This window comes from Dreissena polymorpha, chromosome 5, assembly GCF_020536995.1.
Source record: "Dreissena polymorpha isolate Duluth1 chromosome 5, UMN_Dpol_1.0, whole genome shotgun sequence".
Classification (NCBI taxonomy): domain Eukaryota; kingdom Metazoa; phylum Mollusca; class Bivalvia; order Myida; family Dreissenidae; genus Dreissena; species Dreissena polymorpha.
In genome coordinates this window covers 91,887,654-91,959,742 of record NC_068359.1, presented here as the reverse complement: position 1 = coordinate 91,959,742, position 72,089 = coordinate 91,887,654, and the positions used below count along the sequence as shown (strand labels likewise).

General features: G+C 34.0%; 2 protein-coding genes, 1 long non-coding RNA gene and 1 pseudogene across 3 annotated transcripts in view; 1 reads left to right on the top strand and 3 right to left on the bottom strand.

Annotated features, from left to right (window-relative positions):
• The window catches only part of LOC127881963 (uncharacterized), a 92,283-nt gene extending 64,294 nt beyond the window's left edge, over positions 1-27,989 (bottom strand). Inside the window, exons 1-2 of the mRNA XM_052430246.1 lie at positions 27,776-27,989; positions 26,627-26,948 (exon numbers count right to left, since the gene is read on the bottom strand). Of these exons, the coding sequence (XP_052286206.1) occupies positions 26,627-26,948; positions 27,776-27,965 (512 nt within the window). The 5' untranslated portion in view covers positions 27,966-27,989. The remainder of the gene's footprint in view (positions 1-26,626; positions 26,949-27,775) is intronic.
• The window catches only part of LOC127881970 (uncharacterized), a 90,700-nt gene extending 60,072 nt beyond the window's left edge, over positions 1-30,628 (top strand). The window contains exon 3 of the long non-coding RNA XR_008050353.1: positions 30,541-30,628. This is a non-coding gene — a long non-coding RNA (uncharacterized LOC127881970). The remainder of the gene's footprint in view (positions 1-30,540) is intronic.
• A 6,362-nt stretch (positions 30,629-36,990) lies between these two features.
• LOC127881962 (uncharacterized) lies at positions 36,991-52,693 on the bottom strand (annotated as a pseudogene).
• Positions 52,694-65,264: 12,571 nt separating this feature from the next.
• On the bottom strand, positions 65,265-65,627 carry LOC127831465 (uncharacterized). The gene has a single exon (XM_052356451.1). It carries the CDS (start codon positions 65,625-65,627, stop codon positions 65,265-65,267), a length of 363 nt encoding a protein of 120 aa, XP_052212411.1.
• Between the last annotated feature and the right edge of the window lie 6,462 nt (positions 65,628-72,089).

Below are 72,089 nucleotides of genomic sequence, written 5' to 3'. Positions count from 1 at the left end.
CTGGCAGATTTATTATATTTTCTTGAGAAACCTTTTTGTCGGTCATTTTGGGATTTTCCTATAAGCAGAAGTCCCATACATAATAAGGCAGTGTAGCGCAGAAGTTCCAAACGTTACGTTCAATGTATATATCAAACATAAAGATCATGAAATGTCCTTTATCTGTCTATAAAATATGATTCCATCGTCAAACCGAATCAAGCAACCGACCAACTGCGTCCCAGCCCCGATCAAAACACACACCATATACGTCCAGACGATTTTCGCCAGTCATACTTATTTGAAATAGCTTTCGAAATATCTGAGAGTTACTTTCCTCTGTCGTTGTTCTACGAAAACCATTTTTAGAAATGAAAACAGTTTTGATTACTTATTACTAAGTATACAGTAAAGATGGATAACGTAAAAAAGGTCATAAACCTTAATATCAAGCATCTATGATTGAGTTAAATCTGTCAAAATATGTACCGTTTACTATCTCCTTTCTTCGTTTTACAAATACCGATTTTACATATGAAAGCACTTCCGCTTTATTATTCTGAAAATATGTCCGTGTCTGAAAAATCCTATTTGGACTGTTATTGAATTTTAATAATGTGAGCTAGAGTAAGGTCGTAGATAACCATTATGCTAAAATAGTGAAAATTTGTAAAAAGCATAAATGTTTTAACTAAGGTTCGAAAACCTGATTTCCGTTTGACACCTGGACAAGATCGTCAAAATGAAAACGTTTACCCATACAGCCCGAATATAAGTCAGTAAACCTCGATTATTTATAACCCTTTCAAATTACCGATCAGATGTCAAATATGGGCAACGTTGGTTTGTTAGGACTATATTGCAATCATCTAGTAGGTAATGTTGATTTACATATCACTGATATGCATATGGAAATGGCGCTTCGTGCTCAACGCGTGTGTCTTGAGAAAATAAGTCAATGCCCCACTCTCATGCCGAAGTTAGATCTGAACAGATTTCATATATATATGACCATTACTTTGTAATTAGTCAATAAAAATATAACCGGTCGAATCTTATTGCATTTAGTCTTTTGTACGACATATTGACATTTTAATCGTATTTGCCATTACTATGTCCAATAGGATTAAACGATTTCCTAATGAGAATAAACGATGACAGGTCTTTTGAATTGGTTTGTCATCTGTCCGTCTGTTTGTCTGCAAGTCCGTCCGCCTAACAGCATCTAGCAATTTATCACAAAGTACTGAATATAAATCTTGGTATAGTAATTAAAGTCAAAATGACGATAATAGGTCTGGTCTAAGCAAAAACAAAATGCAAAACGTATTATATAAATGATTTTTAAGAACATTATAGAATTGTCAATGACATTTAACTCCGGCAGAGGTTAAATGTGAGGCAAGTGTACAGGCACTTTAATTACACTTCATTATTTAAACTTAAAAACGTACACAAATATAATCTTTTAATTCGGTATGCATATGCGCCGATATTTGAGGATTTTGAGGGAATAATTTTTATTAAGACGGTTGGTGAATGCTTTAAAACAGAATCTTCTCAACCATGAGCTAATTGGCAATTGGATTTTAGTATGATATTTGTAACAAAATCTACAACGGAATTGCGTAATCGCATAAAAGGTTTTAAATAATTGGTCCTCCAAGAATTCGTTTAACGTCACGAAGGCTCGAGACATAGCGGATTTCAACGTTATGAAAATCACGTTTATGTATTAAAAAACGTTTAATTGACTTGTTTCAAGGCAATTTATGTTGAGATTAAAACGTTAAAGAAGTCACGAGGATTCCATGAACTGAATTGGTAACCTACATAAGGTGACATTTTAAACTGGTACATACACCCACATGCGAATATTCGTACTCCACTGGGGCTTTAAGCAGTCGCGCCAAATATACTACATTTTACCAGAATTTCTCTATCCAAACGAAAGCTTTTAAAGGAGACATTCAACGTAGTTTGCTTCCTAAATATATATATATATTAAAAAAATAAATAATTTATCATCGCTTAACATAATGTTATTGAAATTATAGGGATCAGGCTCGATCAATTGGACAAATTAAACATGTCTCTGAACTGTACGATTGAATACGTAATAAAATGCCTAACAGTCAGACTAAACTTGCTATCCATTAAGTGTTTTGTAACCGTATACCGATTCTAACTATTCAGATAATGTGGATAGTTGTTGCAGTTTTCAATATTTGTTCAGATAATCTGGGGAAAAATGAAACTTAAGTTCATATTTAATACAAGCCCGTTTGCACGAAGGTAAATTCTGAAATGTGACACACAATCTTAATTTTCCATCAATGTTCATATAACCCCTGATTATTAGGATCACAGCTGAAATCACCCCCAAACGTTTGGCAGTCGAGTGGAAATATAATGTTTTCATCAAGTGTTTGTAAAGCTCAGTAAAACAATCACACTAGTCACAATATGCGTATGTTCCTATGTGCTTCTTAGATTTTCCAACGTGTAACTTTAAAGTTCCCCACCAAATATTACTCATCTCACCTTACTACAAATGCCAAGATAAGACGGCATGTTGCTTTTAACACACGCTTACCTTCCTCAAAGGTCAAAGTCATACTTAGGGGCATACAAATCATTGCAAACACAGATTGGCATGACTATACCTTTATCATTAACAATGCACTTAAATCATAACTTGAAACAAACGTCCATTATGAGGACATTTCAAGATTAGGGGTTAATTTTGCTATAAACATAATTTAAGGTTATCGTGTTAATAATTAAGTTATCATGTTATTTTAAATAACTTACTACAATGGTTACCATGATGAGATATCGCTGCTTGTACAACACTCCTCTCCATACCTAAAATAGCTTGTCCGGATCGTAACGTCATTTATCATGCACTTTTAAAGTACTATATAACGAATATTCACCATGCGGAGAAAACATGTTAAGTGTATCAACTGACTCCCTAACTCTAAGGTCTATGTAAACAAAAGGGCTCAGATATCAGGACCAAAATGTATTATGGTGACTGGTCATACAAACATATCATTTAAGTTGCTTTCCATTTTAAGACATTGTGTTGCATGCGGGTCATATTACAACGTGCCTATGGATAGTCGCCTGTTTAACATAACTTCTAGCTCGAGTAAGGGTCAACTTCAATGGTTAAATGTGCAATAAGGGAATTGTACAGTTTGTCTGGAATGTAACTTCATTGATCAGCGCTTGAACAGGTTCCTAATAAAGCAGTTTCCCAATTATATTATTGCGTCTCATTTAAACACGCTGGGTTTTCACAAAATACTATGGAATTACTAGAATGTGTCGAATGACATTCGATTATTTAAGTGTACATCAAAACCTAACTACTTAAACATTTTGTATTCCTAAAGTCATTAAACGATTAATGTTTATATTGCAATTCAAAACCAGAGTACAATTAAGAATAAGCCACTTAGATTAAAGCTCGAGTTAATCATACAAATAAAGGGGAATATGCATACACTGCTTACCACGCGCTAGGTGAGAGTGTAAATAATTCGAATTACAATTGTTTGTTCAAATTGTAATCGAACACACGTAGACATCAGCTATTATTTGGACATTAAAAGGTTCTACCACCATATCATTTACCTATTTTTTGGAAAATTAAAACACACAAAAAAACAGATACAAAAAATTATTCATATTCAGTACAGTACATTGATTAATTAATTAGTTAGTTATTTTGAAAAAAAAAACAACAACAACAAACACCTAACAAAAAAGAAAGACCTCTGGTATGACGCTCGTGTTTTAATCAACCCACAATACTCACAAAGAATATGTGTATTTTGATGATGAGCTTTCAAATCGTTTAATAGCTAAAAAAAACATTACCGCAGATGATGTTCAACTCCTTAAACATTTGAAATAACACGAAAACTTAATTGCATACGCAGGATACTTGTAGTATATCTGTATTTGAATTTATAATTTTGAACGAGCTAGTCAATATAATAAAATATTACTTAGCTATATACAAGCGTTACTATTTAACACAAAGACTAAGAAACAATAAGACCCAATGCCTATATTAAATAAAAAGATGATTACACGATTGATTACTGAAAGTATATTGCAAACGAACTAATATAATATTAGATAAGAAATTGTTGCTTTTGCTGTTATCCTTGTTTAACTGTTCTTACGATATTTTGATAGATATTATATTATACGCACGTAATTAAATCTGCATATGTACTATTTAGATGTAAACCACACCATTATTTTAATAGGTAAATTAAACAAATATACATATATTCAAATCAATTAGTAAATATAGATACATAGATATATGATTGATTGCATTGCATTTAGCATAATAACATTTATGTTGTGTTTGAACAAACGACGCAAGCAAGTTCTGCACAATCGATATACGGAGGTCATTTTAATGAACCGCACCTACCTTCGACGTTGAAGAAAAGAGCTCCATTCAGGTCGGCAAAGCTTGAATGCAGCGCCTCAGCGTTTCTATCCATGCAGCCATATCCTTTGCCGTGATGTTGATAATCCTCCGCCATCAGGTATCCCTGGTACTCTTTGGTCCATCTATTGTAGCACGATGTACGGCCAGGTATCATCAAAGTTGTCTTCCCTCGAGCAAGACAAACAGAGCAAGGAACGTCGTAATTGTAGAAATCGCCGAAAGCTGGAGGATTAGTTGCTGCCTGGTACTCAGCCCCATATATCAGGGATCTTGAAGCATCACTAACTTGATTGTAATTGTCATTCTCTGGGTCGTTTGGCAAGCAAATGTATTCACCTGAGCCGGAATGGGTATAATGTCCACCGGCTGCCTGTCAGCTATATACCATCGTCGTTGATGTCACGTTCGAACAAGTTTTCATGCCCCAGTGAATGTACGTTGACGAACTACGTTGTGTCAGCGGAGACGGTGTTGATCCACCTGAATAAATACGTATACTGCATGATAAATTGCAATGCAATTCAATGTGCCATAAACTAAAATAATAGAACGAGTGTATAGTTATCAACTCCATTCATTATTACTAATTTAAAACAAACTGACATTGTAAAGGACAATAGGACCTATACAAGGATTCAGAATGTTATAGATGAATATATATGAAATAGAAATCTATTGTTGTAAGAGACATTTGTGTTTTAATCATGCTTTAAACAGTCACATATTTGTTTTATTTTCGCGCATTTACTTTTCGCATGCATACATTGAATGTGATTATTGTAATAAACAGGGCATCGGTTACGAAAATATGTTATGCCGTTAAATAAGAATTGATAATTTAAAAGGACATTCATCCAATGTATACTGGCTTAAAAGTAAGACTTTGCAAATGTTTGCTCATTGTTTATTTTTTATATCAAGTTAAAAAATAGCTCATAAAATATTGTTTACTCAAAATGCGTTATTGTATAGCATTAACGTCGATTTCATAATGATAAAATAATATGCTTCGATAGTTATTTTTAGGTGCTTTGGATGTCCTTTAGGGCTCTTTGGTTGTTAATTAGTACGAGTAATGACATTTCGAATATCCCATAAGATAGTCAATATATATAATGATTCGTCCGTCAACGACATTTAATTGCATTTAAACTAACGCATCCAAACTTGAGCTACGTAGAACTAATGACACAGTACAACAAGTATGAGTTTCTTCAATGAAGCTTAAATATTACCTTGGATTTGTCTTTCCAAAGCAGCAATCCTTGCAGTAGCGTCGGCTTTAAGATTTTCCAGATAAATCAGTTTATCGAGAACACCTTTCTCGTATTCAAACCGGTTTGGTGTATAATTTATACACGCGGGTTCTTCAAATAACACTTCGACGCCCAGCAGGTACCCCACAACAAGAAGTCCTCGAATCATATTAAGGCTCATGTCGACCGATAACTCGTTAAGTTTTCGTTAGGTGTTCGAGTTTTATATACGGGAGCACGTCAATGAAACGGGGCTTCGCACCGATTGGTAGAAAATTTACACGAGTAGAAAGCCTATTGGTTGTATTTGCGTAATGCATGCGTTGTTTCGTATTGCGTATCGTGGACAATTTTTGCAATGTCTAAATTTGATTCTTTGATTTGTTCTTATTGTGTACATTACTGGTGATCTATGAAAGTTTACATTATACTGCCTTTGGTGTGTATTTTTAAATAGTGCGATATTTGAACAAGATAAGTGCACAATAATTAACTGAGATGTTAAGTACATTGTCCGTGTTTCACTTTTGGTACGAAATCTATAGTGTTTGTAATATTTGCAATATAAAAGCAGAATCCTAACCCGCATCGGTGAAATACGGACAGCCTTCTATCAGATGAAAAACGTCTGGGAACCCAGCGCAACATCACGATTAGGCTCTTCAATATTCTCGCGAAGCCTGTTCTACTCTACGGAGCAGAGACCTCATGAACCACCACCAGCTATATGGAGAAAGTTCAGGTCTTTATCAACATCAGCCACAGGAGGACCCTTAAGATCCGCTGGAAAAAACAAAATTTATGGAAAAGAACACAGCAGCAGCCAGTTTAACGGGACAACAGGCGACGATAATATCAGACGATTTATTTTTTATCCGAATTTGTAATTTATCAATAACATGTTTTTGAAACCAATATTCAATAGTAATATCAATCAAACACCAATAGCTCACATTAGTAATAAACTCATATATGAATAATAGTGTGTTAATTCTCAATCCTAAATGCTCTTATATGTATTAAAAAACCCTTACCAGAACAATTTTAAGTTAATGTGTGTATATTTTGTGTTGTTTTGTGAACAATTCTATGATTCTTTACCTCAATTTAATAGTAATGTTATTATTTGTACTTGAACTTGTAATTTTGGATGAGTTATAGGTTTTTTTATAATTACATAATAGTAAATGAATATTGGTAGATGAAACACTATTTTCTTATATGATTTACAATAATGTTACATCACACAAATATAAGATAGTGGCATTGTGCATGAAATGTTGGACTACCACACGGAGCGGGAAAAAGTTATAAAACTCCTGTCACAAACGTTTAAACACAAACAACGAAATAAAGTCCGATGTTTGTATTATTTCACCCTGAAACTTACACTCAAATACCACACATTGTGTATATTTAAATCATGTTGTTGGAAATGTGATTATAATATGAATGAATTATACGTCTTTGATAAAACTTAATATGAAGTATCCTTACAGGATTACCGCATCCATATACGAAGTTAAATTTGCTCCGATGATTTGTTCGTGGTTGTGTTTCTCTTTGAATAATGCTTGAGACATCGGATATTAATGATCCGAATTTAAGGAAAATTAATATGAAGCATCCTTCAGAGGTAAAATATTAAACGCATGTTGTCACATCGTTCTGGGTCAATCGCTTGGAGGTACTACTTTCAATTTTAGTTTTGATAAAGTTTACATGAGGGTATTATCATGTGGTTCTTGTCTATTTATTCTTTCACGAACTTATTATCCGTTATAAATGATTTGATTCCAGGAACGATCTCGAATATATATCACCTAAATTAACTGTATTCAGCATCCCAAAATTGCGGGCAAGCACATGTTGTCAAGTTGTTTTGCTCCAATCAGTTTTCAGATAGTAACTGTCCTTCGATAAATTGCATGTTTTGTATTAATTGCTTGTTTCTGCTCTTTACCTCTTGAATATATTATCCGAATGTGTTTAAACGTGTTAAGTAGATAAGTTGTATGTCAATAGATTGAACATTTGCAGAACTTTTTTCTGTTAAAAATCAGTGTATTTATACCTCCAATTTAATGAAACTTTATACAGTTATACAGTTTTCTTTAATGATGGACAAGCATATATTTTCAGGCCGTTCCATTGCAATAGCCTTTCAGGGAGTTATTAACTTCATTTAAATGTGACTTATGTAGTTGACACTTGTTTGTAGTTTCGTTTTATCGTTCGTCAAAAAGTTGTAACTCTGTTGCTCTGGTATCTTCAATACCGTTAAGTAATTAAATTGTAATTAAATTGAATGCGTTTTAATTCCCTTTTATTATTGTTTAATTTGAGTTACAATGCTATGACGTTAAATTTTAATTACACTTAAATGTATTATGAATATTGCTTGGTCAAGTGCGAGGTTGAGCGCTCTATAACCGGTTTAAACCCCCAATGCTTTGCATTGACCGTTCCAAGGCGACGACCCCCGCTTTATTCATATTTTGTGTTTATGTTGGTTTGTATTGTGCTGTATTGTGCTGTTTTGGGCAATCGGTCACTTGCCTTAAATAAAGGACCAACTAATTGTTTTTAATGAGAATTCAATACTGCTCCAGCAACTGGAGTTTCACTTCTTTATATTGTATATAGCTGTACAGGATCTTTGAAACTCAAAAGCAACTTGAAATTACATTTTATGAAGCTTTCATTCGAATGGATCATGTGCATATTTTAAGGTTGTTCTGATCTATTGATCTTGTATGGAGTATGTTGTGTCCATGCTTACAACTAATGCTTTGAAAATGCGCATAATCGAAGACCATCCATCACGTGCACGGATATTCTTGTTTTGCCTATATGGACGTGTCGATAACATTGGAGCTAAACCTTCTAGCATTAAAGATTGGTCTCCATTTGTGACTGAGGTATTAGGTATATGCCGTTCACCGATTCGTCGTTTTCCTGCTTTAATTATAAAAACGTCCATAACAGTAAAGCACCATCAAACAAAGATACCACAGATCGCATTATATGAATAAAATTCTCACTTCGCTACGTAGGCACCTAACATACACCAGCATAGCGCATTCAAAAACAAATGGTACTTAAATCTCTCATATACTAGTAACCAACAAAATAATGTTAACCGTCTACAATTAAAACAAGGATCAGGTTTTCGGTGACCAGTTGCCTTAGGTGTATGTCGTACGCCGACTTCCTGCCCAAATTATAACACGATCACAAAAATATAGGGCCATCAAACAAATATACCAAAAATCGCGATTATTTATATAAACTAAATCAAACTCCCAAAGTTCAATTCAAGCACAGAGGAGGATTTCGATGATAGTCGGTTCAATTTATGAAAAAATGCATGATCACTGTCAACTGGGTCATGCGAGTTGTGTATCGTGTTATTTCTTAAAAGTTGACCCAGCATTTGTAAAAATATTGCAAGACATATACATTTCCAGAAAAGAAATTCATTTCTGCGTTGAATAAGACCGAGATCGTGAAAATCGCTGCACAATTGATGAAGATATGGCTGTTCAAAGCGATGTACCCCGTTTTGTGCTGATTTTGAGTTGCATACCTTGTTATATATATATTTGATAGTAATTTTTTTTTTCAGAAAAGTTATGTATGAATTTATGTTAACAAATGCATTAATGATATGAGTTTATTTCAATTATTTCATTCATTGTATAAAAAAAATTCTGTCATGAGTGTACATGTATTCTCGCAACTGCTTCCAATATGCTTACTTTAAAAATGCAATCAACACGGCTTAAACCATCAGTGATAGTAATTGATACGAAAAATATCGTGTGTCACTTCGTGTTTTTTCCTTTGAACGCGAGACACGATATTTTGCGCGATACTCAAAGCGACACAAAATATTTTGCGCAATAAACGAAGCGACACACGATATTTTGCGCGATACACGAAGCGACACGCGATATTAACCACGATATAGCCTTTTGGGCTACCTACACAAGGGCGATATTTTGTGGTACATTCTCGCGCGTCGCTTCGTGTATCGCGCAAAATATCGTGTGTCGCGCAAAATATCGTGTATCGCTTTGTGTGTCTTGTGTCGCCCTTAATGAAAGAAGAGCGATATTATAGATGGCAAAAAAAATGTTAACGATTTCAGATATATTTAAGGATTTATTCTTATACCTTAAGATATCGGCATTAACTGCAAGAAAAACTGTCTTTTATGCGCTATAGATTTTTGCAAAGGTATTTCAATAACTTGAGATATTGCAAAATGAAGTTTTTAGCGGTGTTATTATATTCTGTCCAGCCCGTGTGTAAACCTCTGAAAACCCCGTTGATTCTGCAGCCTGTGTACGGAGCACGAAAGGCTTCTTTTTAATAGGGAAATAAGTTAGATTAAACCACAATGACTAACCAACAAGTGACAACTATCGGTTCGTAGTTCTCTCGTACTACTGCTTGTTTCAGGTAAGCGACCCGGCCCCGACCCTTCCATCACACTGATGGCGTACCTGCACAGAAAGCGTATCCTTTCACCATAATGGCGAGTTATGTTTCCCATATTGATCTCATATAGGCGAGTATGGGCAAGACACGTGGTGACAACTGGGATATTGCAAACTGTAGTATGTGGGTGCCGATTTTGTATATGGTAGTTAACTAAAAGTACATATACACTTCTATAACGCTATTGAACTTGATTTGACACACATGTTAATATTGGTTTCTTTATATAACACGATATAAACGATGTCAAAACATCATCATATTTTACTTATGTGATGACATAATTATATATTGTAGAATATTCACTATAATTTGTCACACGAATTTAAAGTGAATTATTTCCTAATCTAAATGTTAATAATTGCAGGATTTCAATTTGAATCATTGTTTACATAAGCCGACATTAAGCGTTCTAGATAATGTTCTTATTAAGATCCTATGTAAAACGAGCGTCCTAGATAGTGTTCTTATTAAGATCTTAGGTCAACGATGTAGAACGATAAACACGTTTGATTCTCGCGGCTGTCCGATAAGCGGAGTGGTAGGTTCACGCGCTTCTCACTTCGGCGACCCGGAGGCATGTGAGTTTGGTTGGTGGTCACCATTCCGGACGGGTGGACTTCCCTCAGGAAACACCAGACCCCCCTCGCCCGATAACACATCTAAATTGAAAATCATTCGCTCACAACTAAATAGCTGGAAATTGCAGATATCATTTAAAATTCGTCAAAACTTTCGTGAATATAGTAAGTACATAAGTTGGGAGTCCCGGGACTCACTTCGTGTCCACACATAACCCAGCCGCGGGCAAGGACGGACCTCATAAACTTCGAAATACACACGAAAACTTTGGCGGAACGGTGAATTAATTTTTGTCCTTGAAAATAAACTGCTTACACCATGTAAACAATATAAAGGAAATTAAACCCTGTTCACATTACACATTTACTTGGCATAATTACTTGCTTGAAATGGTAAATATGTTCAGCACATTTTTTCAAAGAAACATTCAATGAGAGAACCAAATATTTGAAAAGAACGACTGCCTAGCGGAAAGACTACCGCTCAACATATTATGGCCTGCGATCGGGTGGGGTAAGACTGCGGCTATGGTTCCGACGCCTATGAAAAAGCAAATGAAATATTAGCCTAAGTATACATTGATGACTTTAGTCTGACAAATAATGTGTAAATCAAAGGTTGCGTACGTCTATTAATTAAATTACTATTTAAATATTTGTTTTACTCCATTTCTTAATTACTTGAGTGCATTACACACATTGGATGGATTGCGCTGTTTAATGTCTGTTCTACGCCGACGGCCTTGTAAAGTTGCACCACTATCAGTCGGAACATAAGTTCTGTCCAGCTTGTGCATCCGCTAATGTGACAAAGAAACCACACGTGACTTTATTGTAGACAGCGTAGTTCCAGAACAGACTTGTCGAAGGCGCAGGCTGGTCTGGAGCTAAGCTGGCCGCATATGCCATACGACCTTTTTCGCGTGACGCGGGTCACATTGTCTTCGACATATAGCTTACAGAACCCTCACTGATTATTAATTCCCGAAAATACTCTTTATTATGTGCCTTAAACTCATCTGCTCAGTAGGCCTACCTGGTGCAAAAGAAGGATGCGGCTCAGGCGGATGTATCGCGTGCACGGTGATGGTGTCATCGTATGCCGTCACAAACAAGCAGATCAAGTATGCTTGCATGAGAAAGAGAGTATTTATTTATTTTTATTTTTATTGTGTGTGTGTGTGTGTGTGTGTGTGTGTGTGTGTGTGTGTGTGTGTGTGTGTGTGTGTGTGTGTGTGTGTGTGCGTGCGTGCGTGCGTGCGTGCGTGCGTGCGTGCGTGTGTGTGTGTGTGTGTGTGTGCGCGCGCGCGTGTGTGTGTATGTGTGTGTGTGTGTGTTTCTTGGGGAGGGGGGATTTTTGTATACACTTATCAAAAAGGAACATCAAGAAACACACGTATAATATAGGCATACCTGACCCAGAACTTACACAAATGCACGTCCTTGTTTCTGGTTCGAGTGCTTATTGAAATATTGTAGGCTAAATCTAGCCGTTTTAAATTGAAAAACAACGGTTTATCTTTTTGATTACAAATAGCTTTTAAATAAATTAAACAAATCACCATGCATAAAAGTGCAAATATGTCATAAATAATTACGCATGTGAAATATCAGCAAAACCGTTAGAATATGGATAAAACGTCTAATTATATACGTAAGCTGTCATTGCACCACAATAAGTTGGACTTGCTGTTCAAATTAATCATCACTCGAAAGTAATTGTCGAATGAAGCGGATTTTGTGGAACCAGATATCCTGGGCCGTGATATATATTTGTTGGATATGTCTCTCCTCTCTGCCGCCGATAGTGTTGATCACAATACTATCACCATTGACGGCAAATGTACTTTTCATAGGATGGGTGTCAATACATCAAGTCCCCCCGCATCATCTGATTCCACAAAACAGGCCACAGAATGCAGTAGCCAATCTTCTGCAGATTTCAAGCACAAGCAAGAGTGGTTTTCGATGGTTGCGAAGATGGTCCTTCTATCAAAGAGCAGAATGATCATGCAAAAACAAAGCAGGCATGATTTCTCTGATCAGCAGAGCTCTGACTAAAAGGGAATGTTATGTCCTTGTGTCAAAAGGAGATGCAGACGTTCATATTGTTAAAGCAACCGTGGAATGATCCCCTCCATAGCCCCAATACGTTAATAGGCGAGGATACAGATTGTGTATCATGTGATAATGGACAGCTGAATGACATAAATTGGATTTTATGATGAATCAACTGCTAAGTGATTTCAACAATTTAATCAACGTGTTCTTTGTCTCTAAAACTTTGACGTTTTACATGAAAATCTTCACCTTGGAGTTATGGACTTTTGATCCTTCTTATTGTAGCGGTGGCTTTTTTTTGGAGGCCATGTTGTATTTAAGTGAATCATAATAAACTTACACCATGTCTGATTATCTTTAAGTGTTCTTTGGTCTCCGAAACCTGAGTAAAGACACCAAAAACATCAAATTTGAGTGGTTGGTTACATAGCTATGATCATAAATAGGTTTTGGTGGCCATCTTGATTTTTTTTCCGGAGGTCCGATTTCGGTAAACTTTTGATATGTTATAAAGTACGTGCTGACCTACCAGGATCAGTGAAAATAACTTTTGTAGCAATTTTTGGGGGATCAAAGTGTATATTGACCTGACTATGACCGGTTTCCTTATGTGTATGTCGTACACCGTCTCGCCCACGTCCCGTCTAAAACCACAAAGTAAGGCATTAGTGACGCCTGGAATTAGGTATATGAAGGCCGAAAACCAAGGTTACAATGTCTTGCTTTCAAGATAATTATGTCTAAAAAGAAATTCAAAATTTAACAACACATGACTCCATACCATATAAACCATCTAAAAACAAACTAAATTGACGGAAGGGTTTATATTCACAAATACGAATACCAAATGGCCCACCACGTATAGTCTCCACTCTATCTTTATAACACAAACGCTATTTATAACATATCTAGGGCTCCGCGAAACCTCCCTGTTCAGTCTTCCAATGAGCTGTAGGTAGCTGCCTACGATAATATTGGAAATCACTTTGTCAATAAACTAACATACATCAGTGGAAGATGCAAAAGTGCGCACTTGGATCGCTCCGGTATTGTAGTACAACGCTTATGACCTTGTACATAACGTGTGAATAATTATTTGATATATGTGCGACATAACTATTAATGCATGCTCTTATTGATTGATGTGTATATACGCCCTATTGTTGTCGAAGATAATAAAATATGTTAGGTAGGGCTTACCAGCGGGTCTGATAGCTCGCACGTGGCAAATATCTATCCCGTCCGTGCGTCTTTGTACTGATAACGTTACGTACTTAAGATTTAAAAAATGATTTGTGATCCTTAGTATATTTTGCATGTTCATCGTATATCATTTTTGCTACCTAACCTCTTTTGATATGCACTTAAATGTTTTGCCACATTAATAACTGCCTGGAATGCAAAACAATTGGAAGAAAGTAAAGTAGATTTCTGTTCCAGCGCAATCACAACTAGTGGGTCACTTCATAAAGTGATTATTTTACACTGTTGTTTTTAACTTATATAATCTAACATGTCTTTCGCAAGGCACGTAAAACAGGGGTGCAGCGTATCGGTGCTCTACACCGGGCACTTAACAGAACCAGGGGCGCCTCTGTAATCGGGGGCGTTACCTGTATCCCACTTGAACCCCCACTAAAACCGCTCTTGGGGCGGCGAGAACATAATAAAGGCTTAAGTACTGTCAAATCATACCAATCAATAAAACATATTGAATAATATTTCAATCGTGTAGCATTCATCTAGCCATTATATAACTATATCCCTAACAATAACATAACTACTGATCATTTGAGACAAATAAGTATGGAGGTAAAACATAACAATGAAACATAACAGTAAAACATAATTAGTGAAACATATACCAACTGATTCACTGTACCCCTGTTCAACATCCTTTGCGGAAGACATGTTAGTTTATATAAGTTAAAAACAACAGTGTAAAATAATCACTATGTGCAGTGACCCCACTTAAACTTAAATTTAATACGGTAGTCACATATTCGATATCCTTACTACTATATATAAACATGTACGGCTACCTCGGTGAAATAAAATATTGCATGGCTCCTTTACCTTTTGTCTTCTTAGCTGCCCATCTGACAAGCCACAGATGGAACTCTCTACCAGAGCACACTTTCTTAGAACGATTGCCTCATTTTCCTGCCTTGTTGCGTTCAATTTATTTATACATCGACTAAGCTTATTATCGATGAGCCTTCATATCGTTCACGGGCTTTTGTTATTTAATGAATAACCTTCTTGCATAGTTTATTTAGTCACGGAAAAAAAAACAGGTATTAAATGTTCACAAGAAATGTTAACCTCCAGCTTGAAATACAAAGTAATGAAGTATCAAATTATAATTGCATGTTATTGACTTAATAATCATATTTTTTATGAATTTCAGGATGACTAATTAATTAAGGTTATGCATGACAATGTTATTCAGACATAGTTATAGGCGTTGTTATTTTACGTGTATATTTTTCCTTCTTCCCATATTATCAGATGAAAAAACGAATCGGACTGCAATAAACAATTTACAAACGAAACGGAAGATATTGTCATTAATGCGATTAAATCTGCATATAGTGTTTCTGTCCTTGTAGAACAATCACACATATAACAATCAAATCGTTGATAGTGGCTTTATATTATTCTTCAGAAAGAAAAAATCGGATATGCAGACATTTCGTCTCTGCGCCGCTCAACCGGCGCCTGTCCGGGTGCTGCCTGTGAAACTGATGATCAGTGTAGATCGGTAGGTTTTTTTCCGTTCGCATTCAAAGTACTCTCGTTGCGGCTGCTAAAAGTGATCTGCTTAAAAACAATTGTACAAAATTGTAGCATCAAATTTTTCTATACACTGTTTACTGCGACGAGGTATCACATACTTTTGTTTGCAAATTCGATTTAATGTTCAAAAATGATGTTTTAAACGCAACGGTATCAATACGTTTCTTTTTTTTTATATAAATATACCATGTTTTAACAATTGTTCCATTAATTAATTGTACATGCAAGTTTAATGGATGCTGCTGTAAAACATGATTTAAACTCCAAATAAATGTATGTTCTGCCCCTACCTTTCCCTTACCTGAGAATGGCGCAACGATTCCATGTGCTGGATCAGCGACTTCTTTTTAGCAAAGGTCTCATTACAAGACACAGATGATTTAACTTGGTTGTGACTTATCAAGTGCCTCATCATCGTAAACGCATATTGGTAAATCCCATAAGGACTAAATACGATCATATGAACACCACGTCTAAATAAGTTTACGAGATAGCTGGTTAGTCATTGTTACCAGTTTCGCATTCCATTGAAAATGACGAGAAGTATTATAATCCGATTGTTTTGTTTGTAAATTTACATAAGCAATAATTTAATGCTGTGACGATTTCAATGATATATATATTTATTTATATATATATCATTGTTCAAAATTAAATGTATATATTTCAAACTGTAGTATGCGGGTGCCGTTGTTTAATGGTAGTTTACTATAAGTACATGAACACATCTATAACGCCATTGAACTTGATTTGACACACATACACACGTTGGTTTCTTTACATTACACGATGTAAACATCATCACCTTTTACTTATGTGATTACATAATTATATATTGTTGAAATTTCACTATAATTTGTTACACGAATTAAAAGTGAATTATTTCATAATCTAAATGCTTATAATTGCAGGATTTCAATTTGAATTATTTTTTACATAAGCCAACATTAAGCGTCCTAGATATTGTTCTTATTAAAATCCTAGGTTTTCCAATGTAGAATGAACGTCCTAGATAGTGTTCTTATTAAGATCCTAGGTCAACGATGTAGAACGATAATCTAGTTTGATTCTCGCAGCTGTCCGGTAAGCGAAGGGGTGGGTTCACCCGCTTCTCACTTCGGCGACCCGGAGGCATGTGAGTTTGGATGGTGTTCACAGTTCCGGACAGGTGGACTTTCCTCAATCAATATACACCAGACCCCCCCCCCCCTTCTCCCCACAACATATCAAAATTGAAAATTATTAACTCACAACTAAAAAGCTGGAAATTGCAGATATCATTCAAAACTCGTCCAAACTTTCGTGAATATAGTAAGTAAATAAGTTAGGAGTGCCGGGACTCACTTCGTGTCCACACATAACCCAGCCGCGGGCAAGGACGGACCTCATCAACTTCGAAATACACACGAAACCTTTGGCGGCACGGTGAACTAATTTTTGTCCTTGAAAATAAACTGCTTACCCCATATAGACAATATTAAGGAAAACTAACCCTGTTCACATTACACATTTACATTTCCTTGGCAAAGTTACTTGCTTGAAATGGTTAATATGTTCAGCGAAATTATTTTAAATAATCATATAATGAGAGAACCAAATATTTGAAAACAACGACTGCCTAGCGGAATGACTACCGCTCAACATACTATGGACTGCGATCGGGTGGGGTAGGACTGCGGCTACGGTTCCGACACCTATGAAAAAGCAACTGAAATATTAGCTTAAGTATACATTTAGGACTTTAGTCTGACAAATAATGTGTAGATGAAAGGATGTGAACGTCCATTAATTAAATTACTATTAAAATATTTGTTTTTACTCCATTTCTCAATTACTTGAGTGCATTACACAAATTGGATGGATTGCGCTGTTTAATGTCTGTTCTAAGGTGACGACCTTGTACAGTTGCACCACTATCAGTCAAAACATGTGGACATAAGTTCTGTCCAGCCTGCGCATCCGCTAATGTGATTTTATAGTTGACAGCGTAATTTCAGAACAGATATGTTGAAGGTGCAGACTGGCCTGGATCTAAGCTGGCCGCATATGCCATAAGACCTTTTTTGAGAGAAGCGGGTCACATTGTCTACGACATAGAGCTCACAGAACCCACACTGATTTTTTATTCCCGAAAATACTCTTTATTATGTGCCTTCAATTCATTCTGCTCAGAAGGCCTACCGGGCTCAAAAGAAGGATGCGGCTCAGGCTGATGTAGCGCATGCACGGTGATGGTGTCATCGTATGCTTTCACAAACAAGCAGATAAAGTAACCTTGCATGAGAGAGAGATTATTCACTTATTATTTATTTATTGTGTGTGTGTGTGGGGATGATTTTTGTATAAACTTATCAAAAAGAACATCAAGAAACACGCGTTTAATTTATTAAAATATAGGCATACCTGACCCAGAACTAACTCAAATGCACGTGATCGTTTCTGGTTTGAGTGTTTACTGAAATATTGAAGGCTTAATCTAGCCGTTTTAAATTGAAAAAAAACGGTTTATCTTTTTGATTAAAAATAGCTATTAAATAAATTAAACAAATCACCATGCATAAAATTGCAAATATGTCATATATAATTACACATGTGAAATATTAGCAAAACCGTTACAATATGGAAAAAACGTCTAATTATATACGTAAGCTGTCATTTCACCACTACAAGTTGGACTTGCTGTTCAAATCAATCATCTACATCACTCGAAAGTAATTGTCGAATGCAGCGGATTTTGTGGAACCTGATATCCTGGAAAGTAATATAGATTTGTTGAAGATGTCTGTTCTCTCTGCGGGCGATAGTGTTGATCACAATACTATTGACGGCAAATGTACTTCTCATGGGATGGCTGTCAATACATCAAGTACCCCCCGCATCACGAACACATTCTGATTCCACAAAAACAGCCCACAGAATGTAGTAATCAATCTAATGCAGATTTCAAGCATCAGCAAGTGTGGTGTTCGATGGTTGCGAAGATGGCCCTTCTATCAAAGAGAAGAATGATCATGCAACAATTTTGACATTTTTCTCTTGACAAAAACAAGGCAGGCATGATTGCTCTGATCAGCAGAGCTCTGACTTAAAGAGAATGTTATGTCCTTGTGTCACCAGGAGATGCAGACGTTGATATTGTTAAAGCAGCAGTGGAATGATCCCCTCCACAGCCCCACAACGTTAATAGGCGAGGATACAGATTGTTTATCAGGTGATAATGGACAGCTGAATGTCCTTAATTGGATTTTATGATGAATCAACTGCTAGGTAATATCAACAATTAAATCAACGTGTTTTTTGTCTCCAAAAATATTACGTTTTACATAAAAATCATCACATTGGAATCAAACGTATCGACTTTTGATCCTTGTTATTGTGGCGGTGGCTATTTTTGGAAGCCATGTTGGATTTAAGTGAATCATAATAAACTAACACCATGTCTGATTATCTTTAAGTGTTATTTGGTCCCCAAAACCAGAGAAAAGACAACAAAAACATCCAATTTGAGTAGATTGTTACATAGTTATGATCTTAAATAGGTTTTGGTTGCCATCTTGAATATTTTTTCCGGAGGTCCGATTTCGGTAAACTTTTGATATGTTATAAAGTACGTGCTGCCCTACCAGGATCAGTGAAAATACCTTTTGTAGCAATTTTTGTGGGGTCAAAGTTTATATTGACCTGACTATGACCGGTTGCCTTATGTGTATGCCGTACACCGTCTCGCCGACGTCCTGCTCTAAAACCACTAAGTAAGGCATTAGTGACGCCTGGAATTAGGTATATGAAGGCCGAAAACCCAGTTTACAATGTACTGCTTTCAAGATAATTATGTCTTAAAACAAAAACAAAATTTACGAATACCAATAGGCCCACCACGTATAGTCTCTACTCTATCTTTATAACACAAACGGTATTTATAACATATCTAGGGCTCCGCGAAACCTCCCTTTTTCCGTCTTCTACTGAACAGTAGCTTGCTCCCTACGATAATATTGGAAATCACTCTGTCAATAAACTAACATACATCAGTGGAAGATGCAAAAGTGCGCACTTGGATCGCTCCGGTATTCTAGTACAACCCTTATGACAGTGTACATAACGTGTGAATAAGTATTTGATATATGTGCGATGTAACTATTTATGCATGCTCTTATAAATTGATGTGTATATATGCCCTGTTGTCGAAGATAATAATTTAATAAAATATGTCAGGTAGGGCGTTCCAGCGGGGCTGTTAGCTCGCACGTGGCAAATATCTATCCCGTCCGTGCGTCTTTGTTCTGATAACACGACCTACTAAAGATTAAAAAAAAAAGATTTGTGATCCTTAGTATTTTTTGCATGTTCATCGTCTATCATTTTTGCCACCTAACTTCTTTTTATATGCACTTAAATGTTTTGCCACATTAATAACTGCACGGAATACAAAACAATTGCAAGCAAGTATAGTGGTTTTCTGTTCCAGCGCAATCACAACTAGTGGGGTCACTGCAAATAGTTATTATTGTTCACGGTTATTTTTGAAGTATTTCAACCAATATTTCTTCCGCAAGGGACGTTAAACAGGGGTACAGTGTATCGGTGCTCTACACCGGCCACTTAACAGAACCAGGGGCGCCTCTGTAATAGGGGCGTTACCTGTATCCCGATCGAAACCCCCATAAAACCGCTCTTGGGGCGGATAGAACATATTAAAGGCTTAAGTACTGTCAAATTATACCAATCAATAAAACATATTGAATAATATTTAAATCGTGAAGTATTCATCTAGCCATTATATAACTATATCCCTAACAATAACATAACTACTGAACATATGCAACAAATAAGTATGGAGTTAAAACATAACAATAAAACATAATAAGTAAAACATATACCAACTGATTCACTGCAACCCTGTTTAACGTCCCTTGTGGAAGACATGTTAGTTTATATAAGTAAAAATCAACAGTGTAAAATAATCACTATGTGCAGTGACCCCACTAGTTAACTTAAACTTATTCGGTATCCTTACTACTATATAAACATGTAAGGCTACCTCGGTGAAATAAAATATTTCATGGCTCCTTTACCTTTTGTCCTCTGAGCTGCCCATCTGACAACCAACAGATGAAACTCTCTACCAGAGCACACTTTCTTAGAACGATTGCCTCATTTTTCTGCCTTGTTGCGTTCAATTTATCCATACATCGACTAAGCTTATAATCGATGAGCCTTCATATCGTTCACAGGCTTTTTTGTTTAGTGTTTATGGACATGTTGTTTTTATCGAAACTTAACCTACTTGCATAGTTTTTATAGTCACGGAAAAATACATGTATTAAATTTTCACACGAAATGTTTACCCGAACTTGAAATTCAAAGTAATCAAGTATCAAATTATAATTGCATGTTATTGAATTAATAATCATATTTTTTATGAATTTCAGGATGACTAATTAATTAAGGTTATGCATGACAATGTTATTCAGCAAAAATTATAGGCGTTGTTATTTAACGTGTCTATTTTTCCTTCTTTTCATATTATCAGACGAAAAAAAAACCCGAATCGGACTGCAATAAACAATTTACAAACAAAACGGAAGATATTGTCATTGATGCGATTACATCTGCATATAATGTTTCTGTCCATCATGTAAAACAATCACACATACAACAAGCAAATCTTTGATAGTGGCTTTATATTATTCTTCAGAAAGAAAAAATCGGATATGCAGACATAAACAGAGCAGGCATTTTGTCTCTGAGCCGCTAAACAATACAGAGCTTCAACCGGCGCCTGTCCGGGTGCTGCCTATGAGACTGATGATAGGTATAGATTGGTAGGTGTTTTTCCGTTCGCATTCAAAGAAGTCTCGTGGCGGCTGTCAAAAGTGATCTGCTTTAAAACAATTGTTAAAAATTGTAGCATTAATTTTTTTATACACTATTTGCTGCGACGAAGTATCACATACTTTTGTTTTGCAAATTCGATTAAATGTTTAAAAATTATGGTTTAAACGCATCGGTATCAATAAGTTTCTTACATGCTTATAAATATACCATATTTTACAATTGTTCCATTAATTAATTGTACTTGCATGTTTATTGGATGCTGCTGTAAAACATGATTTAAACTCCTAATAAATGTCTGCCCCTACCTCATAACAAGACAAAGATGATTTAACTTGGTTATAAATTATCAAGTGTCTCATCATCGTAAACGCATGTTGGTCAATCTCTATAGCACTTAATACGATCATATGAACACCACGTCTAAGTAAGTTTACGAGATAGCTGGTTGGTCATTATTACCAGATTCGCATTCTATTGAAAATGACGAGAAGTATTATTATGCGATTGTTTTGTTTGAAAATGAACATGAACAATATATATATATATCATTGTTCAAAATTAAATGTATATATTTCAACACAAACAGCTTATAATGAAGATTAAATCACTACAAGTAAAAGGCTGGGATAGCATCTAAATTAAGGCGGATATGAATATACTGCTATGTACGCTTTATTTGGGAATGAAAACAATTTTAATTAGTTCATTTACAAAAGTTTGTTCAAATTTACCCGAACCCATATATACACCATAGCATTATCATGTTCTAAAGAAAATTAAATGAAAAACTAAATTTATTTATTTTTTAATATTTAGTACGGTATAGTGATCAATTAACAATTTAGTTATATTTCAAAGGTATCCGAAAAATGTATGCGGCATACCCCAAATGCAGAACAAACATTAACAATTCTATAAAAACTATAAACACGCCGGTGTCACGCATTTTGTTTTTATGCAAGTAACTCACAGTACTTACAACGAAATATGCTTATATATTATTTTTGAGCAACTTTTTGCAAACGATACATATGTTTTAATCAGCATTATCGAATTGTATGTTGATATCCATAAGAATTTTGAATAACACGAAACCTAAATTGCATACTTAGCTGACGTGTTCTGTAATATCTGTACTTGATATATATAAGTTAATTCCAGCAAAGCATGCACGACATTAACACACATTACTATTAAAATTTCATATAAAAAAATAAATAAACACCCAATGCCTATAGATCAAGAAAAATACAATTTAACAGTAAATTTACATTTTATAGACAGATTTGCAACAACAATATTTTTCTATAAGTTAATTAAATTAATAGCGAAAGCACGTTCGTAGATATAGATTATTGAATATATTGTTGTATTGTATTTATAATGCGACATTTATGTTGTGCTTGAACACATCACACAGTCTAGATCTGCTCCTTAAAGCGCCTCGGAGTGTTTGTCCATGCAGACATATCCTTGCGTGATGTTGATAAATCTTTTTTTTTCACAGTAACATATTCATTCAATGATCACAGTATGAATTAACAGCAATATGCAAAAACAATCTAATCAACGTGTAATCTGTAACTGCCTTGTATGGACTTTATACTCGTAAATATTTAATAAATTTATTGGAAACCATTTATGGAACAGGTCAAGCTAATGTATGACAATTTTATTCGAAATATATTTTTGGCGTTGCTATATTACTTCACTGTTGTTCCTTCTTTCTATAATATGCGATTTTAAGACGATTAGGACGGAACTAAACATGATATCAACGAAACGGAAGATATAATCATCAATGCGATTGTATCTGCAAATACTGTGTCTGTTCATTAAAAGCCTTCACGAAGAAGACACGCAATTATTTGATAGTGTCTTTATATCATTAATCAGGAAGAAATATATGTATTGACGAAATTAACAATTCAATTGTTTCGTCTATTCGCCGCTTAACAATACGGGGCTTTGACCCGGTGCCTGCGCGGTCAATTATGAACAGTGTACATAAATAGGGTTATTTTCGTGCGCGTTGTAATGTGCACTCGTTTCCACCGTGAAAATAGATCTACTTTAAAGCCCTCGAACCCCTTGACATAAAATACTAACGTTCAAAACAAAATGAACACGATTTATTACAAAGAGACATCATCTGCATATATGATAAAAAGGTATACTTATATTTTTTAATGCACTTATATTTATAAGTCTCTTAAATATTCATTAACATACCTGTCGGCACGACTTTTCCCAAGATTTAATATACTAGCATTTTTATTGGATGTTGTTAAAAAACATAATTAAACACTCCACGCAAATGTCTTATTTGCGTTGTCACTTCTCGTGTCAACTGAAAATGTGGCAAAATAAGGTATAACGATTCAACAATATCCTCGAGCAAATGCAGTATCAGAAGAAAGATATAATTAACTTCATGGTCACTTATCTAGTGCTAATCCATCGTTAAGGCATAGAGGTCAATCTCTATGGCGCTAGACGCGATATTATGAAGGCAATGCCTCTGAGAGTGTACGAGATTTAAAATATTTGTCGCGTTTAAAATAACATGAAGAACTGAATTATACTGCGATTGTTTTAAATATATTAACATTCGCAATAATATAATATTATGAACCATATTCCACGTCAATAGATTTTTTTTCACAGCTTTTATAATATCTCAATACAACAATCACGTATATGCAAATGCACTTATTTAAGGTAGATTGTAACTGTTACACACACATAACTAGTGCTTGATTATGTTCTGATAGCATATTTACTCAAAATAAACAAGCGTACGCATATGATTAAAAATGTTATTTTACGTAAAGTGGTTGAAGTCATATATTGTTGAAAAATCGAACCACATTAATTGATAACTCACAATGTATTATTGTAATTAAGTTTTGAAACGCATTAACGTCACAATATTGTCAATCAAATGTGGTTTTGGAGAACACACTTAAAAGTACTCAACAAGAAACGAGCATCAAACAACTATTTGTATTTTTCATTATGATAAATTATAATGCATTAACGGCTTATGACAGATTTTTGACATGTTATTTGTTGAGTAACGAACAGTTTATGCACGCCTCTGCATACATGTACTGCATATATCATTGCATACATAAATTTTTGTATGCCTTTGAACCAATCAGGATGTAGTCTCAATGTTTTGCACCAAATCAATCCATTTTTTATGTGAAGTCTTCTTGTGTATGTATTGTCTAGAATTGAGAATTGTATTTACATAAAGCACTAGGTCAATTGCATAATTTTATGTAGGCCCCTAATTGCATGCTTCTTTATAATAAGAATATAACAGTATACACATAAATATAGTATTCATTTTTGAAAGAATGGTGATTATGTTGAATGTTTATATTCGTTATATATTTTCCTCGTTGGGAACGCCAAAACATCGTGATAATTGAAAATTCGTTAAAATTCTATTACAACTAGTTCAAGTAATTTTCATTTCAGCATTGACTAAGATAAGCCATTTAAAATATTATGTATGTATGATCGTCTTTTTCTTAGTATTAAATAATACGTTTGTGTATGAATTTTATCTTGTTCCTGTTGATAAAAGTTTTATTTTTATTGAAGAAAAGTTAATTTCCCTTGTTTAACTTATGGCATCAAATGTTTTTACATAATCGCAGTATTCATTTAAACAACCAATAAGAATTGTTATTCCAACGGATTGAATAAACTACTCCACAGCTTTTAGAATTCAAAACAAATATGTCCCTTTCTTCAAGATAAATTTGTCAACGAATGATCAGGCAGGATTATTATATCTGGTTCATTGTCCGTTTACATAATTTATACGTAAGTGATTGCGTCGAAAACTACAATAATTATTGATTATATATCGTGTAACCATTTAAAGGCAGTTAATTTAATGATACATTAACAATTGGAAAAGGCAGTTGCTTAAGTACTTTTTATAACTATTCGAGCAATTTAAAAATAAAACGCGAGTATATCATATAAAAAAGGGGAATGTCAATTATCATTTTGTTAAAATTTACGATAACAGAATTGTGGACATCAGCTATAAATTGGAAAAGACACAGTTCTACTACCAGTTCATTTTCATATTCTAAGGGAAATTAAAACACAAACAAAAATGATTACAGTATTGATCAACATCCATTAAAGTACAGTGATCAATTTACTGTCAAGTTATTTTGCAGAGGTATCCTAGAAATCAATGCAGCATATTGAACCCAAAAGCAGAAAACTAAACATGAAAACAGCAATATTGATAGCCGTGATACCTTCCAGAATCACGCTTGCTTACAACAAAATATGCATGTTTTTTTTATGAGGAGCTTTGCAAACTATACATTTTTAAATCCCCATTACCGCAGTTATTGTTGATCTAAATTATATTAAATAACACGAAAACTTGGTAATAAAACATATGTGTATTATATTTTTATTTGATATAAGAATTGTATATGTAGTGCAAAGATAAAGTCAGCAAAGCAAGCATTACTTAAATATTAACAGGCATTTCTATTTGAACTCGAAGTTATTCTATATTCAACAATCAATGCATACATTTAAAGAAAAAAGACGATATAAATTTAAATTGAAAACAAAACAAAAACGAACAAATACAATATAAGCGAAGCAATTTCGGTTATTGCTATTTTTTCTGTCTAACTGTTTATTTAAATTGATGCGAAATAATACGTACGGAATTTAGGCTGCATATGTACATATTAGATGTCAACAACAGTATTTTTGGATTAGGAAAACATAGAAAAAAATGTATATTCAAAGCAAGTTAAAATATAAAAATCAATATATATATATAGTTGAATTGCGTTCCACATTCTAACAGTTATGTTGAGTTTGAACAAACGACACAGGCTAGTTCTGCTCCCTCGATATACGGAGGACATTTCAATGTACCACACCGACCTTCGACAAAGTAGAACAGAGCGCCATCCGTATTGGCATTGCTGGCAGGCAGCGCCTCAGCGTTTTTGTCCATGCAGACATATCCTTTGCCTTGAAACCCGTGGTACTCTCCCATCAGGTATCCGTGGTACTCCTTGGTCCATCCGTTGTAGCACGATGTACGACCAGGTATCATCAAGGTTGTCTTTCCGCGAGCAAGGCAAACAGAACACGGTACGTCATTCTCGTAGAGATTGCCTAAAGCTGGAGGATTTGTGTGAGTTTCGTACTCAGCCCCATACATCAGTGATCTAGGATCATCATTGATGTTATTGTAATTTTCATACTCAGGGTCGTTTGGCAAGCAGATGTATTCACCAGAGCCTGTGTGTCGATGATTTCCACCGGCTGCTTGTCCGCTATATACCATTATCGTAGTTGTCACATTCGGGCAAGTCTTCATGCCCCAGTGAACGTACGTTGACGAACTACGTGGTGTCAGCGGAGAAGGCGTTGATGCACCTAAACAAAATAATAGTATATATGATTATTGCTTTTCCATTTAATGTTAACATACTGCATTAAAAACATAAGTGTACGTTAATAAATGCAAGACATTAGTACTGATGCAAAATAACAGCAGATAGTGAAAAAGACAATGGGACCATAACAGAATTCGGAATTTCATAATTAAAAAGATGTACTGTTTGACAAAATAAACAACATGTGTGTTTAAAACAGTTATATATTTTCTATTCACGCAATTACGTTTCGTATGAATAAACTTACTTTGATTGCTACCGGGAATCGGTTATGAAAATTTTTTATAATGTCAAAAAATAATAGATCATTTAAAATATAGGTCCGGATTGTGTAATTCATCCAATGTAAAATGTTGTAACAGTAGGACTTTACATATGTTTGTAGATTGTTCATGTTAATATCAGCGTGTATGCTTACAACCTTAATTTGTGTTGGTCTTCATCAGGTTAGTCTTTCATTATTGTTTTTTTTTTCCAAATGTGGTTTTAACGTCAAGTTTATAGTGATAAAATAATATGCTTCATTAGTTATTTTTAGCTTCAGATTTATTTGTTTTATTGTTTGGCTGTGCAATTATATGAGTATTAATGTCTAAAAACAGTTCAAAAGCCGTCAATACTAGTAATGAATTTGTGAATATCCCATAACATATGGGGTACAATACAAATTATAAATTAAGTACAAATAATCATTCGTCCGACAACGACATTTATGTTAATTTAAACCTACGCGTGCAACCTTAAGCTACCTAGAATTAGCGACGCAGACCAAAAAGTATTAGTGCATTTAAAACAAATAAAAAATACCTTGGGATTGCCTTTCCAAAGAAGAAATCCTTGCAGTTGCATCGGTTTTGAAATTATCCAGATAAATCAGTTTCTCGAGAACACCTTTCTCGTATTCAAACCGGTTTGGTGTATAGTTTATACACGCTGGTTCTGCACAGAACACTTCGCCGCCCAGCAGGTACCCCACAATAAGAAGTCCTCTAATCATCTTAAGACTTATGTAGACTGATAACTCGTAGTTGACTGCTAAGTTGTCGTTAGGTTTTCAATTTTTATATGCGGGTGCATGCAGATAAAACGTGGCTTTGTACAGATTGGTGGAAAATTTAGACGAGTAGAAAACCTATTGGTTGTATTGGTCAATACGTGCGTTGTTTCGAATTGCGTGTCGTTGAAAATTGTGATTTGCAATTTAAATACATTGATTGTTTGATTTGTTCTTATTTCGCTCATGTGTCTATAAAATTGAACTTTCTACTGCCGTTGATGTGCATTTAAAAATTGCCGATTAACCAAAATCAATATACAAATATTTACGGGGCTTTATCACAGATTTTGACATGTATAAAAGTTTGACTTTAAATGCTTTACATTGGCAAATGTAAACATTGGATATAAAAATGCTCCAGTAAAAACAAGAATGAAATTAAAGAAAGAAGAAAAATGACCCTCAACCACAGGTGGTTAGCGTGTTGCTATGATATTAATTAGTGAAAACATCATTTTGAATGATAAATAATCATATTATAACGAAAAATGATCTTTTATGAAAAAATAAATCACTATCATATATATATATATATATATATATATATATATATATATATATATATATATATATATATATATATATATATATATATATAACAAGGTATGCAACTCAAGATAACCCCAAAACGGGGTGTATCGCTTTGAACAGCCATATCTTCATCAATGGTGCAGCGATTTTCACGATCTCGGTCTTATTCAACGCATAAATGAATTTCCTTTCTGGAAATGTATATGTCTTGCAATATTTTTACAAATGCTGGGTCAACTTTTAAGAAATAACACGATACACAACTCGCATGACCCAGTTGACAATGATCATGCAGTCTTTATGAATGAAAACTCCAGTTGGAAAGACACACCTCCGCATTGGACCAATGAAATCACTCGTTTGCTTAAAATGTCAGTTAGTTGAAATGTATGTAAACAAAGGTTTCAAACGGCGCTGGACAGTTAGTCTTGATGCATAATGTAACAACAAGAACGGTAATAATATTTTTTCATACGATTTATTGCATTATAGTATCGAGGTACATGCACTTTGTAGGGAAGATGCCCTTTACTCCGTGAAGATTTCAGCATTTGTAAAAATATTATGTATGTATGATCGTCTTTTGTTTGTATATCCCGTTAATAAAAGGTTTAATTTTATAGAAGTAAAATTCGTTTCCCTTGTATAACTTATGGCAACAAATGTTCGTACATAATCGCAGTATTCACTAAAAAAACGATTAGGATTGTTTTTTCAACGGATTAAACCAACGACTCCACAGCTTTAAGAATTGAAAACAAATATGCCCCGTTCTCCGAGATAAATTTGTACACGAATGATCAGGTACATGTAGTATGGTTATATCTGGTTCATTGTCCGTTTATATTATTTATACGTAAGAGATTGCATGAAGCTACACTAATTATTGATTATCTATCGTGTAACCATTTAAATGCAGTTATTGTAACCATACATAACCAATTGAAAAAGCCGTTTCTTCAATACTATTTAATACTGTTTACTCTAATACTCTTGTACTTGTACGCTGTTCGAACAATTTAAAAATAAAACGCGAGTGTATCAGAAAGAAAAGGGGAATGTCAATATATCATTTTTTTTTAATTTACGATAACAGAACTGTGGACATCAGCTGTATGACACATACATGAAACAGCAACATTAATAGCCGTTATACATTCCAGAATCACACTTTCTTACAACAAAATATGCCTGTTTTTATGAGGAGCTGTGTAAACAATATATTTTTAAATCCCCATTAATGCAGTTGATCTTTTAAGATATTTTAACTAACACGATCACTTAATTGTAAATGAAGCATACGTGTATTATATTTGAAATTGATATAATAATTGTATAAGTATTGCAAAGTTTATGTCAGCAAAGGAAGCATTACATTAGTATTAACATGCATTACTATTTGAACTCGAAATTATTATTTATTGCACAATCAATTCATACATTTAAAGAAAAAAGACAATATAATTTGAAATTGAAAACAAAAATAAAACGAACAAATACAATATAAGCAAAGCAATTTCTGTTATTGATATTTTCTCTGTCTAACTGGTTATTTAAATTGATGCCAAACTATACGTACGGAATTTAGGCTGCATGTGAACTTAAAAGATGTCAACAACAGTATTATTTTCGGATTAGGTAAAATTAGAAAAAAATGTATATTCAAAGCAAGCTCGAAAATAAAGATCAATAATTATATGGTTGCATTGTATTTATCATACTAACAGTTATGTTGTGATTGAACAAACGACACAGGCTAATTATGCTCCCTACATATACGGCGGACATCTCAATGTACCACACCGACCTTCGACTAAAAAGAACAGAGCGCCATTCAGGTTGGTATAGCTGGAATGCAGCGCCTCGGCGTTTTTGTCCACGCATACATATCCTTTGCCGTGAGACCCATGGTTCTCCCCCATCAGGTATCCCTGGTACTCCTTGGTCCATGTTGTAGCATGATGTGCGGCGAGGTATCATCAAGGTTGTCTTTCCGTGAGCAAGACAAACAGAACACGGTACGTCATACTCGTAAGGATCGCCAAAAGCTGGTGGATTTTGTTTTGCTTCGTACTCAGCTCCATACATCAGTGATCTTTCGTTATCATGGATTTTATTGTAGTTGTCATACTCAGGGTCGTTTGGCAAGCAAATGTATTCACCTGAGCCGGAATGGGTAAAATGTCCACCTGCTGTCTGTCCGCTATATACCATCGTCGTAGCTGTCACGCTCGGACACGTTTTCATGCCCCAGTGAACGTACGTTTACGTACTACGTTGTGTCAGCGAGGAGGTCATTGATGAGCCTGAAGAGTATATCAATTATATGATGTGTTGCAGTCCCATTACATGAATTACAGAAATACTGTTTAAAAAAACATTCGTTTGTCTATTATTTTTTCAAATAGTCTTTTATGTTTTCACAAAGTTGCGATTGTTGCGTTCTATAAAGCATACATATTGTTTTATGTGAACAAGTTTTAATTATATAATAATAAATACACAGACAGTGTCACGTATCCAAAATTAAATATTTTAAAAATTAGAATTTGTAAATGTGTGTATATTGTTCATGGCAATGTCGAGCTCACAAACGGCGTTCATGGCTAAAACTAATTCCTGAACGTTTGAACCGGCTTTTCATCTCATTCAATATTGTTTATACAGAATGCGTTTTCGTATGATATTAAAGTCGATTTCATTATGACGAAATAATATGCTATATGAGCAATGTTCAGTTTCTTTGGATGTTCTACATGAGCTATTCGTATGTGAAATAATACGATAATGAATGTTTTAAAACAGTTGTTAAGTTGTTCGTAATGAAATTTCGCATATCGCATACGATTTTCATTAATAATAATTATTATTTCAAAAACTACATTTGAGTACAGACATAAGTATTTATTCTTAAGCTAGTTATAATAAGATACACGAAAAATAAGTAGCTGTTCCTGTAATAATTCAACCATAAATACCTTGCAATTTTCTTTCTAAAGCACCGATCCTTGCGGTAACTTCAGCCATTAAAACTCCATGTTCGTACTCAAACCGGTTTGATGTGTAATTTTTAAACGCTGTGTATTCATTAAACACTTCGCCGCCCAGTAGGAAGACAAGCCCGAAAATCATGTTTATGATAATTTCGGCTGATAACTTGTGTTTGACGGCTGTATGATAGTCGGGTTTTCGATTTTATATACTGGTGCACACGTGGCTCTGCATCGATTGGTGGAATGTTTGCACCAGTAGAACGCCTATTGGATTATATTTTGCAAAACACATGAACAACACCATTTGTGTATAATTTAAATGGTTCTGTAGTTCATCAAAATGCGTCCACGCGAACTGATCGTGATTTGAGTAAATTGTCCGTGTTGTTCCTCTTTCGTTACGAAATATGTAGCATAAGTATTTTTTTTTAAATATGTAATATGTAACTATTAAAAACATGTTTTGAAACCAATATTCAAGGAACAATATCAACACTTACATTTCAAACTATTAAGTAAGTTCCACGCGAATAATATTTTTCGCCACATTGAATGCATTATCTTGTATATGAATTCTTTAAAGAATAAGTTGAATCGATATATTTCTTCATTTGTCATTCAGTTCGTCTGTGCGTCTTTACGTTCGCCACATACCTAATAACAATGTGAAATCTCAGTAAATAATTTTCCTCGTATAATGAAACCTTAGATGTTACGTTACCAATCGGTAAAAAGAAGTATATTCATGCGTAGATTCACCTTAAAGAGAGGTATTGCCCTTTCATTAGTAATAAGTCATTTTGTAAAGCTTTCGTTTAACGTATCAATTAGATAAGTAGTATGCAAATAGAATGAACTTCGTCTATTTGCTGGACTCCAATATTTTTCTAAGGCGGTAGGTTCGTTTGATATATGAAAGTGTATAATATATTGTTTGTGTCCGTATGCGACCTAAGCAAAAATGGTCTAAATTTGATAAAGAGTAATTCTTAGTATATGTACATATGAAAAATGTGCATATTTTAACGTAGTCCCGTTTGATTTGTAATTGCTCTTTAATTTTAAATGGGACAGTTAATAGAGAACGTTTTTAGCGTCGAAATTCAGTAACTTGATTCTTACTATTGAAACTGTATAAACTGTCCTTTTATATGGACCAACACATACTCGCAGATCGTTCCATTCTAGTGGTTCTCCATTGACTCCATAAGAATGTTAACGTTTGTAAAGATGTTCGGGATCTGGTAAACTAAAATGCAAGTTTTAATAACATTGAAGTAGAATCCATGCCAAGCGACCATGTATAGACTGTTAGGTTGCTCTGTTCAATTGATCATTATAGAGTTACTTTCTCGTTTTTTTTTGTTGAAATTCTTTACTAAATCATATCGAAGCGATTTATCCAAAAGCATAAATTACATTCACTGATACATTTGTTTTATAAACTATGAAACCATTATTATTCGTCAGGCATTAATTTTCGTATTTCGACGTCAGTGGACCGAGTGACTAATTTAAGATCTTAACGAATAATTATGTCCAATGTTTTAACAAAATTAAGACTGAATTACCGTAGTCATGAGGCATTAAAATCCAACGTAATCCACGCAAAGATACTTTGTTCGTCTGTTTCATAATCCTTTTTTGACACATATGCATGTACTTAACTAACACGTGGCATTGCTGTAAAACGCGAATGCAGTTCAGCTTTATCGAATGCGTTGACTTTAGGTAGAATAGTAATGATTAGCGCTAATTGGTAACAACTTTATTACCCATTTTGGGCCACTAATAATAAAAATGAACTTGTCAAAGGCATGCACTAATAAGGACCCATTACTATTACCTGATAGCAAAATACTGTTTAATTGGCATGTGACAAACTGGCCTCCCAAATGCCCTTCCTCTTCCCCACCAAGATTTGTCGCAACCGCGAAACCGCGATTTATCGCGGACTGTATTCCACACAAATCGGATATTTTTTATTGGAATTTGTTTTTCAAAATCAGAAATTTACGAATTTAAGTGCTGACGAAATAGTCATTTTTTTATAAATGAAGAAACTTAGTTTGGACGAAAATAAATGGTTTCACAGTAGTTGGACGTGTCGTTCATTTCGTAATTAGACTAAATCATAAAGAATATATGACGCTATTTTTTAAGTAACATATTCATTCAATGATCACAGTATGAATTACCCGCAATATGGAAAACACTGTAATCAACGTATAATCTGCAACTGCCTTGTATGGACTTTATACTCGTAAATATTTAATAAATTTATTGGAAACCATTTATGGGACAGGTCAAGCTAATGTATGAACATTTAATTCGAAATATATTTTTGGCGTTGCTATATTACTTGTTTAGTTGTTCCTTCTTTCTATAATATGCGATTTAAAAACGATTAGGACGTCACTAAATATAATATCAAAGCAACGGAAGATATAATCATCAATGCGATTGTATCTGCATCAACTGTTTCTGTTAATTTAAAACCCTCACGAAGAAAACACGCACATATTTGATTGTATCTTTATATCATTAATCGGGAAAAAAAATATGCATTGACGAAAGTTACAATTCAATTATTTCGTCTATTCGCCGCTTAACACTGCAGGGCTTCACCCGGAGCCTGCGCGGTCAATTATGATCAGTGTACATAAATAGGGTTATTTTCGTGCGCTTTAAATAGCACACTCTTTGTTTCCCTGAAAAATGATATACTTTAATCCCACTCAAACCCCTCGAAAAAATATTAACGTTCAGAACAAAATGAACACGATTTAATACAAAGAGGCATCACCTACATATATGATAAAAAGTTAAAGTAATATTTTTCAATGCACTTATATTATTAAGTTTCTTAAATATTCATCAAGATAACGTGTCGGCACGACTTTTCTTATGATTTAATATACTAGCATGTTTATTGGATATTGCTATAAAACATAATTAAACACTCCACGCAAATGTCTTATTTGCATCGTCACTTCTCTCAACTGTAAATGTGGCAACATCAGGTATAAAGATTAAACAAGATTCTCGAGCAAACGCAGTATCAGAAGAAAACTATAATTCAACTTGATGGTCGCTCATCTAGTGCTAATCCATCGTTAACGCATTTTGGTCAATCTCTATGGCACTAGACGCGATATTATGAAGGCAATGTCTATGAGAGTGTGCGAGATTTAAAACCTTAGTCGCGTTCAAAATAGCATTAAGAACTGTACTATACTGCGATTGTTTTATATATATATTAACATTCGCAATAATATAATATTGTGAACCGTATTCAACCAAAAAAGAGTTTTGTCACAGTTTTTATAATATCTCAATACAACAACCCCGCATATGAAAACTTATTTAAGGTAGATTATAACTAGTGCTTGATTATGTACTGATAGCATATTTACTCAAGACAAACACGTGTAAACATACGATTAAAATTTTAACTTCACGTTAAGTGGTTCAAAGCATATGTTGTTGAAAAATCGAAGCAAATAAAAGGATAACACACAGTGTAGTATTGTAATTTAGTTTTGAAACGCATTAAAGTCACAATATTGTCAATCAAATGTAGTTTTGGAGAACAGACTTAAAAGTACTCAACGAGAAACGATCATCAAATAACTATTTGTATTTGTCATAATGATAAATAATAATGCATTGACGTCTAATGACAGATTTTGGACATGTTATTTCTTGAGTAACGAACAGTTTATGCACGCCTTTGCATACAAATAATGCATATATTATTGCATACTTAAATTAATGTTTGTCTTTGAATCAATCAGTATGTAGTCTCAATGTTTTGCAGCCTATCAATCCATTTTTATGTAAAGTCTATTGGTGTATGTATTGCGAAGAATATTGAGAATTGTAGTTACATAACGCAATAGGTCAATTACATAATTTTATGAAATCGCATGCTTCGTTTTAATAAGAATATATCATTATACACATAAATATAGCATTCATTTTTGAAAAAAATGGTGATGATGTTTAATGTTTATATTCGTTATATATTTTCCTCATTAAGAACTCCAAAACATCGTGATTATTGAAAATTCTTTAAAATTCTATTTCAACTAGTTATTTTATTCCAGCAGTACATAAGAAAAGCTATTTAAAATATGATGTATGCATGATTGTCTTTTCCTTTGTATTGATCAATGCGTTTGTGTATGAATTCCATCTGGTTAATAAAAGGTTTAATTTTATGGAAGTAAAGTTCATTTCCATTGTTTAACTTATGGCATCAAATGTTCTTTCATAATCGCAGTATTCGTTAAAAACCAAAAAAGGTTGTTATTCCAACGGATTGAATAAACGACCCCACAGCTTTTAGAATTCAAAACAAATATGTCCCGTTCTACAAGATACATTTGTTCATAAATGATCAGACAGGATTGTTAATCTGCTTCATAATTTATACGTAAGAGATTGCGTCGAAAACTACACTAAATATTGATTATCGATCGTGTAATCATTAAAATGCAGTTACTGTAACCATATATTATCAATTGAAAAAAGCCATTTCTTAAATACAATTTAATACTGTTTACTATAATATTAAGTACTGTTTACACTGTTTGAACAATTTAAAATAAAACGCGAGTGTATCAGATAGAAAAGGGGAATGTCAATATATCATTTTGTTAAAATTTAAGAGAACAGAACTGTGGACATCAGCTGTAAATTGGAAACGAAACAGTTCTACCACCAGTTCATTTTCATATTCTAAGGGAAATGAAAAAAACAAATAAAAACGATGAATATATTTATTTACATTCATTTAAGTACAGTGATAAATTTACTCTTAAGATATATTGTAAAAGTATACTTGAAATCAATGCAGCATACTGAACCGAAATGCACAATAAACATTAAAAATGCAACAGTTTATAGCCGTGATATCTTCCGGTATCACGCTTGCTTACACCAAAATATGTCTTGTATGAGAAGCTTTGCAATAGATACATTTTTAAATTCCCATTACCACAGTTGATGTTGATATAAGATAGTTTAAATAACACGAAAACTTAATTGTAAATTAAGCATACGTGTATTATACTTGTATTTTATATTAAGAATTGTATAAGTATTAAGTAGTGCAATGTTAAAGTCAGCAAAGCAAGCATTACATCAATATTAACAGGCATTACTATTTGAACTCGAAGTTATTATATATTTAACAATCAATGCATACATTTAAAGAAAAAAGAAGATATACATTAAAATTGAAACAACAAGAAAACCAACAAATACAATAAAAGCGCAGCAATTTCAGTTATTGCTATTTTCTATGTCTAACTGTTTATTTAAATTGATGCGAAACTATACGTACGGAATTAAGGTTGCATATGTAAAAGGTGTTAACAACCGTATTTTTTCATAAGTTAAAATTAGAAAAAAATGTATATTCAAAGCAGTTCGAAAATAAAGATCAATAAATATATGGTTGCATTGCATTTATCATACTAACAGTTAGGTTGAGTTTGAACAAACGACACAGGCTAGTTCTGCTCCCTCGATATACGGAGGACATTTCAATGTACCACACCGACCTTCGACATTGTACAACAGAGCGCCATTCAGATTGGCATAGCTTGAATGCAGCGCCTCAGCGTTCTTGTCCATGCAGACATATCCTTTGCCTTGATACCCATGGAACTCCCCCATCAGGTATCCCTGGTACTCCTTGGTCCATCCGTTGTAGCACGATGTACGGCCAGGAATCATCAAGGTTGTCTTTCCGCGAGCAAGGCAAACAGAACACGGTACGTCATTCTCGTAGAGATCGCCTAAAGCTGGAGGATTTTGGCCTGTTTCATACTCAGCCCCATACATCAGTGATCTATGATCGTCATTGATTTGATTGTATTTGTCATACTCAGGGTCGTTTGGTAGGCAAATGTATTCACCAGAGCCTGTGTGTTGGAAATGTCCACCGGCTGCTTGTCCGCTGTATAGCATCGTCGTAGCTGTCACGTTAGGACACGTTTTCATGCCCCAGTGGACGTACGTTGACGCAGTACGTTGTGTCAGCGGAGAGGGCGTGGATGCACCTGTACAGTAAAGTATTTTATATCATGTATTGCAATCCCATTACCTTTATTAAAAACTACAATAATAACACGATTGTATGGTTATAAATGCAATGTATTCGAACTTATATAAAACAAACTGACAGTGACAATGACAACGTGACCTCCAAAAGTATTCAGACTGTCATACATAAATAAAAATGTTATATTTTTATTCATACTCATTTGTTTCGTATAAATAAATTAACTGCGATTGCTGTATTCTATATGTAATTGGTGAGGAAAAAATGTTTTTATTTGCGAAGATAATGAATTATTTAAAAATAGATACGGATTATTTCATTCATCCAATTTAAAATGTTTTAGTAGTAAGACTTTGCAAATGTATTTTAAGTGTTTATGCTTAAAGCCTTCCTTTCTCTAGGTCTCAACCAGGTAAGTATCTTGTTAAATATTGTTTATTCAAAATGCGTTTTTATAACATGAGCGTCGGTTTCATTATGACATAGATATTTCAGGTGCTTTTTGTGTCCTTTTTAGGCTGTTTAATTGTGAAATAATACAAGTATTTATGTTTCAAAACAATCTTAAGATGTAAATATTCATAATGAAATTCGGAATATCCAGTAAATAATGAGCAACAACATTTAACTGCATTCAAACTAAAAAATTCGAACATAAGCTATTTAGAATAAGCGACACAGAACAATTAATATGCGTTTCTTTAATAAAACATTACCTTGGGATTGTCTTTCCAAAGCAGAAATCCTTGCAGTAGCATCGGTTTTGAAATTATCCAGATAAATCAGTTTCGCAAGAACACTATTCTCGTATTCAAACCGGTTTGGTGTATAGTTTATACACGCTGGTTCTGCACAGAACACTTCGCCGCCGAGTAGGTACCCCACAACAAGAAGTCCTCGAATCATCTTAAGGCTTATGTAGACTGGTAACTCGTATCTGACTGCTAAGTTGTCGTTAGGTTTTCGATTTTTATATGCGGGTGCATGCGGATGAAACGTGGCTTTGCCCAGATTGGTGGAAAATTTAGACGAGTAGAAAGCCTATTGGTTGTATTGGCACAATGCGTGCTTGGTTTCGAATTGCGAGTCGCTGAAAATTGTGATTTAGAATTTCAATACATTTGTTGTTTGATTTGTTCTAATTTTGCTCATGTGTCTATAAATTAACCAAAATCAGTACAAAAATATTAAATGAGATCTTATATAAATGTCCATTCTTCACTTTTCTAGTGTATGTAGATTTTGCACTAACAACAGAATTCAAAACCCGCACCGGTTAAGTACGGGCACCTTTCCATCAGTTGTATATTATCCAGGAATCCAGAGTAACACCAAGATACGGCTATTGAATACTCTCGTGAAGGCTGTTCTACTCTACGGAGCAGAGACATATAGAACCAGTGTCATCTATATAAAGAAAATCAAGGTCTTCATCAAAACCAGCCATAAAAAGACCCTTAAGAGTTTCTGGCTTAACAAGGTTCTTGGAAAAGAACAAAGGGGAACCGGTTGAAGAAGAATTCTGTAATACTTTACAGACGACTGCAATCAGTATGACAAGGCAATCTCTCATCTGTAACCTTCAATTGAACAGGTAGACAAGGCGGCCTAGAACCTAGTAGCTCTGAGACCTTGATGCAGATGCCAAGCAGATGGGCAAGACCTTCCCAGATGCGAGACGCCTCGAGAAACTTGGTTGGCGGCATATGTCCAAGACCGCAGGCAACGGTAATACGAGATGTTTTATTTTTTAGCAAAATGTGTTAATTCTAAAACATTTTTTTTGAAACCGATATTCAATTAAAATAATTATGAAAAAATAATATCTCACACTATCAATAATATTTTTCTCCATCTTGAATGCTCTAACATGAATAAGAAATCGTTACCAGAACAATTTTAATTTGTATTTTTTTAGAACATTTCTAAGATTATTTATCTCAATATAATAGTGTAGTCATTTAGGGATTCAATATTAGTTCACAGTAACTGAATAATATTAGATGACACTTTATTTTGTTCTGTGATTAACAATATTTTTAATGCACAAATATATTAGATAATGACATTTTACATGAAATTCGGACAAACGCAGGGCACGGAAAAGTTATAAAACCCCTGTCACCAAGGTAATAAAAACAACGAAAGTCCTATCCTGAAAATTACACCCAAACACCACAAAGTGTGTACATTTAAATTATGTTGTTAGAGATATGATACTATATTTTCAAAAGAATGCAAAACAATACGTCTGAATACTCATTTTGATTTAAATACGTTCAGAAGTGAATTTTCACGATAATCATTGCCGTTCTTCACGATGTTCGTGCGTCGGTCTTTCTTTCCATCTCTACATCCTTACATCCGTCACATACGTCATGTTCGCACGTAAGCTAGTCAATAATGACCCGAATTTGAAAACACATGATATATATATATATATATATATATATATATATATATATATATATATATATATATATATATATATATATATATATATATATATAACAAAAACGAGCTGTGTTTTCACCGCCTGTCTGTGCTTCCGGTAGGCAACCTCCTCTGAACAGATTCTTTTCGCACGCACACGCAGACCATACGTTATAGCTTTTTTTGTAGACTCCGGGTGCGAAGAATCCCTGTGTAGTTACAGGTGTTTATCGGTAGGCTTAGTATATAGGTCGGTTTGAAGGCGCCCGTTCCGTATTGATGTCACCGTACCCAGGAACTCTAGTTTTTCTGAAGAATAGCGGAGCTCGAGTTTAATGCGAGGGTTGATTCCATTTCCTTGTGTGTGGAAAGTTTTAAGTGCCTCGATACCATGCGTCCATAAGCACCACACATCATCCACAAACCGGAAGTATGCGAGTGGTTGCATTTCTGACCGCCGGAACAGTTCCTCTTCCCAAGCACCCATGTAAGTTGATGCATAGTTCAGCCCGAGGCGTGAGCCAATAGCCGTCCCTTCTGTTTGTATAAAGTGTTCGTCGTTGAATGATGGATGATTTCCAAATAATGGGACTCGAAAAACTCAGCGGGTCGGACGAGTACCGCAAAACCATGGAACAATTGTGGAAGTCAAAACTAAGGACATACCGACCATATGGCATCAACGTGCAAGAATAAACGTTAATAAAAGGGCGCGTAAACAACGTTGACGCCGGAAATGCACGACGTCATTTCCGTTCATAATAAAACATCTGAAAATAAAAAAATGGCCGCTGATGAAGACCGTGAGGTCGAAAGCTTCGGCAAAAAATAATACAGCGTTTTTGTTTAAATACAACAAGGCTAATAGAGACTTTGTTATATATATATATAGCCTCATTAAATCTTGGAAAGAAGTTCATTTTTAAATATGAAATTTGAGAGAATTATTGCCCTTCGATTGAAAAAGACATTTTTATTGAGCTTTTTGTTTCCACGCAAGATCCATGAATTAAGTATACGCCTTTGATTCAACTTTATATGAAGTATCCTTAAAAGATGACCACATCCATATTCGTAGTTAATTTCGCTCCAACGATTTGTTCGTGGTTGTGTTGCTCTTTGAATAATGCTTGAGATATCGGATACTAATGATCCGAATTTAAGTACAATTAATATGATACATCCTTCAAAGATAAAATAACGCACGTTGTCACGTCGTTCGGTGTCAATCGCTTTGAGGGTCTACTTTCAATTTTAGTTCTGGTGATGGTGGACATGCGGGTATTATAAGGTGGTTCTACTCTATTTATTCTTTTATGAACTTATCATCCTGTATACATAATTTGATTCCATGCAAGATCTCGAATATGTATCACCTAAATCTACTGTATTCAGCATCCCAAAAATTGCGGGCAATCGCATCTTGCTTCAATGAGTTTTCAGATAGTACTTGTCCTTCGATAAATAGCATGTTTTGTATTTATTGTTTGTTTGTGCTCTATATCTCTTGAATGTATTATCCGAATGTGTTTAAACTTGTTTAGTAGATAAGGTGTATGTCAATAGATTGAACATGTGCAGTGCTTTTTTCTGTTCAAAATCAGTGCCTAAATACCTCAAATTTAATGAAACTTATTACAATTTTCTTTTATTATGGGCAAGTATATACTTTTAGGTATTTTTAGGTCGTTCCATTTCAATAGCCTTTCAGGGAGTAATTGACTTCATTTAAATGTGACTTGTGTATAGCTGTACATGATCTTTGATACTCAAAAGCAAATTAAAATTACATTTAAGAAGCCTCAATTCCAAGGGATCATGCGCATATTTTCAGTTGTTCTATTGATTGCTCGTGGATTTGTTGCCTCATTTCGTTCTGTCCTTGCTTTCAATTTAATACATTGAAAAAACGCATAATCGAAGAGCATCCTTCACTTGCACGGATGTTATGTCTATTTGGACGGACGTGTCGTTCACCCTGGAACTAAACCTACGTTCATAATGTATACTGCGGGTGCTTTTTAATAGTATAGCCATTCGAATTAAACAGAAAGCCTATTCCCCAAATACGTTTCCGCCGAATATAAACAAAACAATTGACAGGTACAATTGCCTTTCACAGACTAAACAATCTTAAGTAAATTAAACGTCTTTGGTAGTTTCCTTATAATTTTTTTTCGGGAAGGAAAATCATATATGATGACACAAACTAAGAAACATTTCGTCTCTACTCATTTTAATAATGTTCCGGTTCCGGTTGCAGTCCGAGATACTGATAATCAGTTTATATGAGTCGGATTACATCCGTGCGTGCTCAAAGTGCTCTTGTTGCCGCAGTCAAAATTGATCTACTTCAAAACAATCGTACACAATCAATATTCCCACGATTTGCAAAAGGCGGCATCACCTCATTTACAATATGATTAAAAGTGATATTTTTTTTTCAACGCACTGATACCATTACTTCCTTAACTGTTCAGTGTAACAACCTGTCGACACGGCTTATCAAAAGATTAAGTTCACCTGTGTGTTAATTTGATGCTGCTTAAAACATAATTAGACATTCCAAGCATGTGCCGGATTTGCTCTGTAATTTCAGTTTTAACCCATTAAGCCTAGTGGAATCTCCAATATTTCTAAATTGGATCAATTTATTTTCAAAATTAGGGATGTCTAGTATATTTATTTCTATATTTAGAATATTTCTCACAGAAATTCCTTTAAACATACAGCGCAGACCCTGAAGAGACGCCGCATTATGCGGCGTCTCATCTGGGTCTACGCAGTTTGCCAAGGCCTTTTTATAGACGCTAGGCATAAATGGGTTAACAGAACATGATATAAAATCACGTGCCCCCAATGCCAGATGACAAATGATAAAGGTCCTTGAGCAAAATTCTTATTTGAATAAAAAACGATACAACTTTATGATCGTACAAGCATCATATACGAGACTTTTCTGTGTAATTGTACGAGCTTTTTGTAAGTAGTTCACTACAATATTCGCATTCCTAATAAGATAAAAACACGTATTATAAAACATTGTAATAAAATAATTTGTAAAAGTCGTTTGCCATTAACTTCAATCGAGTTTTTTACAGTATTTGTTAAAGCTTTACTCAAAAACAACGTAAAAGCAAATTCACTTAATTTAGGTCGATTGTAACTGTACAACACCTAACGCGTTATTTATTATGTACAAAGATACCTTATAACATGACCTTCGCTCCAGGAGTGAAATTACGTAATGTTCAATTTTGTTTATTACACGGGTGTTATTACACTAGTTATATAACTGTGAAATGACGTCATTTTTTTAACGAAACGACGTCATTATTCCAGCGAATTTCTTCAGTTAAACTCTTTTACAATGTGAATAAACGGTGAAAAGAGCATAAAATAAAAATAAAATTTGTTGGTCATCATATAAATAGAATCTTAAATTCGTGGTCATTTTGTATTGGATGTATTTAACTCGTAATCTATCAAAAAAGATAGAAACTCGGCAAGCCTCGTTTTTATCTTTATTTATATGATTTAAAAAAAAATAAATACAAAACGACCACTCATACAAGATCCTATATATATTCACTAAACGCAAGCAAGTCTACTCATATGACTAAAAATATTATTATGATTCATATCAATACACTTCGGTTGGTCTATAACCTCTTATTCATACGTATAGTGGTACAAATCATATGCAATTTAAAAATCGTACGCATTAATGATAGCTAACATTGCAGACCAAAAAGTGCTGCTGATGATATCTGTACTCACCAAACAACACATTTGTACTTTATATTTTGGTAACTACTCATATATACATTAACGTCGAATTTTTTCAAATGCCATACACTGTTTCCCATGTAATATAACCATTACGAATATTTGTATCTGACACATGTGTAATATACTTTTTAAGCGTTTTCATTGGCTAAGTTTTCGTTCGATTGACCAATCGCATTTTGTTATTTTTGCTGAAATAACGATGCATCGTCAAATGACGTCACGAAATGTAAACAACATTCGGGATTTATCATTATGTTTGCTTAAATATTTACTTAATTTGCGCATGTGATAAAAAAGATCTGACACTCGTTGTCATTTCATACCATATTTTATTAAACTCGTCCAGGAAATTCGATAGTAAGCTCGCCAAAGGCTCGCTTTCTAACAAAATTCCTGAACTTGTTTAATAAAATATGGTATGATATGACAACTCGTGCCAGATCCTATATATATTCTGTGGACGAACAGTTTATGTATGCCTTTGCGTTGAAACCTAGCATGCAGTATCAAGGCTTTGCACCGTATCGTTCCAATCATTTTCCAAAATTGTACCTATCCAAGACACTTTGTCAATTGTGTAATTTTATGTTACCGCATTACCTCATTTTAATAAGAAGATTGAATAACAAAAAATACTTTGGTTTGTATTTTTATAACAAAACATGTTAAAAAAGCTTACATTTGATAGTCGTTTAATTTTTTCTGCATTCCTTAGTAAACAGTTGATACATGCGATAAAAGGAAATAATATGAACAAGGAAAATAACATCTGTCGCTTTTTACTGCCGTATCAAACAAGGAACAAGAAACAAAAAATAAATAAAAAACAAGATGGATCTTAATTGGGTCTTGCAGATTTCTCACGTTTAACAACGGCATAACGAGGACAACTTCATACTACATCCCGATGCACATGATTGACAAATGGATTAAAAGAGATGCAGTTACCATACACAGCAGCGGAATCTCGATACAATATGGTTATTAAACTATTATCGAAAGAATATTGTGATTGGTGTAAATAATCTATAATAATCGCTTTATGCATCGAAAACAATACATCAACAAGTATTGTTACGCCAATAGATTGAAAAAACAATCCCACAGCCCTTAGCATTAAAATTACGCCTTCTCCGGGATCGAGATTACCACTTATAATCTGACAAGATGTTGGAATGAGGTTAATGTTTTATTTGTAGAAAATATACCTAGACGGTTTTAACACAGCGGCCCCGTGGTGCCTGGGCTTCAAAATTAACATTGTCGTTGCGCTTGTTTTTTCCGATTATGTCGCCGCGACGCTTGACAATTTCACAAGCGCTTGTAAGCTATGAATCAAATGTTTTCTACATTTGGCAAACGATAAATCAAAGCACGCACGCTCTAATCAGCTGTGTGTGAACAAAGCGCTTATACGGGGCGTTGATGGGGGTCAATCATGGTGTTTGTCTATGATCGATTATTACCGGTACACTTGGTGTTAGAGCAATTAAAGGTACAGGCATGTTTATTGTGTGTGTTTGTTTCATTTTTATTGTTTAGAAAATAAACAGTAATTGGTGTTTAGTTTAAACATATTTATTTCAAACAATACACATTTTTTTTACACAGAATTACATACAACATTTATACAGTTAACATGTTGTGTGTAGTTTAAGTTATAATTACAATTAATTGCAATAAAAGGTCATAATTGATCGCTCCGTCACACTTAAGATGTTCAAACTATTTTCTCAATGGCGACTATAAATTAACAGTACCAATATTAAATGTATTCACAACACATAGTTTCTTCGATTTTTACATAATACGCCATATATACCTGCAACATTTTTAGTTTTTGTGTATGACAAAATGCTTTCGCACGTGAGAAAATTACCCCAGACATTGCTAGCAAATAATCAGCGCTCGAAATGGAAATGCTCGGTATTTCTAATATAACTAACATGATGCGTTTAAGGATTGAATGTAACAAGCATGGAGGCTTTAAACCGAGTTCAGACGCGTCTCTTCGCGGAGCACCACAGTTAAACATACCACAGACTGTCCAGGAGAATCTTGTTGAAAATGGTTTTAAGATAATTGATATTGCACGCGTGACAGCGGTGTCCGAACGAACCGTTTACCGACAAATGATGCGATATGGTTTAAGCAAGCAGTAATTTCCTTCTCTTACTGATGACAACCGTGATGAATACGTTACAAAAGTAAAAAAGGAATTGCTATTTTGTGATGAGATCATGATCATGCAACTCCTTCGTCAAAAAGGCTTACATATCCAGCGGTATCGTTTGAGAGAGAGCATTAAACCCAACGGGTATTTCAGAGAGAAAACACGTGGCTCTGCACCGATTGGTTGAACGTTTGCACCAGTAGAAAGCCTATTGGTTATTTTTTCAAAACACATGAAAAAGTCATTAGTGTGTAGTTTAAAATTGTTCTCTGGTTCATCAAAATGCATACGCACGAATCGATTGTGAGTTAAGTGAATTGTTCGTGTTCCTATGTCGTTACGAAATATGTATTACAAGAACTTTTTATTAAAATATGTAATTAAAACTAAAACATATTTTGAAACCAATATTATGGGAAAAAATTCAATGCTTAAATTTTAAACTATTATTAAATTCCACGCAAATAATATTTTTCGCACATTGAATGCACTTACTTGTATAATAATTATTTAACGAACAAATTGAATCGATATATGTCTTCATTTGTCCTCCGGTCCGTATGTGCGTTCTTACGTTCGCCACATACATAATAACCATGCGAAATCTTAGTTTAAAATGTTCCTCCTTTATTGATACCTTAGATTAAGCATTACCAAAGGGTAAAAATAAGTATATTCATGCGTAGTTTCACTATAAAGAGAGATATTGCCATTTTATTAATAATTAGTCGTTTTTTAAAGCTTTCGTTAAACGTATCAATTAGATAAAAAGTATGCAAATAGAGTGATCTTCGTCAATTTGCTGCACTCCAATAGTTTTCTAAGGCGTAAGGTTCGTTTAATATATGAAAGTGTCTAATATAGTGTTTGTTTCCACTCGAGACCTCAGCAAAAAAAGTTTAAATTTTATGAAGAGTTATACAGTATATCTATATATAAAAAATGTGCATATTTTTACGAAGTCCCGCTTGAATGAGTTGTATTTGCCCTTTAATTAAAAATGAGACAGTTAATAGAGAACGTTTTTATGGTCGAAATTCAGTAACACAATTCTAACTATTGAAACTGTATAAACTGTCCTTTTATATGGACAAACACATACTAGCAGATCGTTTCATTCCAGTGGATCTCCATTGACTCCATTAAAATGTTAACGTTTGTTAAGATGTTCGGGATATGTTAAACTAAATGCAACTTGTAATAACATTGTAGGTGGAATCCATGCCAAGCGACCATGTGTAGACTGTTAGGTTACCCAGTTCAAATGATCATTCATAGATGTATGTTTTTCTTTTGACCTTGCAGTTAAGGATAACCCATGAAAGTGCTAGCACTTATTTCCAATGCGGTCCTTTGGTTTTTCTGAAGAGACAGCACGCAGAAGAAACAGTATTGAGATACAAAGAATCGGATGCGATATACTAACTCTTTGCGAATGGATCTCTTGGTTCTTTTACGTGCTCAGTGTATAGCACCGATACACGCGATAATTACCTGGGTTTCCTTCCAGTACATCTCTAGTTGGGCGGGAAACACTTGAAGCATTTCTGAAATTTACAGTGCCTCGGCCAGAAATTGAACCGGGGACCTCTTGAATTGTAGACCAGAGTGTTACCACTCGACCACCACTCCACCTATGATAGAGTTACTGTCTCGTTTTATTGTTAAATTTCTTTACTAAATCATAACAAAGCGATTTATCGAAAAGCATAAATAACCTTCACGGATATATTTGTTTTTATATATTTGGAGGTGTCGTTCATGTCATAATTAGACCAAATCACATAGTATATATAAAGTTGTTTGTTCAAAGTAAAATATTCATTTAATGACTTTAGTATGAATTACCCGCAATATGAAAAACAATGTAATCAACGTGTAATCTGCAACTGCCTTGTATGGACTTATTACTTATAAATATTTAATAAATTTCGTGGAAACTATTTATGGAACAGGGCAAGCTAATGTATGACAATTTTATTCCAAACAAATTTTTGGCGTAGCTATATAACTTGTTTAACTGTTCCTTCTTTCATTAATATGCGATTTAAAGACGATTAGGACGGCACTAAACATGATATCAACGAAACGGAAGATATTATCATCAATGCGATTGTATCTGCATATTTTGTTTCTGTTAATTAAAAGCCATCACGAAGAAAACACGCAAATATTTGATAATGTCTTTATATCATTAATCGGGAAGAAAAATATGTATTGATGAAATTAACAATTCAATTGTTACGTCTATTCGCCGCTTAACAATACGGGGCTTTGACCCGGTGCCTGCGCGGTCAATTATGAACAGTGTACATAAATAGGGATATTTTCGTGCGAGTTGTAATGTGCACTCGTTTCTTCCGTCAAAATAGATCTACTTTAAAGCCCTCGAACCCCTTGAACAAAATACTAACGTTCAAAACAAAATGAACACGATTTAATACAAAGAGGCATCATCTGCATATATGATAAAAAATGATACTTATATATTTTAATGCATTTATATTTATAAGTTTCTTAAATACTCATTAACATAACCTGTCGGCACGACTTTTTTCAAGATTTAATATACTAGCATGTTTTTGGATGTTGCTAAAAACATAATTAAACACTCCACGCAAATGTCTTATTTGCGTTGTCGCTTCTCCTGTCAACTGAAAATGTGGCAAAATAAGGTATAACGATTAAACAACATCCTCGAGCAAATGCAGTATCAGAAGAAAGATATAATTCAACTTCATGGTCACTTATCTAGTGCTAATCCATCGTTAAGGCATTGAGGTCAATCTCTATGGCGCTAGACGCGATATTATGAAGGCAATGCCTCTGAGAGTGTGCGAGATTTAAAATCTTTGTCGCGTTTAAAATAACATGAAGAACTGAATTATACTGCGATTGTTTTAAATATATTAACATTCGCAATAATATAATATTATGAACCGTATTCCACGTCAATAGATTTTTTTTCACAGCTTTTATAATATCTCAATACAACAACCACGTATATGCAAATGCACGTATTTAAGGTAGATTGTAACTGTAACACACATAACTAGTGCTTGATTATGTACTGATAGCATATTTACTCAAAATAAACAAGTGTACGCATATGATTAAAAATGTTATTTTACGTAAAGTGGTTGAAGTCATATATTGTTGAAAAATCGAACCACATAAATTGATAACTCACAATGAATTATTGTAATTAAGTTTTGAAACGCATTAGCGTCACAATATTGCCAATTAAATGTAGTTTTGGAGAACAGACTTAAAAGTACTCAACGAGAAACGATCACCAAACAACAATTTGTATTTGTCATTATGATAAATCATAATGCAGTGACGTCTAATGACAGATTTTTGACATGTTATTTCTTGAGTAACGAACAGTTTATGCACGTCTTTGCATACATATAATGCATATATTATTGCATACTTAAATTTATGTTTGTCTTTGAATCAACCAGGATGTAGTCTCAATGTTTTGCAGCCAATCAATCCATGTTTTATGTAAAGTCTTGTGGTGTATGTATTGCGAAGAATATTGAGAATTGTAGTTACATAACGCAATAGGTCAATTACATAATTTTATGAAATCGCATGCTTCGTTTTAATAAGAATATATCATTATACACATAAATATAGCATTTATTTTTGAAAAAATGGTGATGATGTTTAATGTTTATATTCGTTATATATTTTCCTCATTGAGAACTCCAAAACATCGTGATTATTGAAAATTCTTTAAAATTCGATTTCAACTATTTCAAGTTATTTTATTCCAGCATTACATAAGAAAAACTATTTAAAATATGATGTATGCATGATTGTCTTTCCCTTTGTTTTGATCAATACGTTTGTGTATGAATTCCATCTGGTTAATAAAAGGTTTAATTTTATGGAATTGGAGTTCATTTCCATTGTTTAACTTATGGCATCAAATGTTCTTACATAATCGCAGTATTCGTTAAAAAAACCAATAAAGGTTGTTATTACAACGGATTGAATAAACGACCCCTCAGCTTTTAGAATTCAAAACAAATATGTCCCGTTCTACAAGATACATTTGTTCATTAATGATCAGACAGGATTGATAATCTGCTTCATAATTTATACGTAAGAGATACACTAAATATTGAGTATCGATCGTGTAATCATTAAAATGCAGTTACTGTAACCATATATTACCAATTGAAAAAAGCCATTTCTTAAATACAATTTAATACTGTTTACTATAATATTTAGTACTGTTTACACTGTTTGAACAATTTAAAATAAAACGCGAGTGTATCATATAGAAAAAGGAAATGTCAATATATCATTTTGTTAAAATTTAAGAGAACAGAACCGTGGACATCAGCTGTAAATTGGAAACGAAACAGTTCTACCACCAGTTCATTTTCATATTCTAAGGGAAATGAAAAAAAAACAAATAAAAACGATGAATATATTTATTAACATTCATTTTAGTACAGTGATAAATTTACTCTTAAGATATATTGCAGAAGTATACTAGAAATCAATGCAGCATACTGAACCGAAATGCACAATACACATTAAAACTGCAACAGTTAATAGCCGTGATACTCTCCGGTATCACGCTTGCTTACAACAAAATATGCCTTGTATGAGAAGCTTTGCAAACGATACATTTTTAAATCCCCATTACCACAGTTGATGTTGATATAAGAAAGTTTAAATAACACGAAAACTTAATTGTAAATAAAGCATACGTGTATTATACTTGTATTTGATATAAGAATTGTATAAGTATTAAGTATCGCAAAGTTAAAGTCAGCAAAGCAAGCCTTACATAAATATTAACAGACATTACTATTTGAACTCGAAGTTATTATATATTGAACAATCAATGCATAGATTTAAAGAAAAAAGAAGATATACATTTAAATTGAAACAAAAAGAAAACCAACAAATTCAATATAAGCGAAGCAATTTCAGTTATTGCCATTTTCTCTGTCTAACTGTTTATTTAAATTGATGCGAAACTATACGTACGGAATTTAGGTTGCATATGTATAAGGTGTTAACAACCGTATTTTGCATAAGTTAAAATGAGAAAAAAATGTATATTCAAAGCAAGTTCGAAAATAAAGACCAATAAATATATGGTTGCATTGCATTTATCATACTAACAGTTATGTAGAGTTTGAACAAACGACACAGGCTAGTTCTGCTCCCTCGATATACGGAGGACATTTCAATGTACCACACCGACCTTCGACATTGTACAACAGAGCGCCATTCAGATTGGCATAGCTTGAATGCAGCGCCTCAGCGTTCTTGTCCATGCATACATATCCTTTGCCTTGATACCCATGGAACTCCCCCATCAGGTATCCCTGATACTCCTTGGTCCATCCGTTGTAGCACGATGTACGGCCAGGAATCATCAAGGTTGTCTTTCCGCGAGCAAGGCAAACAGAGCACGGTGCGTCATTCTGGTTGAGATCGCCTAAAGTTGGAGGATTTTGGTCTGTTTCATACTCCGCCCCATATATCAGTGATCTAGCATGATCATTGATTTGATTGTATTTGTCATACTCAGGGTCGTTTGGCAAGGCAAGCAAATGTATTCACCAGAGCCTGTGTGTTCGAAATGTCCACCGGCTACTTGTCCGCTGTATATCATCGTCGTAGCTGTCACGTTAGGACACGTTTTCATGCCCCAGTGAACGTACGTTGACGCAGTACGTTGTGTCAGCGGAGAGGGCGTGGATGCACCTGTACAGTAAAGTATTATATATCATGTATTGCAATCCCATTACCTTTATTAAAAGCTACAATAATAATACGATTGTATGGTTATAAATGCAATGTATTCGAACTAATATAATACCAACTGACAGTGAAAATGACAATGTAACCTTCAAAAGTATTCAGACTGCCATAGATAAATAAACATGTTATATTTTTATTCACTCATTTATGTTTCGTATAAATAAATTAACTGCGATTGCTGTATTCTATAGGAAATTGGTTAGGAAAATATGTTTTCATTTGCAAAGATAATGAATTATTTAACAAAGATACGGTTTATTTCATTCATCCAATTTACGATGGTTTAGTAGTAAGACTTTGCAAATGTATGTGAAGTGTTTATGCTTAAAGCCTTAATTTCTCTAGGTCTCAACCAAGTAAATATCGCGTTAAATATTGTTTTTTCAAAATGCGTTTTTATAACATGAGCGTCGGTTTCATTATGATATAGATATTTCAGTTGCTTTTTATGTCCTTTTTAGGCTGTTTAATTGTGAAAATATACGAGTATTTTTGTTTCAAAACAACCTAAAAATGTAAATATTCATAATGACATTCGGAATATCCAGTAAATAATGAGCAACAACATTTTACTGCATTCAAACTAAAAAATTCGAACATAAGCTATTTAGAATAAGCGACACAGAACAATTAATATGCGTTTCTTTAAAAAAAACATTACCTTGGGATTGTCTTTCCAAAGCAGAAATCCTTGCAGTAGCGTCGGTTTTGAAATTATCCAGATAAATCAGTTTCGCAAGAACACTATTCTCGTATTCAAACCGGTTCGGTGTATAGTTTATACACGCTGGTTCTGCACAGAACACTTCGCCGCCTAGTAAGTACCCCACAACAAGAAGTCCTCGAATCATATTAAGGCTTATGTAGACTGATAACTCGTATCTGACTGCTAAGTTGTCGTTAGGTTTTCGATTTTTATAGGCGGGTGCATGCGGATGAAACGTGGCTTTGCCCAGATTGGTGGAAAATTTAGACGAGTAGAAAGCCTATTGGTTGTATTGGCACAATGCGTGCGTGGTTTCGAATTGCGAGTCGTTGAAAATTGTGATTTTCAATTTAAATACATTTGATTGTTTGATTTGTTCTAATTTTGCTCATGTGTCTATAAATTAACCAAAATCAGTACAAAAATATTAAATGAGATCTTACGTAAATTGTCCATTCTTCACTTTTCTAGTGTATGTAGATTTTGCACTAACAACAGAATTCAAAACCCGCACCGGTTAAGTACGGGCACCTTTCCATCAGTTGTATATTATCCAGGAATCCAGAGTAACACCAAGATACGGCTATTGAATACTCTAGAATTCTGTAATCCTTTACAGACGACTGTAATCCATATGACAAGGCAATCTCTCATCTGTAACCCTCAATTAAACAGGTAGACAAGGCGGCCTAGAACCTAGTAGCTCTGAGACCTTTATGCAGATGCCAAGCAGATGGGCAAGACCTTCCCAGATGCAAGACGCCTCGAGAAACTTTGTTGGCGGCATATGTCCAAGACCGTAGGCAACGATAATACGAGATGTTTTATTTTTTTATCAAAATGTGTTATTTCTAAAACATTTTTTTTGAAACCGATATTCAATTAAAATAATTATGAAAAAATAATATCTCACAATATCAATATTATTTTTCTCCATCTTGAATGCTCTAACATGAATAAGAAATCGTTACCAGAACAATTTTAATTTGTGTTTTTTCAGAACATTTCTAAGATTATTTATCTCAATATAATAGTGTAGTCATTTAGGGATTCAATATTAGTTCACAGTAACTGAATAATATTAGATGACACTTTATTTTGTTCCATGATTAACAATATTTTTAATGCACAAATATATTAGATAATGACATTTTACATGAAATTCGGACAAACGCAGGGCACGGGAAAGTTATAAAACCCCTGTCACCAAGGTAATAAAAACAACGAAAGTCCTATCCTGAAAATTACACGCAGACACCACAAAGTGTGTACATTTAAATTCTGTTGTTAGAGATATGATACTATATGTTCAAAAGAATGCAAAACAATACGCCTGAATACTCATTTTGATTTAAATACGTTTAGAAGTGAATTTTCACGATAATCATTGCCGTTCTACACGATGTTCGTGCGTCGGTCTTTCTTTCCATCTCTACATCCTTACATTCGTCAAACACGTCATGTCTGCACGTAAGCTTAGTCAATAATGACCCGAATTTGAAAACACATGATATATATATATATATATATATATGTATATATATATATATATATATATATATATATATATATATATATATATATATATATATATATATATATATATATATATATATATATATATATATATATATATATATATACGTCATGTCCGCACGAAAGCTTAGTCAATAATGACCCGAATGGATATATATATATATAGCCTCAATAAATCTTGGAAAGCAGTTCATTTAAATATGAAATTTGAGTGAATGATTGCCCTTCGATTGAAAAAAAGTCATTTTTATTGAGCTTTTTGTTTCCACGCAAGATCCATGAATTAAGTAAACGCCTTTGATGAAACTTTATATGAAGTATCCTTAAAAGATGACCACATCCATATTCGTAGTTAATTTCGCTCCAACGATTTGTTCGTGGTTGTGTTGCTCTTTGAATAATGCTTGAGATATCGGATACTAATGATCCGAATTTAAGTACAATTAATATGATACATCCTTCAAAGATAAAATAACGCAAGTTGTCACGTCGTTCGGTGCCAATCGCTTTGAGGGCCTACTTTCAATTTTAGTTCTTGTTATGGTGGACATGCGGGTATTATAAGGTGGTTCTACTCTATTTATTCTTTTATGAACTTATCATCCTGTATACATAATTTGATTCCATGCAAGATCTCGAATATGTATCGCCTAAATCTACTGTATTCAGCATCCCAAAAATTGCGGGCAATCGCATCTTGTTTAGTTGTTTTGCTTCAATGAGTTTTCAGATAGTACTTGTCCTTCGATAAATAGCATGTTTTGTATTTATTGTTTGTTTGTGCTCTATATATCTTGAATGTATTATCCGCATGTGTTTAAACTTGTTTAGTAGATAAGGTGTATGTCAATAGATTGAACATGTGCAGTGCTTTTTTCTGTTCAAAATCAGTGCCTAAATACCTCAAATTTAATGAAACTTATTAAAATTTTCTTTTATTATGGGCAAGTTTATACTTTTAGGTATTTTTAGGTCGTTCCATTTCAATAGCCTTTCAGGGAGTTATTGACTTCATTTAAATGTGACTTGTGTATAGCTGTACAGGATCTTTGATACTCAAAAGCAAATTGAAATTACATTTAAGAAGCCTCAATTCCAAGGGATAATGCGCATATTTTCAGTTGTTCTATTGATTGTTCGTGGATTTGTTGCCTCATTTCGTTGTGTCCTTGCTTTCAATTTAATACATTTAAAAAACGCATAATCGAAGAGCATCCTTCCATTGCACGGATGTTCTGTCTATTTGGACGGACGTGTCGTTCACCCTGGAACATAACCTACGTGCATAATGTATACTGCGGGTGCTTTTTAATAGTATAGCCATTCGAATTTAACAGAAAGCCTATATCCCAAATACGTTTCCGCCGAATATAAACAAAAGAATTGACAGGTACAATTGCCTTTCACAGACTAAAAAATCTTAAGTAAATTAAACGTCTTTGATAGTTTCTTTATATTATTTTTCGGGAAGGAAAATCATATTTAATGACACAAACTAAGAAACATTTCGTCTCTACACATTTTAATAATGCAGGGCTTTACCTGGCGCCGTTCCGGTTGCAGTCCGAGATACTGATAATCAGTTTATATGAGTCGGATTACATCCGTGCGTACTCAAAGTGCTCTTGTTGCCGCAGTCAAAATTGATCTACTTCAAAACAATCGTACAAAATCAATATTCCCACGATTTGGAAAAGGCGGCATCACCTCATTTGCAATATGATTAAAAGTGATTTTTTTTTCAACGCACTGATACCATTACTTCCTTAACTGTTCAGTGTAACAACCTGTCGACACGGCTTATAGAAAGATTAAGTTCACTTGTGTGTTAATTTGATGCTGCTTAAAACATAATTAGACATTCCAAGCATGTGCCGGATTTGCTCTGTAATTTCAGCTTTAACCCATTAAGCCTAGTGGAATCTCCAATATTTCTAAATTGGATCAATTTATTTCCAAAATTAGGGATGTCTAGTATATTTATTTCTATATTGAGAATATTTCTTACAGAAATTCCTTTAAGCATACAGCGCAGACCCTGTCGAGACGCCGCATTATGCGGCTTCTCATCTGGGTCTACGCAGTTTGCCAAGGCCTTTTTATAGACGCTAAGCATAAATGGGTTAACAGAACATGATATAAAATCACGTGCCCCCAATACCAGGTGACAAATGATAAAGGTCCTTGAGCAAAATTCTTATTTGAATAAAAAACGATACAACTTGATGATCGTACAAGCACAATATACGCGACTTTTTTGTGTAATTGTACGAGCTTTTTGTAAGTAGTTCACTACAATATTCGCATCAATAATAAGATAAAAACACGTATTATAAAACATTGTAATAAAATAATTTGTAAAAGTCGTTTGCCATTAACTTCAATCGAGTTTTTTTACATTTTTTGTTAAAGCTTTACTCAAAAACAACGTTAAAGCAAATTCACTTATTTAAGGTCGATTGTAACTGTACAACACCTAACGCGTGATTTATTATGTACAAAGATACCTTATAACATGACCTTCGCTCCAGGAGTGAAATAACGTAATGCTCAATTTTGTTTATTACACGGGTGTTATTACACTTGTTATATAACTGTGAAATGACGTCATTTTTTTAACGAAATGACGTCATTATTCCAGCGAATTTCTTCAGTTAAACTCTTTTACAATGTGAATAAACGGTGAAAAGAGCATAAAATAAAAATAAAATTGGTTGGTCATGTTATAAATAGAATCTTAGATTCATGGTCATTTTGTATTGAATTCATTTAACTTGTAATCTATAAATAAAGATAAAAACTCGGCAAGCCTCGTTTTTATCTTTATTTAGATGACTTGTTTAAAAAATTAAATACAAAACGACCACTCATACAAGATCCTATATATATATATATATACTAAACGCAAGCAAGTCTACTCATATGACTAAAAATAGTATTATGATTCATATCAATACACTTCGGTTGGTCTATAACCTCTTATCCATACGTATAGTGGTACAAATCATATGCAATTTAAAAATCGTACGCATTAATGATAGCTTACATTGCAGACCTAAAAGTGCTGCTGATGATATCTGTACTCACCAAACAACACATTTGTACTTTATATTTTGGTAACTACTCATATATACATTTACGTCGAATTTTATCAAATGCCATACACTATTTCCCATGTAATATAACCATTACGAATACTTGTATCTGACACATGTGTAATATACTTTTTAAGCGTTTTCATTGGCTTAGTTTTCGTTCGATTGACCAATTGCAGTTTGTTATTTTTGCTGAAATGACGTTGCATCGTCAAATGACGTCACGAAATGTAAACAACATTCGGGATCATTATGTTTGCTTAAATATTTATTTAATTTGCGCATGTGATAAAAAAGATCTGACACTCGTCATTTCATACCATATTTTATTAAACTCGTCCAGGAAATTCGCTAGTAAGCTCGCCAAAGGCTCGCTTTCTTACAAGATTCCTGAACTTGTTTAATAAAATATGGTATGATATGACAACTCGTGCCAGGTCCTATATATATATACTGTGGGCGAACAGTTTATGTATGCCTTTGCGTTGAAACCCAGCATGCAGTATCAAGGCTTTGCACCGTATCGTTCCAATCATTTTTCAAAATTGTACCTATCCAAGACACTTTATCAATTGTGTAATTTTATGTAACCGCATTACCTCATTTTAATAAGAAGATTGAATAATAAAAATACTTTGGTATGTTTTTTTTTTATAACAAAACACGTTGAAAAAGCTTACATTTGATAGTCGTTAAATTTTGCCTGCATTCCTTAGTAAACAGTTGATACATGCGATAAAAAGAAATAATATTAACAAGGAAAATAACATCTGTCGCTTTTTACCGCCGTATCAAACAAGGAACAAGAAACAAAAAAACAACAAAAAACAAGATGGATCTTAATCGGGTCTGGCAGATTTCTCACGTTTAACAACAGCATAACGAGGACAACTTCATACTACATCCCGATGCACTTGATTGACAAATGGATTTAAAGAGATGCAGTTACCATACACAGCAGCGGAATCTTGATAAAATATGGATATTAAACTATTATCGAAAGAATATTGTGATTGGTGTAAATAATCTATAATAATCGCTTTATGCATCGAAAAGAATACATCAACAAGTATTGTTACGCCAATAGATTGAAAAAACAATCCCACAGCCCTTAGCATTAAAATTACGCCTTCTCCGGGATCGAGATTACCACTTATAATCTGACAAGATGTTGGAATGAGGTTAATGTTTTATTTGTAGAAAATATACCCAGACGGTTTTAACACAGCGGCCCCGTGGTGCCTGGACTTCAAAATTAATTTTGTCGTTGCGCTTGTTTATTCCGATTATGTCGCCGCGACGTAAATTTCACAAGCGCTTGTAAGCTATTAATCAAATGTTTTCTACATTTGGCAAACGATAAATCAAAGCACGCACGCTCTAATCAGCTGTGTGTGAATAAAGCGCTTATACGGGGCGTTGATGGGGGTCAATCATTATTACCGGTACACTTGGTGTTAAAGCAATTAAGGTACATGCATGTTTATTGTGTGTGTTTGTTTCATTTTAGTTGTTTAGAAAATAAACAGTAATTGGTGTTTGTTGCGGTTGTGTGTAGTTTAAGTTATAATTACAATTAATTGCACTAAAAGGTCTCAATTGATCGCTCCGTCCCACTTAAGATGTTCAAACTATTTTCTCAATGGCGACTATAAATAAACTGTACCAATATTTAATGTATTCACAACACATAGAATCTTCGATTTTTACAAAATACGCCATATATACCTGCAACATTTTTAGTTTTTGTGTATGACAAAATGCTTTCGCACGTGAGAAAATTACCCCAGACATTGCTAGCAAATTATCAGCGCTCGAAATGGAAATGCTCGGTATTTCTAATATAACTAACATGATGCGTTTAAGGATTGAATGTAACAAGCATGGAGGCTTTAAACTGAGTTCAGACGCGTCTCTACGCGGAGCACCACAGTTAAACATACCACAGACTGTCCAGGAGAATCTTGTTGAAAATGGTTTTAAGATAATTGATATTGCACGCGTGACAGCGGTGTCCGAACGAACCGTTAACTGACAAATGATGCGATATGGTTTAAGCAAGCAGTCATTTTCTTCTCTTACTGATCACAACCGTGATGAATACGTTACAAAAGTCAAATAGGAATTGCTATTTTGTGATGAGATCATGATCATGCAACTCCTTCGTCAAAAAGGCTTACATATCCAGCGGTATCGTTTGAGAGAGAGCATTAAACCCAACGGGGATTTCAGAGAGAAAACACGTGGCTCTGCACCGATTGGTGGAACGTTTGCACCAGTAGAAAGCCTATTGGTTGTTTTTTTCAAAACACATGAAAAAGCCATAAGTGTGTAGTTTAAAATTGTTCTCTGATTCATCAAAATGCATACACACGAATCGACCGTGAGTTAAGTAAATTGTTCGTGTTTCTATGTCGTTACGAAATATGTAGTACAAAAACTTTTTATTAAAATATGTAACATTTTAAAAAACATATTTTGAAACCAATATTCTGGGAAAATTTTCAACACTTACATTTCAAACTATTATTTAATTCCACGCAAATAATATTGTTCGCACATTGAATGCACTAACTTGTATAAGAATTATTAAAAAAAAACACAAGTTGAATCGATATATGTCTTCAGTTGTCATTCGGTCCGTCTGTGCGTTGTTACGTTAGCCACATACCTAATAACCATGCGCAATCTCAGTTAAAAATGTTCCTCCTTTAATGAAACCTTAGATGAAGCGTTACCAAAGGGTAAAAAGAAGTATATTCATGCGTAGTTTCACCTTAAAGAGAGATATTGCCATTTTATTAGTAATTAGTCCCTTTTTAAAGCTTTCGTTAAACTTTAAATTAGATAAGTAGTATGCGGATAGAGTGAACTTCGTAAATTTGCTGCACTCCAAAAGTTTTCTAAGGCGTTAGGTTCGTTTGAAATATGAAAGTGTCTAATAAAGTGTTTGTTTCGGCTCGAGACCTCAGCAAAAAAAGGTTTAAATTTGATGAAGAGTTATACTTAGTATATCTATATATGAAAAATGTGCATATGTTTACGTAGTCCCGATTGAATGAATTGTAATTGCCCTTTAATTAAAAATGGGACAGTTAATTGAGAACGTTTTTATGGTCGAAATTCATTTACTTGATTCTAACTATTGAAACTGTATAAACTGTCCTTTTATATGGACCAACATATACTCGCAGATCGTTTCATTCCAGTGGTTCTCCATTGAATCCATTACAATGTTAACGTTTGTAGATGTTCGGGATATGTTATACTAAATGCAATTGTAATAACATTGTAGGTGAATTCCATGCCAAGCGACCATTTGAAGAATGTTAGGTTACTCAGTTTAAATGATCTATAATAGATGTATGTATTTATTTTGACCTTGCAGGCAATGATAACCCATGAAAGTGTTAGCACTTATTTCCAATGGGGTCCTTTGGTTTTGCTGAAGAGACAGCAAGCAGAAGGGACAGTATTAAGATACAAGGAATCCGAATGCGATATCCTAGCTTTTTGCGAATAGATATCTTGGTTCTTTTACGTGCTCAGTTTAAAGCACCGATACACGCGAAACTTAACTAGGTTTCATACCAGTACATCTCTAGTTGGATGGGAAACACTTGAAGCATTTCTGAAATTTCCAGTGCCCCGACCGGGGACATCTGGATTGGTAGACCAGAGTGTTACCACTCGACCACCGCACCACCCATGATAGAGTTACTGTCTCGTTTTATTGCTTAATTTCTTTACTAAATCAAAACAAAGCGATTTATCGAAAAGCGTAAATTACTTTCACGGCTATATTTGTTTTTATATATTTTGACGTGTCGTTCATGTCATATTTAGACAAAATCACATAGTATATATAAAGCTATTTGTTCAAAGTAACATATTCATTCAATGATCTCAGTATGAATTACCCGCAATATGAAAAACAATGTAATCAACGTGTAATCTGCAGCTGTCTTGTATGAACTTTAAACTGATAAATATTAAATAAATTTCTTGGAAACTATTTATGGAACAGGTCAATCCAATGTATGACAATTTTATTCGAAATACATTTTTGGCGTTGCTATATTACTTCACTGTTGTTCCTTCTTTCTATAATATGCGATTTAAAGACGATTAGGACGGCACTAAACATGCTATCAACGAAACGGAAGATATTATCATCAATGCGATTGTATGTACAAATGTTGTTTCTGTAAATTAAAAGCCATCACGAAGAAAACACGCACATATTTGATCGTGTCTTTATATCATTAATCGGGAAGAAAAATATGCTTTGACGACATTAACAATTCAATTGTTCCGTCTATTCGCCGCTTAACAATACGGGGTCTTACCCGGTGCCTGCGCGGTCAAATATGATCAGTGTATATAAATAGGATTATTTTCGTGCGCTTTGAAAAGTGCACTCTTTGCTTCCCTCAAAATTGATCTACTTTAAACCCCTCGAACCCCTCGAAAAACATACTAACGTTCAAAACAAAATGAACACGATTTAATACAAAGAGGCATAACCTGTATATATGATAAACAGTGATACAAATATTTTTCCAATGCACTTATATTTATAAGTTTCTTAAATATTCATTAAGATAACCTGTCGGCACGACTTTTCTTATGATGTAACATACTAGCATGTTTATTGGATGTTGCTATAAAACATAATTAAACACTCCACGCAAATGTCTTATTTGCTTTGTCACTTCTCCTCTCAACTGAAAATGTGGCAACATCAGGTATAACGATTAAACAACATCCTCGAGCAATAGAGAATAACAGGTTACTGTCCCATCGTTTTGTAATATATCAGGCGAGGCTTAGAATAGAATAATTTATTCGTGCCGAGCCTGATATATTACAAACGATGGGACAGTAACCTGTTTTTCTGTTTATCATACCACATTTCCCTAAAAATCTGCAAACAATTCATTTTTTTTGTATTTAAAATGTACGAATCACCGCTGATTTTGCTGATCCGGCTTTTACACGTTGACATACATGTAGCAACGGCGTTTGAAAAGACGACACGAATAATCGCTTATTTTAAACATCGTATAGCGAAAAAAGTTGTTTGCACTACGAATGGGAAGAGTATAACCGCTTTAATAATACACGTCTTGAATTGGAGATCAGGAATGGACTGCAGCGACAAATTTAATCGAACAACACACTTCACAGAATAGTTTGGAGACGCCATTTTGGAGATGTGTATTGAAATTGACATTTTGATGATGGTGTCAATATTGACATAAGCGTGTTAAAGAGTTTGTTTAAATAGTTGAGGATTAGCATACAGTAAACATTTGTCTTGACTTTCTATGCAACACTTGCTCGTGCAATGACTATATCGATATTTAAGAGTTATTGTCCCATTGATGACGTCATTTAACTTCTGTAGTGCGGGCTGTGGTGATTAAAAAAAACGTTTTTGTGATTTATGACTTTAAACTAGAATAAAATATGTATGTACTTGGTATCAAATTGTTTGTTTTGTTGAACCTGATTCATGTTGGTAGAAATTGTTGACTTCATGCAAATCCCACGTAACTCCAAACATTGACTGATATAAGAACTTCCTGTTGACCATGATATAAAAAAATATATCAGGCAACTTTATTTCAGGCAGATATCAATGCGGTGGTATGATAAAATGCAGTATCAGAAGAAAACTATGATTCAACTTGATGGTCGCGCATCTAGTGCTAATCCATCGTTAACGCATTTTGGTCAATCTCTATGGCACTAGACGTAATATTATTAATGCAATATCTCTGAGAGTGTGCGAGATTTAAAACCTTAGTCGCGTTCAAAATAGCATTATTATACTGCGATTGTTTTATATATATTAACATTCGCAATAATATAATATTGTGAACCGTATTCCACGTGAAAAGACTTTTTCAAAGTTTTTATAATATCTCAATACAACAACCCCGCCTATGCAAATGCACTTATTTAAGATAGATTATTAGTAATGCTTGATTATGTACTGATAACATATTTACTCAAGAGAAACACGTGTACGCATATGATTTACAAATTTATTTTACGAATAGTGGTACAAAGCTTATATTGTTGAGAAATCGAACCAAATAAAAGGATAACACAAAATGTAGTATTGTAATTAAGTTTTGAAACGCATTCAAGTCACAATATTGTCAATCAAATGAAGTTTTGGAGAACAGGCTTTAAAGTACTCAACAAAAAACGAGCATCAAACAACAATTTGTATTTGTCATTATGATAAATCATAATGCTTTTACGTCTAATGACTGATTTGGGACATGTTATTTCTTGAGTAACGAACAGTTTATGCACGCCTTTGCATACATGCATTTCATATATCATTGCATACATAAATTTATGTATGTCTTTGAACCAATCAGAAAGTAGTCTAAATGTTTTGCACCAAATCAATCCATTTTTTTATATAAAGTCTTGTGGTGTATGCATTGCACAGAGTTGAGAATTGTAGTTACATAACGCAATGGGTCAATTGTATATTTTTATGTAATCACATGCTTCGTTTGCATAAGAATATAACATTATACACATACATATAGTATTCATTTTTGAAAAAAATGGTGATGATGTTTAAAGTTTATATTGGTTATATATTGTCCTCAATGGGAACGCCAAAACATTGTGATTTTTGAAAATTCATTAAAATTATATTTCAACTAATTTCATTTCAGCATTGACTAAGATAAGCCATTTAAAATATGATGTATGTATAATCGTCTTTTCCTTTGTATTAAATGATACGTTTGTGTATGAATTCCATCTGGTTCCTGTTAATAAAAGGTTAAATTTTAAGGAAGTCAAGTTCTTTTCCCTTGTTTAACTTATTGCATCAAATATTCTTACATAATCGCATTATTATTTAAAAACCCAATAAGGGTTGTTATTCCAACGGATTGAACAAAGGACCCCACAGGTTTTAGATTTCATAACAAGTATGTCCCGTTCTCCAAGATTAATATGTCCACGAATGATCAGGCAGGATTGTTAAATCTGGTTCATTGTCCGTTTACATAATTAATACGTAAGTGATTGCGTCGACAACTGCAATAAATATTGAATATCTATTGTGTAACATTTAAAATGCAGTTACTGTAATTATACATTACCAATTGGAAAAAAGCAGTTTCTTAAGTACTTTTTAATACTGTTTACTATTATACTTGTAATACTTTTTACACTGTTTGAACAATTTAAAAATAAAACGCGAGTGTATCATGTAGAAAAGGGGAATGCCAATTATCATTTTGTTAAAATTTACGAGAACAGAACTGTGGACATCATATGTAAATTGGAAACGAAACAGTTCTACCACCAGTTCATTTTCTTATTCTAAGGGAAATTAAAACATAAACAAAAACGATGACTGTATTTATTAACATTCAATTAAGTACAGTGATAAATTTACTATTAAGTTATTTTGCAGAGGTATCCTAGAAATCAATCCAGCATATTGAACCCAAATGCAGAAAACAAAACAAGAAAACAGCAACATTGGAAGCCGTGATACATTCCGGTATCACGCTTGCTTACAACGAAATATGCCTGTTTTTTTATGAGGAGTTTTGCAAACGAGATATTTTTAAATCCCCATTACCGCAGTTGATGTTTATCTAAGATATTTTAAATGACACGTTTTTTTTTTAAATTGTAAATGAAGCATACGTGTATTATATTTGTATTTGATATGAGAATTGTATAAGTATTGCAACGTTTATGTCAGCAAAGTAAGCATTACTTAAATATTAACAGACATTACTATTTGAACTCGAAGTAATTATGTATTGAACAATTAATGCATACATTTAATGAAAAAGACGATATAAATTGAATTTGGAAACAAACAGAAATCGACCAACTACAATATAAGCGAAGCAATTTCTGTTATTGCTATTTTCCCTGTCAAAGTGTTTATTTAAAGTGATGTCAAACTATACGTGCGGAATTAAGGCTGCATGTGTACAACAACAGTATTTTGGGATTAGGTAAAATTAGAAAAAAAGTGTATATTCAAAGCAAGTTCGAAAATAAAGATCAATAAATACATGGTTGCATTTGATTTATCATACTAACAGTTATGTTGAGTTTGAACAAACGACACATGCTAGTTCTGCTCCCTCGATATACGGAGGACATTTCAATGTACCACATCGACCTTCGACATTGTAGAACAGAGCGCCATTAAGATCGGAATAGCTTGAATGCAGCGCCTCGGCGTTTTTGTCCATGCAGACATATCCTTTGCCTTGATGCCCATGGTACTCCCCCATCAGATATCCCTGATACTCCTTGGTCCATCCGTTGTAGCACGATGTACGGCCAGGAATCATCAAGATTGTCTTTCCGCGAGCAAGACAAACAGAACACGGTACGTCATTCTCGTAGAGATCGCCTAAAGCTGGAGGATTTTGGCCTGTTTCGTACTCAGCCCCATACATTAGTGATCTATAACCATCATTGATGTTATTGTATTTGTCATACTCAGGGTCGTTTGGCAAGCAAATGTAATCACCAGAGCCTGTGTGTTGGAAATGTCCACCGGCTGCTTGTCCGCTTTATACCATTGTCGTAGTTGTCCCGTTCGGACACGATTTCATGCCCCAGTGAATGTATGTTAACGAACTACGTTGTGCCAGCGGAGATGGCGTTGATGCACCTAAACAATAGAATATTATATATGATTATTGCTTTTTCATTTACTGTTAACAGTCTGCATTAACAACATGAGTGTACGTTAATAAATTCAAGAAATTAATACTGATGTAAAAACAACAACTCATAATGGAAACGACAATGGGACCATAACAGCATTCAGAATTTCATAGATAAAGAGCTGTACTGTTTGACAAAAAACATTTGTGTTTTTAACGGTTATATATTTTCTATTCACGCATTTACGTTTCTTACGAATTAATTTACTACGATTGTTACGGGGAATCGGTTGCGAAAATGTTTTATAATGTGAAAAAATAATAGATAATTTAACATAAAAGTACGGATTGTGTAATTCATCCAATGCAAAATGTTTCAAAAGTAGGACTTTGCAAATGTTTGTAGATTGTTCATGTTAATACCCGCGTGTTTGCTTTAAACCTTATTTTTTTTGGTCTAAACCAGGTAAGTCTCTCACAATTTTAGTTTTCAAAATGAGTTTTGAACGTCAATTTTATAATTATAAAATAATATGCTACATTAGTTATTTTGAGCTTAAGATCTCTTTTATTTGTTGTTTGGCTCTGCAATTATAGGAGTATTACTGTATTAAAACAATTCAAAAGCTGTCAATATTCGTAATGAAATTTTGAATATCCCATAACATGTTAAATATAAATAATGATTCGTCCGACAACGACATTTATGTTCTGCCTAGAATAAGCGACGCAGACCAATACATATAAGTGCATTTAAAAAAAAAACACAAAAAAATACCTTGAGATTGTCTTTCCAAAGCAACGATCCTTGCAGTAGCATCGGTTTTAAACATTTCCAGATAAATCAGTTTCCCAATAACACTATTCTCGTATTCAAACCGGTTTGGTGTATAATTTATACACGCTGGTTCTGTACAGAACACTTCGCCGCACAGTAGGTACCCCACAACAAGAAGTTCTCGAATCATGTTAAGGCTTATGTAAACTGATAACTCCTGTTGACTGCTAAGTTGTCGCTAGGTTTTCGAATTTTATATACGGGTGCACAAGGATAAAACTTGGCTTCGCATCGATTGGTAGAAAATTTACACAAGTAGAAAGCCTATTGGTTGTATTTGCACAATGCATGCGTTGTTTTGTATTGCGTATCGTGGAAAATTGTGATTGGCTATTTTTAGATTTTGCATTTTTATTCGTTCACTATTTGCTTATGTTTCAATAAAATTGTTCTATCTACTGCCGATGATGTGTATTAAAAAATTGTGCGATAGGCGACGATGATATGTGATTAATGTTTATCAAAATTTGTAATTTTTCAGAAACCTGTTTTTGAAACCAATATTTAATAGAAATAATAATGAAACAATAATATCTCACATTATTAATAAACCCCTTTACGAATATTAGTTTTCTTCATCTTGAATTCTCTAAAATGTATAAGAATCAATACCAAAACAATTGTAAGTGTATGTGTGTTTAGTTTGTGTTTTTGAGAACATTTCTACGATTATTTACCGCAATATAATAATGTAGCAGTTTTTTGTGATTGACCGTGTACTTAGGGATGAGTTAAAGTATAGTTGGTAGTTCACAGTAACTGAATATTGTTTGTTGACATATTATTTTGTTCTATGATCTACAATATTTTTAATTCACAAATATATAAGATAATGACATTTTACATGAAATTCGGACAAACACAGGGAACGGGAGATTTATAAAACTCCTGTTACAAAAGTTATAAAAGCAACAAAAGTCCGGTTTTTGTTTTCTCCCATCCTGAAACTTAAATTCATACACCATAAATTGTATACATTTAAATTATGTTGTTAGCAATGTGACTGACTATATTGTCGAAAGGATGCAAACAACACACCGGTTTAGTATGTATGTCAGTCTGAATTATCATTTTGTTATACGTTTCGAAGTTAAATTCCACGATAATCGTTGCCGTTCTACTCGATGTCGGTCTATGGGTCTTTCTTGCCGTCTTTCCTCAGTCAATAAGACCCGAATCGGAAATAATATATTTAGCCCCACGCAAGGGTGTACATTGTTAAGTAGTTTCACTCCAATGATATTTAAGTCAATTATTGAAATTGATAAATATTAAGACCTTTTTTATTTAGCATTTGGTTCCCACGCAAGATTCCATGAATTAATTATACGCCTTTGATGAGATTTAATATGAAGCATCCTTAAAGGATGACCACATGCTTAGCCGCAGTTAATTTCGCTGTAATGGTTTAATGGTTTGTTCGTGGTTGTGTTACTCTTTGAATAAAAATAAGTTTGCTTGAGATATCGGATACTAATTATCTGAATTTAAGACTAAATTATATGAAGCATCCTTCAAATGTGAAATAACGATTGTTGTCATGTCGTTCGGCGTCAATCGCTTTTAGGGACGACTTTCAATTTTAGTTCTGACATGCAGATATTATCAGTTCTAATTTATTTATTCTTTCATGAACTTATTATCCTGTAGACATAATTTGATTTCATACAAAAACTCGAATATGTATCACCTAAATTAAATGGGACTGTATTCAGCATCCCCAAAAATTTCGGGTAAGCACATATTTTTAAGTTGTTTTGCTCTAATGAATTTTTAGATAGTCATTGTCCTTCGATAAATAGCATGTATTTATTAATTGCTTGTGTCAGCTCTATATCTCTTGAATGTATTATCCGAATGTGTTTTAACGTATTAAGTAGATAAGTTGCATGTCAATAGATTGAACATGTGCAGAACTTTTTCAGGTAAAAATCAGTGTCTTAATACCTCCAATTTAATGAAACTTAATGCAATTTTCTAAAACAAAACAATTGATAGGTACAATTACCTGTCCATCTTAATTCTTTAATGACTTGAAGTTTGACTGTGTAATGAACAAGTTGTAAACGTATCATAAGTTTATTCTAAAACAAAATGTGTTTGTGAAACTCTATGTCCCCCATATATTTGACCTTTGATCTTAACCTTGACCTTTCACCACTCAAAATGTGCAGCTACATGAGATACAGATGCATGCCAAATATCAAGTTGCTATCTTCAATATTGCAAAATTTGAACTTTGACCTTGACATTTGACCTTGAAGGATGACCTTGACCTTTCACCACTCAAAATGTGAGATACACATGCATGCCAAGTATCAAGTTGCTATCTTCAATATTGCAAAAGTTATGGCCAATGTTAAAATTTGACGCAAACAAACCAACAAACCAATACACAAAATGTCAAAAACAATATGTCCCCCAGTACAGACTGGGGACATATAAATGTGGGCGTTGTTATGTTCCTTGTTAGTTTGTTCCTTCTTCCCATATTGTGAGATGTAGACACGATTAGAACTGCAATAAACAAGATGCAATTAAACGCAATAAATGATCATCGATAAGATTGTATCTGCATATGAGATTTCTGCCAAAACATAAAAAACCTAAAGAAACGGCTTTGATAGTTTTCTTATATTATTTTTCGGGAAGGAAAATCAAATTTGACAACACAAACAAAGACACATTTCGTCTCTACGCAATTTAATAATGCAGGGCTTTACCCGGCGCCGTTCCGGTTGTAGTCCGAAATATTGATTATCAGTTTAGATCGGTCGTGTTATATCCGTCCGAACTCAAAGTGATCTCGTTGCCGCAGTCAAAATTGATCTACTTCAAAACAATCATACACAATAAATGTTCCCACGATTTTCTTCAGGTGGCATCACCTCCTTTGTTTGCAATATGATTAAAATTGATACTAATATTTTTTCAACTCTCTGAAACAATTAGTTCCTTAACTGTTTATTGTTATACCCTGTCGAATGGGCTTTAAAAAAATTAAGTTTACTTGCGTGTTAATTTGATGTTGCTTAAAACGTAATTAGAGACTATAGGCAAGTGCCTGATTTGCTCTGTAATTTCTCCTTTAACTGCAAATCATACAAAGTAACGAGCTCCGACTCCAGATGACAATTATGAAGGTCCTCGAGCAAAATGCTTATTATAAGATAATACGATACAACTTGATGATAACTTCCAGTGCTTCTCAATGGTACACGCATGGTAATCAATCTATATAAAACGCGGCACGATAATATTAACGCCTTTTCTGTGTGATTGCATACAATATTGCATTCCAAATACGATGAAGACATGTATTATAAAACGGTTGTTGTTTGTTGTTTTTGTTTGGAAAATAAACATTGCAATACAATAGTTTTGTGAAAGTGCGATTGCATACATCATCAATCGAGTTGTTTTTACATTTTTTGTTATAGCTTAACTCCAAAACAAAGTAGAAGCAAATGCACTTATTTCAATTCGATTGTAACTGCACAACACTTAACGTGTGCTGTACTACGTACAAAGATACCATATTCACTAAACGCAAGCAAGTCTACTCATATGACTAAAATAGTATTATGCTTCATATCAATACAATTTGGTTGTCTATACTCTCTTATCCATATGTATAGTTGTACAAAGAATATGCAGTTAAAAATCGTACGAATTTATGCAGCTAACAATACACTAAAAGTGCTGCTGGTGATATCTGTTCTCACAAAACAACAAATTTGTACTTTATATTTTGGTAAATTCTTATATATACATTAACGTCGAATACTGTACTGTGGTCAAGTGATTGCTTTGAGTATCGAACAGTTTATCAATGCTTTTGCGTAGAAATCCAGCATGTAGTCTCAAGGCTTTGCACCTTATCGTTTCAATCATTGTATGTATTTTCCAGAATTGTTACTACGTCAGACACTAAAAATCAATTGTATAATTTTATCTTATCACATGGCCTCATTTTGATAAGAAGATTTAATTATAAACAATACTTCAGTATGAATCTTGTGTTACCAAAACATGTTGACAGAGATAACATATGACATTCGTTATATTTTTTTCCGCATTCCTTAGTGAACAGTTGTAACATGCGATAGAAGGAAATAACAGAAACAATGAAAATAACATCGGGCGCTTTTTACCGCCGTAATAAACAAGGAACAAGAAACAAGGAAAATACGAAAATATGGGCCCTGAATCGTGTTTGAAAGATTTCTCACGTGAAACAACGGCAATACGGGGACATCTTCCTACTACATCCCGATGCACTTGATTAACAAATTGATTAAAAGAGACGCAGTGACCCTACACGGCGGAACGCCGATAAAATATGATGATTAAACAATTATCGAACGACTATTGTGATTGGTGCAAGCATTCCTCATTTCAGATTGCATTTGATTAGCTATTTATATATTGTTATCCCCACGCTTTTTGAAAAAAAGGTGGGGATATTGTGGTTATCTCCGCCGTCCGTCCGTCTGTCTGTCTGTCTGTCTGTCCGTCCGTCCTGGCCACTATCTCCTCCTACACTAAAAGCACTAGAACCTTGAAACTTACACACATGGTAGCTATGAGCATATGTGCGACCCTGCACTATTTGGAATTTTGATCTGACCCCTGGGTCAAAAGTTATAGCGGTTGGGGTGGGGCCGCGTCAGAAATTATCACTCATTTTTTTAGGTTATTTTACATTTACTTCTTTATTTCTACACCGATTCACTTCAAATTGATACTGGACCTCTCTTATGACAATACGGTCAATCTCAACCATGCATGGCCCCATTCCCAACCCTGGGGCGCCCCGCCCACATAGGCCACACCCACCAAAATTTTCCATTTACTATAATTTTTTCATTTCTACACGGATTCACTTCAAATTGATACTGAACTTTTGTGATGACATTAGGGTCAATCTCAACTATGCATGGCCCCAATCCCAACCCTGGGGCGCCCGCCCACATAGGCCACACCCACCAAAAAATTCCATTTACTATATTTTTTTCATTTCTACACGGATTCACTTCAAATTGATACTGAACTTCTCTTATGACATTAGGGTCAATCTCAACTATGCATGGCCCCATAACCAACCCTGGGGCCCCGCCCACATAGACCACACCCACCCAAAATTGCCTTTACTATAATTTCTTCATTTCTACACCGATTCACTTCAAATTGATATTGAACTTCTCTTATGACAATACAGTCAGTCTCAACTATGCATGGCCCCATTACCAACCCTGGGGCGCCCCGCCCACATAGACCACACCCACCCAAAATTGCCTTTTACTATAATTTCTTCATTTCTACACCGATTCACTTCAAATTGATACTGAACCTCTCTTATGACAATACGGTCAATCTCAACTATGCATGGCCCCATTACCAACCCTGGG

What these genes read in the sequence shown, in the direction of transcription:
- LOC127831465 (XM_052356451.1), bottom strand. Translation starts at nt 65,627, where the DNA reads ATGTATGGGGCTGAGTACGAAACAGGCCAAAATCCTCCAGCTTTAGGC.